The 72,089-nt window shown below is 33.0% G+C and overlaps 1 protein-coding gene, 1 long non-coding RNA gene and 1 other non-coding gene across 3 annotated transcripts; 2 read left to right on the top strand and 1 right to left on the bottom strand.

The window, feature by feature from the left end:
- Positions 1-11,371: 11,371 nt before the first annotated feature.
- Positions 11,372-13,156, top strand: LOC121230626 (uncharacterized). Its single transcript, XR_005928631.1, has 2 exons — positions 11,372-11,703; positions 11,832-13,156. It is a non-coding gene; the product is annotated as an uncharacterized lncRNA (long non-coding RNA).
- A 24,391-nt stretch (positions 13,157-37,547) lies between these two features.
- LOC121231113 (small nucleolar RNA R71) lies at positions 37,548-37,653 on the bottom strand. The gene has a single exon (XR_005929181.1). It is a non-coding gene; the product is annotated as a small nucleolar RNA R71 (small nucleolar RNA).
- A 12,193-nt stretch (positions 37,654-49,846) lies between these two features.
- On the top strand, positions 49,847-51,467 carry LOC107962900 (probable sugar phosphate/phosphate translocator At5g25400). The gene has a single exon (XM_016899453.2). The coding sequence runs from the start codon at positions 50,016-50,018 to the stop codon at positions 51,063-51,065; it is 1,050 nt and encodes a 349-aa protein (XP_016754942.1). The 5' UTR covers positions 49,847-50,015; the 3' UTR covers positions 51,066-51,467.
- Positions 51,468-72,089: the final 20,622 nt, after the last annotated feature.

Here is a 72,089-nt window from a genome sequence, read left to right as displayed (position 1 = left end):
TCAAATGTTTCATGAGAGAACAAAGCACACTGATGTTCGGTATCATTTTGTGCATGATATTATTGTTCATGGAGATATTGTTGTGAGAAAAGTTAGTATTCATAAATATCGTGCAGATATGATGACTAAGTCACTTTCTATAACCAATTTTGAGCATTTCTTGGACTTGGTTGGTGTTCATTGTTGAAGAACACCCTTTAAGAGGTTCCGTTGAAGAGGTGGAGAACTTGTTCGTTGAGGGTTTGTGGTAAAGAACTTGTTCATTGAGAATTCGTGTTAAGGTGGAGATTGTTAGAGTTGAGTGGCTCGAATCCTTTTTAAATAAAATATAGTGGTAAAATAAAATAAAATAAAATCTATATAGAACTGTACTTCTTTTATTTTACAATAATTAGAATAAGGTTTTTCAACCTTACTACATTTCATCTATTTAACATTGATTAGAATAAAGTTTTTCAACCTATAAATAAATGTAGTCTAAACTCCTCTTATATCATTCAAATTCGACATTTCTGAATTTTTTTCTCCTCTGCCCGTGATTTTTTCTTGAAAGGGTTTCCATGTAAAATCTGTATGTTTTTATTTTTCTTTCCTTTTGCTTTATGATTGTTCTATATTGTCATTGTCAACGTTTGTTCTATAGATTCACAGTCTTGAAACAATAAAAACATATGATTCGATTAAAAATTTATAAGAATTATTTAAAAATTGTGAAATTTTCGATTAAATGCCATTGGTTCACAAATTTTTAATAATTATTTACAATTTTTTAATAACTTTCACAAATTTTAATAATTTTTAAAAATTTTAAATAATGTTTTATAATTTTAAATAACTTTTTAAACAATTTTAAAATAATAAAAAATTAATAATTATTTACAACATTTAATTCTGTTTACAAGTTTTAAATATTTTTAAATATTAATATTTTAAAATATTTTTTACGATTTTAAATAATTTTTGTACAACTATTTTACATTTTTTGGTCTAGTGAACATGGTCAATGCACAATTAATGTGACATCCCGATTTTGGGTCTAGTCAGAACAGTGGTTTCAGACCACAAATCCGAGGTTATAAAATTTATTTTAGTATTATTTTGAGGTCTACAGCATGATAATAGGATTGTGTAAAAATTTTGTGAAAAAACTTTATCGTTTGAATGCTTAAGTTGTGAAAAAGGACTAAATCGCGTAAAATGCTAAAATTTGTGTTCTATTAACTAAATGTGTTAAATAGCTATAGAACTTAAAAGTATAGGTCCTTAATGAATAAATAGGCCATTATATGTGTGAATGGATATACATGGAGAAGAAAAGTCAAAAAGTCAAAGTTGGTAGGGTTGGTATTTGATGACAATAGCTAAATGAATAAAATAAAAGAAAAATGGTCATCTTTCTTCTCCATCTTCTTCCACCGAAATTTTAAGGAGAAAACCCCCATGGAAGCTTGAAATTTTCAGCACAATAAACCCCCTACATGTAAGTCATTTTGGTGTTAGTTTTTGATGTTTTTCATATCCTTGAAGCATGATATAACTATTTCTACCATTATTTTGAGCTAGGGTGTATGTTCAAAAATTTACCCATATGTTTCATGCATGTATTTTGATGATTAATAGAGGAATATGGAAGTTTGGTGTTAGATGAACATATTTTTCTAAACTATTTTTTATGAAAACACCTAAAAGGACTTGTTTGTAAAACTTGTAAAAATAGGTGTTAAAAATATGATTCGATGAAAAATGTGGGTTTTTATAAGAGGGAATATGAGTTAGCTATGCTTGGATAACAAAGAAATTGGCCGCATTTCATTTTACGAGCCTGAGGGTTAAATTGTAATTATGTGAATGTTTAAGGGAAAAACTAAAATTTTGCCAAAATATGATTTATGGGTTGTTTTGAATAATGTGGTAATTAAATAAGTGAAATCTGCTATTATAGATCAAGAAAAACAGAGTTTGGGCCTAGACCGGGGACAGAGTAAAATCTTGGACTAAATCAAATTAATTGTCCATATTTTTGTACCGAGGTAAGTTGTGTGTGATTTATACAACTTTTTATTATGCATTTAGCATTTAATGTTGTATGAATTGCATATTTGTCTTCGTGAATATTATTGATGTTGTTCGATAAAGATTTGCTGTGATAAAAGCCGGTTGAACCTTAGGAATACTTAGGGTATAAAAATTAAGACATTTGGGTTGATGGGATCCCGTATAAGACCATATCTGGGATATGACATCGGCATTAGCATGAGTTATCATGTAAGACCATATCTGGGATATGGTGTTGATATTAGATTTCGTATAGACCATGTCTAGGACATGTCGTCAAAATGAGAATTCGTATAAGACCATATCTAGGATATGGCATCGATCTGAGATTCCATGTAAGACCATGTCTGGGACATGGCATTGGCATCTTATTGTGTATGGTAATTCCAAGTGCCCCTAGTATTCCAAGTGGTTCAACGGGTAGTCCAAGGATTTATCAAAGAAATGACGAGGTATAATCATGTTGAAAGAGTACAGGTATGTACGCCAAGCTAGTAGTTATTGAGATTACAAAATGATAAAACTTCAGTAAGAGGAGAATAAAGAAATTATGATCTTGAGTTTTATTGAATATTATGTAAATTGTATGAGGTAAGGTATGACTACAATGATTATTGAGAATGAGATGAGTCAAGTTATGTTATGTATGTGTATGAAAATGCATATTCTGATTGCTTATTAATTACATGCAAGCTTACTAAGCTTTATGCTTATCCCCCTCTTTTCCATTTTCTTATAGTATCGCCAAGCTATCTCGGGGATCAAAGTGCGTCAGAGGCACGTTCACACTATCAATTGGATTAATTGGGTATAGTTAGTCTCAACATTTTGAGTATTGCATGTGCAGGGACATGGTCTTTTGTTATATGTCATATTGGTCTAGCCAAATGTGTTGGCTTATAATGATAGTTGATTCATTTTGTGTATGGCCATGAGATATGGCTCATAATGATTATTGGGTTGTAAACCTATTTATCTATGTATGTATGTGCCAATTCCATTATGATATGGCCTATGGTTATTAATGATTGAATGTTGATGAATGATGTGTGTGTGTTTATAAGATGGTATGGAAATGCATGCACGCAAGTCTAAGAAATATTGCTTATTTGTATACCTGTGTTGGTAAGATTTGATTTGTCATAATAGGGAGCTTGAACAAGTATAATGTGAGGAGAAGTTGTCATGCATAAGCTATGTTTATGAGTGTTAAAGTATCATTGAAACCATGTATGTGTTTTTATAAATAAGGGTGGTAGTTGGCTTAGAAAATAGCCTTAAAGTTGCCCACACGGGTAGACATACAAGCGTGTGTCTAGATCGTGTGTGACACACGGCTTGCCCTATGGGCATGTGATCCGGCCGTGGAACCCCTGTACCCTAATTAATGCAAAACAGAATGCCCAGTGGTAAACACACAGGTAAAGACACGGTCGTGTATCTCGTCTGTGTAAAAGACACGGCCTCAGAACACGGGCGTGTGCCTAGGCCATGTGAAGTCTGCACCTAAATTTAGAATTTAATTCGACACGTAGCCTAAGGACACAGACGTGTGCCCTGGCTATGTGACCTTATTTGGCTGATGACATCATAGTCAGAGAGTTACACGGGCTGAGGACACAGGCGTGTCCCAAGCCACACGGGCATGTGACTCTCCAAAACATGAAAATTTTCTAAATGTTGTAAAAGTTCCAGAAGTTCCCGGTTTTGTCCCAAATCTTTCCTAATGCATGTTTTGGGCCTTGTAGGCCTGTATAAGGGATGTTAAGTATATGTTTGAATGATCTTAATTGGAACAAAATTTTATGGTCCGATTTTTGGGTTCTTGATTGTGTTCAAGTACAGTAATGCCTTGTACTCTGTCCCGGCTTTGAGTATGGGTAAGGGGTGTTACAATTAACATGGTCAACGGCCACATCATCATCCACATAAATGGTCAATGGAGACATGTGACATTTTTTGATCGATTGTTACTTTTTTTAATACTGTTAATGGCCCAAAAAGTGTAAAGAAATTATAGTTTAAGTATCAAAATAAGATAAAAGAAGTTTAAGTACCAATATAAAAATAGGTATAATTCAGGGGGCAAATAGGGAATAAAGCCTTATTATTATTATTTAGTTTTGGTTGAAGTAAAATGACTTGTTTTTTGTTTAACTAAAATGAAAATGAAAGCAAGAAACTAAATATAGAAGGAAAAGTGATTAAAGAAATGTGCTTGCTTAAAAAAAATGATGAGATGTTGCGAGATTGCCAGTTGAAAAATAAGGTTTGAAATTTAAATAGAAATCTCATATTATATTATCCTCCAAATTTTATATGCCATCAGCATTCGAAGGTAATGCCAAAATGGCCATTACTAGTATTGGTGTATAAACAAAGCCGGCTCTAATGTTTAAAGCACTGTAGAAGCGTCATTTTAATGCTACCTGATGCACTACAAATCCCAAATGGCAGAACTATGGTTAAAACCGCATTTTCTCTATAATCTTTTTTTTCCTTTTTAAAAAATCTTAGGAATTGATAGTTTCTTGGTTGCTCGCTCATGTTCTCTTACCCACAACCCTCAAGTTTGAATGAATCTATCCATAATCACCCCCACTAGTTAATACCCCATTTTCCCTCCTATCCTATTTTGTCCCATTTATTGCTGTTATATTTTTCTAATGTTTTTTTATTATGCATTTCTTGCTTTTGTGGGATTTTTTTTTCTTGATTGAAAGATAAATCTTTTTTTGTATGATCTATTAATATGCTTTTGCTTAGCTGCTTGAGACAAATTGATTGTCTATACTTTCATTCTTTACACCAAGTTAAAATTAGGATAAATATTCAGTTCACTTGAGTTTGGTTTTGGTTTGCTTCTTGTTTTTTGATATTCCTGGTATGCAATCGGCTATGTGCTTCATTACATTAATCCAACAGTATTTTTACTTAATTCTTGGTAAAAATAATGTGCCTCTTGTTGGGATTAATCATATGGACTTGGCTTCTAGGCACTAGCCATAGTCTTCCTTGCAATGTTTCACTAGCTGAATCTTGTCCTGCTTCATTGTATTATGTTCTAAGAACCATGAAAACCCTCGACAAAACACTTGGTTCCATGTAAACCCAAACACTGTTAATTGAACCTCTAATGGTTTCTTGGTCGCTATAACTTGCAGTTGCCTGGATCTCCTTGATGTGTTTAATTGCCATTTGGACTATGGAGTCTCAACTTGAGGATACATGGGATAACATTTCATTAGAGTTCAGGCCATTCGTTGTGAAAAACCCTTGAATGGCACTGATAACACCACGAACCATGAATTTGGATGTCATAAATTGTTGTTTTGGGAATGCATCTACTTTCACATGCAATGTCACAAAGGGAGATACACTTTATACGATATGTTTATGATTTGGTGTAGATCAAAACAAGATTGCTGAGTTGAATAGGATCGAGAATCTAGAGCTTATTCATGAAGGAGATGTGTCTTTATTCCTGAGCTAGACAACGATATGACTTTTTGCAATTCTATTTCCCTTTGATGTTTATAATAGCTAAGCATCTAACATCTTTCTTTTATTTTGCATTTCCATTTGTTCATGTTGAGAATGTGCCTTAGATTTGCTGAATAATAGACTTATAGATCAAGTCTTTAGGAGTTTTTTAGTTTGTGGTATCATTTTACGAGTTGGTTAGGATGTGGTTGGATATATGCAAAATATATTGTATTTTATGTTATGTTTTTAACTTTATAATCTGAACAATGAGTAGATTATGTGTGTGCTTCCAACATATTTGCTTTCACTTTTTCAGTCTTTCATATTCTTTACTAAAATAACAATAATTTGGTATCAAAGCTCTTATATTAAGGGATGTTTGAGTTCAGAGAAACACAAACACCCAAAACCCACAAATAAAAAACCAAACCAGGCACATAAGCCTTAGAAATGGAAGCCTAAGAAATTTTTTTAAAATTTTTAAAATTTTCCTAGGTGCAGGGCTCACATGCCTGTGTGGTCTAGGGACATGCCCGTGTGACCCTATGACACATCCGTGCTATAGGCCGTGTTCGACCTCGTGTAACTCTTTGACTTGTGCCACACGACCAGCCACACGCCCGTGTGAATAGGCCGTGTGATCAATTTAATTTTTTAAAAATTAAGTGCAAGGTTCACACGGCCAAGACACAAGCCCATGTTTTAGGCCGTGTGGCACACACGGCTGAGACACACGCCCATGTCTCTGCCCGTGTGCTTAATTTTGAGCATTTTATTTCTTGAATTTAAGATGTAGGAGACACACAGTCTAACCACATGCCCATGTATCAAGCCGTGTCACACACAGTCTAGACACATGCCCTGTGTCTGCCCGTGTGGACAAAATAAAGCCATTTTTAACTTCATTTCTCACCCAAAATTTTTCCAATATCCTGCACCAAAACTTATATCCAAATACCAACCAATTCAAGCATTATAACATAACCAATTCAAGCATCTAACATAGTATATCATTATATGGATACCTCAATCAAACCATAATATATGTACTCATGATATTACCATAAGATTTCCTTAATAGATATCCCAAAACATAAATCATTAAAAGCCATTTCAAATAGTTAGATTACAAACAACATTTATATGCCAACATTTGGCTAAGTTACCTATACATGCCATTATACCAAAATGAGGTTACTATTTATACCAAAACAAGCTTGTGAATAGTGTGATGATGCTTCAACCTTTCACCAACCTTCGCGAGCTTTCGAGCACTATAAAATAGAGAAAAGTAAACCTAGTAAGCATATTGTGTTTAATAAGTTCATATAACTAAAATTAAACTTATCAATCTCTTTATTAAAATTAAGTATATAATAACATGTTTCCATCAACTTGACAAAATTGCCTAAACACATGCATTTAATCAAGCAAATTAGTAACTTAATTCTCATATACATCAAATAAACATAGATGAGCTCATCATGCTATATTCTTTCAAGACATTATTCATTTCGTCTCATAATTTTCATAAAATGTCAAGTATTTTATCCGTTGAATCATTGAAATTCCAATGGATACTCAAATATACACTCAAGGTGTACAATCAATAACCCATCAATTCATATTCAAGAGTACCCATTAGGGCACATAATCAGTGAGCACGCTCTCGAGCCATATATCACATAACAGGATTACTTGTCTAAGCTAAATCATGTTTCCAAAATATGCTCATAAGAGCTTAATCAGAATTACCCGTCCAGGCTAAATCCTACCTTTACATATGCTCAAGAAAGTTTATATCAAGATTACCAGTCCAGGCTAAATCCTTTCTGTAATGAGGTCAATAGGATTACTCGTCTGAGCTAAATCCTATCAGTAACAAATGTAGGACCTCATTCAATAAGGGAAGTCACATTTATCCATCGAAATTCAATATTCAAACGAAACTTAACCTTTTTCATACAATTTCAAACATGTATTTATTTCCTATATTGTAACATCCATACAATTCACATACAAATAAATCACATTCTATGCAAATACAACATCCAATTCAACATATTTACATGCTCAATTAAGTTACACGAACTTACCTCGACCCTATATATATTTACTAATCCGAAACTTTCTCCTTTCCTCGATCTAACTTTGAATTTGAGTTATCTGGATCTATATAATTGGATTTAATCATCAATTATCACATTTCACATTCAATTGAACTAAATTTACATCCTAGGCAAAATTACCATTTTGTCCCTAAACTTTCCATAAATTCCAATTTCGTCTCTAGGCTCGGAAAATGAAATTCATGCAATCTACTCCTTTTTCCAAGATTAACCAAAATTTCAATATAGAATTTACAGCACATATTTTCTATAAAATTTAGATTTTTTCTTCAATTTTCACAACTAAACAAATTAGTTTCTAAATCATATTTTCATCAAAAATCACTTTCTAAAAGTTGTTTATCTGTCAACAACATTTCGTTTTCTACCATAAATTTATAATTTTTAGCATATTCATCCTTGACATAATTTCTATACTTTGATAACTTTTCAAATTAATCCCCTAAATAGATAGATTAACCTATCCCAGTTTTAAAAATATCAAAATTACTAAAAACCGGACAAGAAAACTTACCCAATTAAGCCAAGAAAGATTATTTTCTCTTTCCTAGGGTTTCCATGTATTTTGGGGAAGAAGATGATATAAATTAATATGTTAATTTCTTTTTAATTATTTATCATCTTTTAGTTACTTCTATTTCCAATTTAGTCCTTGCCTTTTTCTAAATTTCCACGGATGAATAATAAAAAATATCTACTAACTTTTGATTAATGGTCTAATTACCATATAAGGACCTCAAGTTTTGAATTCCATAGCTATTTAATCCTTCTAGCTACGAGAATTCAACTTTAGCATTTTATGCGATTTAGTTCTTATCGTAATTAAACACATAATCAATAAAATTTTCTTATCAGAATTCTCACATGACATCTCTATCATAATACGAACCATACAATAAAATTAAAATAAATTTTATTTTTGACTCAGATTTGTGGTCTCGAAACACTATTTCAGTTTCATTGAAAATGGGCTGTTACAGTAGGCTTCAGAACAAAGGAGAAAGATGAGATAAGAAGAATCAGTAGAAGGTGCTTTTCGGGAAAAGTTTGAAAATTGTGGAGGCAAAGACAAGAAAATTAAAGATAAGAAGAAGAATAGAAAGACCAGCAATAATAACAACATTGAGACATATCCACCATGCCCACACTGTAAGAAGACAAATCACTTGCCAAAGAAGTGTTGGAGGCTTGATATCAAATGTATGAAATGTGGTAGTATTGGGAAAATAGAGTGGGTTTGCAAGTTTCAACAACATGAAAAGGAAAAAGAATCTATTGAGCAACAACAAGATAAGCAACTTCCTGTGGCGACATGTTTCTCTACAAGTAATTGCTCTAGTGATTCCTGATTGATTGATAGCAGTTGCACAAATCACATTACCAATGATGAAACACTTTTTAAAGAATTTGAAAAAACTATCATTTTCAAAATAAAAACTGTAAATGATGAGTTTATTCCAGTTAAGGGAAAAGGAACAGCGACTATTGAAAGTTTAATAGGTTTGAAACACATAACTAGTGTTCTATATGAGCTTAACATTGACCAAAATCTTATCAGTGTTGCGTAGTTGATTGAAAAATTTTCAAGGTCATATTTGAAGACAAATGGTGCTTGATAAAAGACTCAAAAGGCAGAAATGTATTCAAAGTGAAAATAAAAGCAAAAATCTTTTCTTTAAATCTAATAAAGGAGGAGAAAATGAAATTTTTAGGTGCTGAAAAAATGCAGAAATATGGTACAAAAGGCTTGGGCACTTCCATCATGGTGGGTTTCTTTATATACAGAAACATAACTTGGTTCAAGGTGTGTCATAAGTGGAAGAAAAGCTAGCTAATTGTGTGACTTTTTAATACGGCAAGCAAGTTAGAAAACCTTTTCCTCAAACAGCCTGGAGAGCAACATATAAGCTGCAACTTGTACACAAAAATGTTGGAAGACCTCAATCAATATCAGCTTTAAATGGTAGTAAATACTATATTACATTTATTGATGATCATATCAGATTTTTTTGGATTTATTTTCTTAAATTCAAATCTAAGGTTGCTATTTTATTTTGGAAGTACAAGATATGGGTGGAGAATCAAAGTGGTTGTAGGTTGCGCACAATAAAGATCTATGAAGAAGCATGAATAGAACACCAACTCACAACTCTTTATACTCCACAATAGAATGGTGTAAGTGAGAGAAAAAAAACTAAGTATTATGGAGATGGCAAAGTATATACTACAAGAAAAGGAGTTGCCAAAAATGCTCTGGGTAGAAGCTGCAAGCATTGTCTTTTTGTTGTTAAATAGGCTAACAACTAGTGTTGTGTAGGGAAAACTCCATTTGAAGCTTAGTTTAGTTATAAACTAGATTTATAGAATCTGAAAACCTTTGTTTGCCTTTTTTTCTTATGTGCCACATGTTAAAAGAGACAAACTTGATAGGAAGGTAGAATCGGGAGTATTCATTGGATATAACAGATCTTCTAAGGCTTCCAGAACTTTCCAACCATAAATTAGAAAATTTATTATAAGCAGGATGTCGAGTTCATGGAGTATTGAAAATGGAACTGGGAGGAGCCAACAACAAAGTAATTTCCAAAGACTCTACAGTGCCTTAATGACAACATAGATGATGTTTTAGTTTGTGGCACAAGATCTTTATCTAAAATTTATGAAAACTGCAATGTTGTTGTATTTGAGCTTGCCTAGTTTAAAGAAGCTAAGAAGGATGACAAGTAGATTGAAGCAATGAGAGAAGAGTTAAACACTTAGAAGTTGGTGGACAGGCCTCAACACAGAATGGTCATTAAATTTAAATGGGTTTATAGAACCAAACTTAACGAAAATAGTTCTATAAATAAAAACAAACCTAGACTAGTTATGAAGGGGTGCGGTCAAGTGTTTGGAGTGGATTTTTTAGAAAATTTTGCTCCTGTAGCATGCTTGGATACATTCAGGATGTTACTTGCTTTGGCTGCACAAATGGGGTGGAAGATTTATAAGTTGGATGTAAAATTTGCATTTTTAAATGGTTATCTTCAAGAAGAAATAAATGTAGAGCAGCCCGAGGAATTCTAAGTCAAGGGACAGGTGGAGAAAGTCTACATGTTAATCAAGGTCTTATACAATCTTAAATAGGTTCCTAAGGCCTGGTACAGCAAGATTGATGAATATCTTCAAAACCTTGGATTTGTTAAATTTCCAAGTGAAGCTACACTATATGTGAAAAAAAAAACCATATCCTAATTTAATTATAGTTTCTTTTTATGTTGATGATCTTCTTGTTACAAGAAGCAACAAGAATTTCATGGAAGAGTTTAACGCTAAAATGCTTGAAGCATTCAAGATGATAGACCTTGGTTTGATGATGTCCTACTTTTTAGGCATGGAGTTGAAGCAAGATCATGATCGAGTCTTCATATGCCAAAAGAAGTATGAAAAAGAAATCCTCAAGAAATTTCATATCATGGAAGTTTGTAAAAGGACCAGCATACCAATGAATCAAAAGGAGAATGTCACAGCCCAATTTTTTAATGTTATCTTATGTGTGTTTGTTAGAAAGAATGAGTTTTGGTCTAGTGGTTGAGAAGTAGTGTAGCTTCCCTTGAGAGCTAAGTTTGAATCCCCTTTTGGGTATAATTTTTATTTATTGTATTTTTCCCAAAACCCTAGTTATGTCGTCCCTACCTAGAAACCCTAGATATATATTGTATTTTTCTTTTCAGTTTAGCCTTATTTGCTCATTTGTTCACTTTCTCTGTCACCCCCTCTTCCTTTTCTCTTTTTTTCCCCAAATTTCTTTTACTTCATTCTTCTATTATGCAGCCCCTAAGTCCTAATTTCCTTCCATATTTTTCTTTTTTTTCCATCATTATCGTCGTCCAAGTGAATAGCTACAATTGCTGTCATTTTTATCACCATTACCATCCACCATGGTTGTTATTTTTCACATCATTGTCTCCCTTGAAGCCTCTCAATCGCACATCTTTTCTTCTTTATTTGCTATTGTTTTGCACCCTTTTCGTCACAGATCTAATTGGGTAATGTAAGTGCAGTTTTTTAAATCAGATCTATGTCATTTTTCTCCTCTTTTATTTTCTGTAATGGTCGATTAATGCTTGTGTCATGGACGAATCTCTCATGTCCTTTGATTTTTTTGTTTTTTTATTGAAGGTCCAAATCCAAATCATTCAGATTGAAAATAGTATCGGAAGTTGTTTGCAATCCTGTCTTAAGCTAAAATAGAGTAAGTATTGATCTCTATCTCCAAATCTGAAAAGCTGATCTCTTTTTTTGTTTTGGCCAAACCTTATATGGTGGTTAAGGGCTGGTTTTTAACGATTATTCTCTGTGCTGGGTACAAATCTGAGTTAGACCTAATCAGATCCGAGGCTTAGGGGTTGTAAACTTAAGTCTAGTATTGCGGATTTGCAGAAATCAGGTGTGGTTCCTTAACTCATTATGTGATAATTGCTAAAAGCATGTATACGTTATAATTTTGGTGGTTGGTCAAATAGACATGTGTTACTGTGTATGGTCGAATGGTATCGTGTCATTTGGGAAAATGGTCAAAAATGGCAAGGTGGTAAAAGGTGGTGGCTGATTGTAATTGGAGGACTAATTGGTAATGGTCAAAATTTCTAAGGCCTTAACGTGTAATTAATCAATTGTGTGAGTATTGTAAAGGTTCGCCAAATGTATGATTAATGAAATTGGGTTCTTTTTACTATTTTTACTTGACTCGTAGCATGCTAATTGATCTTGCAAAACTAATTGTATGTTTAATATGTTATTGATTGCTATACTTGCATGATAAGTATGCCATCAATACTGTTTTTTTGAATGTATGCAAAGCATACCACTAATACCGTTTTACTGAATGCTTGTTAAGTATGCCACCATAGTGAAACCGGTACTGTTAAAGTATGACCTATTACATTGTTTGCATGTCATACTGGATTGCATGGGTTTGAGATTTATAGGCGAAGAAGGAGTTCCGTGGAGTACCATTGGTTTATCTGCATTATTTATTTGGTAGTATATCTACACCTCTGGAGTATTTTTGGAGTACCGGTGACTTGATCGCAACTTATTGGCAGCTTGTCTGCAAAACTATTGGCAGTTTAACTACATATTGTTATTGGTGGTTCATCCATATCGAGCTACGACTCCTACTATTTTGGTGTATTGGATGACAAATACTGGCAAACTCGTGGTGTGTAGCGGATGGATAGGTAGGATCTTTGCACTGCTTCATATAAGCATGCCCGTGCATATAAATTTTATTTTATTCTTATGATACCATGTTTCATTGTAATTTAAATGTTTGAACATATTTATACTACTTATTCTGTTAAAACTCACACCGAACTTTTTAAATCTCATCCCCATAATTTTATCCTTACAGATAACCCTCAAGGTTAGGTTCAGATTCGGCTTATGGAGGTCCTGTATCAGATTTTCGATTTAATATTATAATTTTTATACATATTGTGACATAGGTTTGATATTCAGAGTTATTTTGGTATTTTGCATGCATTATCGTTAAAATTGGTAAAGTTAGATATTGGACGAACCTACAAATTGGTGTTTATAAGTATGTAATTTTTTTAAAAAAAATGGTAAACTAAGGTCATCATATTTTCCGCTGCACATCTATACTTGAGTTTCTAGAAATTAAATTTAAAATAAAAAATGTTTTCAAAAGTAATAAAAACTTTTATAACTAGATCATAATCAGGCTTGGCATAAGTTAATGTTTTTTTTTAAAAACTAGGAGAAGCCCATTATAGTTTTTCTAGAAAATAAGCAAATGTTTTAAAAAGGAAGTTTCTGAGAATCTGAATGTTTTTCTTTTACTTAACCATTTTGGTGGCCAAATGTAACTCCCTAACCTGACCCAATACCACCAAATGAAACCTTCCAAACTCAGCCTATATGTTATGGTTAAATTCTGAAGATTACATTAGCCACTGAAATGGCTAAGTAAATTCGTTCAATTGAAAAAACACTATTTTGGGTCAATTTAGAAAAACTTGGTGCAGTTGCCTTAGGTTTATTAAACAAATCAAATTGTTAGGTCATCTATAATTTATGTTCAGTTTATTATAAAGTCGTGACTTTTGAAAAAAAACTCAATTGAATCCGTCATCAAGCCTTTAAAAACTTCGTTTTATTGTTACGGAGCGAAAAAGTGTTTCTTTTAGTTTTTTTGTTTGAAATGCCATGATTTAATTCATATTAGGTAAGTTGTTAAATTTGCTCGGTTTTCATCCAAAAATTTCATGCATGCAAAATCTCAAATAAAAATAGCTCATATCACAATCTGTACTTACAAAAATTTACAATCCCAAAAATAAAACAAAATAAATAAAGTAAAATTTTAAAATACTTTATTAACTGAAAATCCAAGACGAAACCTTCGTAAGTCGTGTCCGATCCTAATCTTGAGGGTTATTTGTAATAAGTAAACCAAGGGGTGAGCTTAAAAAGCTGAGTGCGAGTCTAAGCAAAAATACGCATTGCATAGGCATACAGTCAGTCAATAAAGCATACAATTATCATAACAGATCATACAATTAGTCAAGGCATTGCAAAATTTGTATATGGAATGCTTATATGAAGCAGTGCAATAGTCCTACCAATCCATCTACTATACACCACAAGTTTCCTAGAATCTGTCATCCGAACACCAAAATAGTAAAAGTTGTAGCTTAATGTAGATAAACCACCGTAGCATTACTAGTAAAACTGCCAATAAGTTGCAAACATGCTACCATTAAGTTGCGATAAGTTATCGATACTCCAACAATACTCCGTGACGCAGATATACTGCTAAACAATATATTACGAATAAACTGCCAGTACACCATGAAACTCTTCCGTCACCCACTAAGTACCAAACTCATGCAATGCAATATGACATATCAATACTATAACATATCATGCTAATCAATAACAATATCAATAACAATGGCATGCTTAACATGCTTTCAATTTACCAATTTCAGTGGTATGCTTTGCATGCATCCAATATAAAAAGTAAGATTCGATGGCATATTTATCATGCAATCAATAGACAATAACACATCATACAATACAGAAAACATACAATTAGTAATTTCTTTCGATAGTTACACATTTACTTAATCATAATAAAGGCCCTTAAACATTTAGCCATTATCCTTTTAGTAATTACCTTAATCGGCAACTCTTAAACCAACTCAAGGCCATTCGGCCAAACACAAATCAACATGTAAAGTTGACAACATGAATATTACACAATTTTCAATAATCATTAAACACTCAAAGATCAGACCCACACCTTATTAACATGAAAACTGAACACTATTGCTATACTGCGGCTCCTACGCTTTAGATCTAACTAGATCCAATTTGGATTTGTACTCAACAGAGAACAAACATTAAAAAAACAACTCTTAATCACCCATATAGGGTTCGGCCAAAGCAGAGAGAAAATTAACTTTTCAGATATGAAGTTGGGAATTATCACATACTCTATTTTGGCTTACAATGGAATTGTGAACAGATTTTCAATGTTTTTGCTAATCCATATGGTTTGGATCTGGATCTTGAATCAATCAAAACACAAAAATAAAGGGACATGTGAGATTCCAGCATTATAGTAATTAATAGGGAGAAAACGATGTAGATCTAATAAAAATAAAATAAAAATACTGCAGTTGTGCTTCTAGATTAGATTTGTGTTATTAGAAAAAAATAAAAAGTAGAAGAAAAGGAACAAAAGGGGCAGTGGCAACAAACAGAAAAAAAAGGGAAGGACAACAAGCAATTGTTGGCAGCAGTGGTGGGCAATATACTGGGCATCGGCATAAGGAGGAAGAAAAAGAGAGAAAAAAAAACTAAAGAAGAGTAGAGAGCAATAGAGAGGGGCGACAACGGAGGAAACATAATGAGAAAAAAATTGATAAAGAGCAGAAAAATAATATTTATACCTAGGGTTGCTAGGTAGGGGTGGCAACTAGGGTTTTTGGGTAAAAATACAGTAAATAAAAATTATACGGGAGAGGTGAATCAAACTCGAGTCTTAAGGACAACTTCACTAACTCTTAACCATTAGACTGGTAACTCAATCTTACTATAACCTTACAACGCTATCAATAAGAATTCAGGATGTGACAATTTTAGTTGCCAATGTAGCCTTCAGAATTTTAGAGATTACATTTGATGGTATCAGAGTCAAGATCATAAACTTGGCTTGAGGTTTTAAGTGAGTTTGCATGCATATTTGAAAATGTGTATTCTGGGAAAAACCATGCCATAATATTTTGAATAAAAAGACTGTTGTTTTTAAAAATGAAATTCCAAGACTCCGATGTCGGTCACCATAGTACTCTTGAAATTATAGACAAACACTAAGGATTGTGTTGCTTAAAACTGTAGATAAGCATAAAAATTTAGACTTGGAAAAATGATATGAATACCTAAGGTATGGGAACTCATGGTATATGAACTCAAGGAGTGCAACATCGAGCAGCTCAAGCTGAGTCATCAGCTTCTCAAGGGCTTATGCCTGACCTTGAAACAAGTGACAATGTAGATGCACCCACCACAGAAGGTGGAAATCAAGAGACTAGGGATAATGTAGTGTCCCAAGCAATGTTGGGAGTTTTAGAAAGGGTTTTCGAGACTATGGTTGAGAAGACCAAGATAATGGAAGGGAGTAAGCTCTTAGAGCTCGAGAAAAAGGAAAATAATAAAGTAAAAAATAAGAGGGGTTCTAGTTCTATTGGCTCGAATCTGAGATCTTTAAAGCGGGTCAAAAGGGGAAACCTCAACAGAATGTTGCAGCAGCGAGTATTTGAAGATCTATTGGATCAACAAGACTTCTAGTTTGTAGGCATTGTAATAAGCACCTTTCGAGCGAATGTTGGAAAAAGTCAGGTGCATGCTTGAGATGTGGCTCCACTGAGCATTGTGTTAAGGATTGTCCATGTCATCCTCTTTGTAACACACTATATCCGGTGTAGTCTCCTGACCCGAGCTATAAGGTATTACAATCATCAAGATCTCAAAATAACCTAATTCACTTGCTAAATAACAACCAACATGTACATAACTTTTCATGCTATAAGATTCCATATCCATTCATTTCATTAACTGTTTTAACTGGAGATCTATGGTAAATTAACTTTAGATAAACAGGAAATAATGCTCATGCAAGCTTCTAATTGGGACATTCACCATTACTCGATGCTGCTCACACAAGCTATCGAGAATCTGCAACAAATACTAGATTATTACCATCAGTATGGTACCCACCATCGGTACATAGTACCTAATAAGATAACAACAACACAGACTGCCTGATAATTGTAACAGTAGTACATAGTATATGATAACTATAATCATGAGCACATAGTGCCTGAAATACCCTAATGAAATGTCATTTGTATCCCAAGCACTCACTAAGCTTACAAAGGCCTTAATTCATATCTCATACTTTTTTCATATGTTCAGCTTGATCATAAACATTTACAGAATTATACAAGCCAAATCATACATTTACATTTGACATGCTTTACAAATCAATTCTTCATTTCCATATCCATTACTTACCTCAATACACCATGTCATATATATATATAAAAACACTTATGTAATTTGAATTCAAACAATCAATAACTGAAATAAACCTAAAACAAACTTATCTAAACAAACAAGAACAAACACCACATCGAGGATTACTTAATGACTTTCTCTTTTCCGCAGTTATCTTCTGATTGATCCATTTTTTGATATATAATAATAATAATAATAATTTAGCTTAATTAACAAATTCAAATACTTTAAAATATCCAAATTCATATATCTAAACCTTTAACAACATTTTACATTATTAACCTAAAATTTTACCTTTTATTCAATTTAATCCTAAAACCATAACTTACACATTTATTACAATTAAGCCCAAAACTCATGTGTGGAATTCTATATAGTCCCTTAAGAACCTATAATTAACCACATTTTACAATAATTACATGTTAAATTAAATCTCTATCAATGTAGTACTTAAACTCAAAACGAACAAAAATTTCTTTACAAAATAGTCCTATTTAATAACCAAACTCTTAAGTCTATCATTCAACTTCATAAACATCTAAAACCTTGAATGGAAAATTTTAAAACCTTTAATAGTTTTACAAAATAGTCTTTGGGTAAGTTAGATTAAGCTACAACGATCTCAAAAACATAAAAATTACTAAAAATGGGCTTGAAAAACATACCATGCAAGATGTAAAGGTTTGGTCGAACCCTAGTGTTCTTTATCAATGCAGAAAACAGTGGTAGAAGGTTGAAGAAGATAAAAATAAAATGGCTATTAAACTTTATTTTAATCTTATTACATATTAACATTGTTTTAATATAAATTAACTTATAATTTAATGTGAACATCATTCAATAATCGTCCACTTAAATTACTTAAGGTTTAATTACCTTAAAACCCTCACTTCATGTTTTTATAACCATTATGCACATATAAACTAATGGTGATTAACTTTTTCAACTTTTACGATTTAGTTTTTTTTACTTAATTAACTATTCAAATACCAAAATTATTGGACCAAATTTTAATACGACACTCCAATGACCTCATAAATATTAAATAATAATATTATCTAACTTACTGGTCAGAATTTTGGTCCTAAAACCACTATTTTCGACACCACTAAAAATAGGTTGTTACAACTCCCCCTAAAGGAATTTTTGTCATCGAAAATCTTATTAGAGAAAAGGTTCAAGTATTGCAACTTCATAGCTTCTTCGGGTTCCCAAGTGGCTTCCTCAACACTGTGACGTTGCCAGAGAACTTTTACTAAAGCTATTCGTTTATTTATTAATTCTTTAACTTCTCGAGCTAGAATCTTAACAGGTTCCTCATTGTGTGTCATATTAGACTATAACTCTATTTCGACCGGAAAGATCATGTGGGAAGGATCCGATCTATATCGTCGCAACATTAACACGTGAAAACATTATGAATCTTTTCAATCTCTAACGAAAAATCCAATTGATAAACTACCAAGCCTATTCTTTTAAGAATCTCATACAGACCAATGAATCTCAAGCTGAGTTTTCCTTTTTAACCAAAGCGAAGAATTTTCTTCCAAGGTGATACTTTCAGGAATACTTTATCCCCAACCTGAGATTCGATGCCTTTTCTTTTCAGATCTGTGTAAGATTTTTTTACAGTCAGAAGCAGCTTTTAAATAATCTCGAATAACCTGAACTTTATCTTCAATCTCATAGATCAAGTTTGTACCAGAAATCTTTCTGTCACTTAATTCAGTCCAGTACAACTGAGTTCTGCATTTCCGACCATATAAAGCTTCGTACAGTGCTATTTTAATGGTCAACTAGTAACTATTGTTATAAGAAAATTCAACTAACGGAAGAAACTTTTCCCAGTTAGCTTCAAATTCAAGAATGCAACATTGGAGCATATCTTCGAGTACCTGAATTACTCTCTCAGATTGACCACCGTCTACGGGTGAAAACCTAGAAGTAAATCTTGAATCGCAATCAACTAGTGCCTAAACCTCATGTAACTTAGCTCAAAATCGAAAAGTAAATCTCAAATCACGATAAAAAATTATTGACAATGGTACACTAAGAAATCTGATAATCTCAGAAACATACAATTCTGCCAACTTCTCGAGTGAGTAATCTGTACGTACAAGGATCAAATGTGCAGACTTGGTTAATCAATCAACTATAACCCAAATCACATTTTTCTTTCTCGATGATAATGGTAACCCTGTCACAAAATCCATGGTGACCCATTTCTATTTCCACTCGGGAATCAAAATAGGCTGTAACAACCCAGATGGAATCTAATATTCGGATTTTACCTACTGACACACAAAGCATTTTGATACAAACTCAGAGATCCGTGTTTCATTCTCAGCCACCAATACATCTGTTTCAGATCATAATACATTTTAGTACTGCTAGAATGTAACAAATAAACTCTATTATGAGCTTCATTTAAAATGTTTTGTTTTATTTGTGAATCATTAGGTAAACACAGTCTGTTACAAGAATATAATCTGCCATCCATACCAAAACTGAAATCAACCATCTGATCATATTTGTAACAACCTATTCGGCGAAGTCTCCGTATTTGGTTACTATTTAGCATATAGATGGTACGTTAAGGATAGATTTGAGTAAGTAAAATATTTTTTCTGGCTAAGTATAGAATTCTATATACTATGCAATTTGGCGAAATCCTAGTTTGGTGAGCTCTAAGGTTTGGCAGACTCTTTTATTAAGTATCTACCCAACCTAAATGCTCTGGGCGAACTCGTTAATTTCACAGTTATTTAGATTTGTTTATTATCTTTATATGGTGATTTAGTTAGTCCAGTTGAAGTCAAGTTAGAACAGTACTAGACTATTGTAGATGATAAGACCTAAATTTTGTTAAGTGCACTTAATTATGTGAATCAAGAGAGTTAGTAAAATTATTTGATTTTTCCACTAATCCTTGTATCTATGCTTAAGAATATAAAGATAGCGATAATCTTTCTAAATACTTTTTACATTTTCTTCTTCTTTCTTGATTTCTTCTAAAAGTCTATGAAAAAATTAAGTTTAGAGAACTTCAAAGTTGCAGTATCTAGCTACCATATACGTTAGAATCAGCTTACTGGTAATTACTGATGAACCCTTAGGTTATCATTGAAGTTATTTATGTATTTTTTGTACTGCATGGATTAATGTTAGAATAGTGTATAAGGAAAGAGACTTCCTGATTTTGGATTAAGTGTTGTTGATTATTTCATGCATGCTTGATAGATTGATGATATGATATGCATAAATATATTTATTTTAGCTCAAGAAGCTAATAAGGGTCCAAGTGATAAAGGAAAATGAGCTGCTTTGTATATTGTGTTAGAATTTCTAGTGAGTTTCTTCTTACTTCCATGTATTGTAAAGTTCTTTTTAAATAATTCGTATAAGGTAAGTAGTCCTCCTCTGTAATAGATAAAAGGTGTATATGTGGATAATGGATATTGAAAGTCATTAGTCTTAGTTCAGTCTGTTTGTGATATAAAGTAAGTGACATTCTTCATGCTTACGCCACTACCATCTACTTCTAACATGTATGATATGATCTGATCTAACCTGTGGTGATTGAGTAGGGGAGATATGTTTGTGTAGCATCCAGTAGGGCAACTATATTGCAAACTGGATTGATAGGTCAGGATAAAACATATTGTTCTAAATGAAAATGATATAAGGTGTTAAGAGGGAGAACGTATGAAAATGAGAATGTATGATATGCTTCTAATTCTGAATTCTAAATTCTGGATAAATGACTAGGTAAAGATGGGTTTTCTAAGTTATGCTAAATTGGAGTACAATATGCACCCATGTTTTAAGTAAGTTGGCATACTTAGTATGTTTATTTTCTATATACGCCATTGGGCGTACTATGTTCATCGTATGTAAGGGTATCTGAAAGGTTTAGTTGTGTTGTAAGAAATGTTATGTATGATTTCTTCTTGGAACTCACTCAGTTCATATGAATTTACTCTATTACCTTTTCCTTCTTATGCTTGTTAACTGAAGTAAGAAATTGTTAAAAGGGCTACGCCAGAATGTTGCTGCTATTATGAGCTGACTATTTTGTTCTGTATCATGCATAACTCTTAAAGGTGTTGTATAAATGTATTTTGAAAATGAATTGTATAAAGAACTTCTATTTTGAAAAAACTCCATCAATATCTAGATTTAAATTTCTGTATTCTGTTTAAGAAGTTAATATATTTGAACTTATATGCTAAATGGCTTGAATGTTATTTCAAACTGTTAATGATTTCATTCAAACTTTAGGAAAACCACAACTATTATATGTTTATATGTAAAACTTTGTAATAATTTTATAAGCTTCCACTAAATTGTTTTGCTCTAAGTTAGTTCGATTTTGAATAGTGACACATCAAGCTCGGATCCTATCATATGTTCAGGTTTGGCGTGTTACAGTTTTCAACCATTTTTCATTTAGCCAACAAATTCGAATCATCAATTTACAACTCCTAAATTTTCTATAAAAATAAAGACTTAGCCCTCAACTTGGCTAAAATAGATTCGTCACTCTCGAATTTTAACTGAGTATTCATTGATCACAATGCAAAAAGAGATTTTTGGCTCAAAGCATCGACAATGACATTTGCTTTACCCAAATGATAGTCTATTACTAGATTGTAATCTTTTAGTAATTCAAGCCACCTCTGCTACCGCAAATTCAATTCTTTCTAAGTCATTAAGTACTTTAGACTTTTATTGTCAATATAAATGTGACACTTCTCGCCGTACAAATAGAGTCGTCAAATCTTTAATACAAAGAAAACTACAACCAACTCAAGGTCATGTGTCGAGTAAATCTTTTTGTGCGTTTTAAGTTGTCGTGAAGCATATGTGATAACATTGTCATCTTGCAACAAAACACTTCCCAAACCACTCAATGAAGCATCACTGGAAATAAAAAAAATTCTTTCACGGATTGGTGTCTTTGTCAACATAGTTTTCAATTGTTCAAAGATTTGTTGGCATTTATCAAACCACACAAAACTAACATATTTCTTTAATAGTTTCAACATCGGTAATGCTATTATCAAAAAGTTCTTAATAAAAGGTCAATAATATCTGGCTAAACCCAAAAAACTGTATACCCAAAAAACTGGATACCTTAAAAACATTTAGGCTTCCAATTCAAAATAGCAAAAATCTTGCTCGGATCACCTCGTATACCTTTCGCTGAAATCAAATGACTAAGAAATATAAATTTTATAAGCCAAAACTCGCATTTGCTAAACTTTGCGTATAATTTTTATCACACAAGGTCTGTAATATGGTTTTCAGGTGTTGTGCATGCTTGGCTTCATTTCCAAAATAAATCAGAATATCATCAATAAAAACAACAACAAATCTGTCGAGATGTGGCTAAAAAGCCTGATTCATCAAATCCATAAAATGCTACAGGGTCATTAGTTAATCTGAAAGGCATTACTAAAAACTCATATGTCTATAATGGGTTTTGAATGTTATTTTCGGCACGTCAACATCTTTAACTCGCAACTGATAATAACCAAATTGGAGTTCTATAATGTAACACCCCTTACCCATATTTGATGCCGAAACAGGGTACGAGGCATTATCAGACATAAACTCACACAATCATACAAAATTGAGACCTAAATTTTCATCCAAATTTAAAAATTTTCATTCATATGCATATTGTCCCTTATATGGGCCTTCGAGGCCCAAAACATACATTGGGTGTGGTTTGGGACTAAACCGAGAACTCTCAAAACTTATACAATACTTAGAAAATTTTTCCTATTTTGGAGGGTCACACGCCTATGTGGTCTCACACGTCCGTGTCCTCAGCCCGTGTAACTCTCTGTTTATGACATGATCAACTAAATTGAGGTCACACGGCCAAGTCACTTACCCGTGTACTTAGGCTGTGGCCTCCACACGGCTGAGACACACGGTCGTGTCTCTGCCTGTGTTTTTACTACTGAGCATTCTATTTTACCAATTTAGGGTACTGGGGACACACGACTGGATCACACGCCCATGGGGGAAAACCGTGTGTCACACACGATCTAGACACACGCCCATGTGCCTACCCATGTGGACAACTTTGAGGCTATTTTCCAAGCCAGTTTCCACCCTTATTTGCACATATACACACATGACTTCAAAGGCATTTAGTATGGCATAAGTCAGCAGGTAAACATACACAAACAAGACATGACCGTGATCATTTCATCTTTACTTATACATGCATAAGACTTCATACTTTGTCAAGCCCAACTTACCAATTCTCATTTAAGCCATGTTTATCATCATACTAAACAAATCCCAATTAAATCATCAAGCATTCATAACCACAACACATCTCATCACATTCACACAATTACCAACCACATCACCATTGCTTGGACACTTGTATACTTAAATAAATAATCTTAAAACCCAATAATCAATATGAGCCACATCTCATGGCCTTATACAAAATGAATCAAATATCAATATAAGCCAATATAAGCTAATTTACATTGCTTCACTTTACATCAAACCCTTAACCATTACAAGCCAATACCTTTGGTTAAATCGTAATGACACATTCACAATTGACTAAGTCCCTATACATGCCATAAACTTAAGAGGTTTGTATTCATTTTTACCCACGATGATAGCTTGATAGTGTGATGGCATCTCCGGCGATCTCCAACCAGAGCTAGCTAAATTAACCTATAAGACATGGGAAAGGAAGGGGGTAAGCTATATAATATAGCTTAGTAAGTTCATCTACAAATAATAAACAACTATTAACATTCATTTACTTTATCCATCCATAAGAGTACTATAATTTCAATTGGCATTAGATTTTAATATTTCTACTTATTTATTCATAGTGCTTACTCCTTTAACTTATAAGCACCATTTACATGCCTTGGTATTAGCTTAGCCACTATAGTCTTCCCATTATAACATCACATTAACTGACAAGTTATTTCCATCCTCTTAATCACATGCACATTATTTGTGAGTAATCATAATTTCAACATGTAGTTCAACCATATTTCACTTGTCTAAGCTCATATCTTACTATATTCTCATAATATCTTTATTCGGCAATTATGCCTGTCTTTCTTTTCCTCATATCTAATGAAACACAATTTAACTAAATGAACTGTAAAATATTACAAATCAATTAGGCTCCTAAGCCTATCACATGATCATTATCAAATCTTATCATGCATCCATTTATCATAAATATAGATCATTTGTCACAAGGTTATCGATGTTTCACAAGTATAACTTGTTCATGTACTTTCTCACCAAGAATTCATCATATACCAAACTCACTTCACATGAGTTCTGTGTACATACCTGTACCACTCGAAATATAGTCACATACTTCCTCATTCTTAACATACCCATTGAAATACAATTCAAGAACATAAGCATATTAGATTACATCTCAGTTTGCCCCAATAGCCTAATACTTAATCATCATTTATATTTATCATATATCCAACATCACAAGTGTGTGCGTTATCAATCACAATGGGTAATAAACAATTATTTCCACAATAATCATGAATTTACAATTATAGGCTTACGTACATGCCTGTTTACTCGTAGTAATTTCATTCTCATACTCATCTTTGATTTACTCGTTGAACCACATTGGAATACTAAGGATGCTCGAGGATCTCATACTCATAGTACCATATCAATGCCATATCTCGGATATGGTCTTACATGAAATATCATATCGACGCCATGTCCCTGACATGGTCTTATACGAAATCACATACCGATGCCATATCTCCAGATATGGTCTTATATAGAATCACATACCGATGCCATATCCCAGATATGGTCTTATACGGAATCACATACCGATGCCATATCCCAGATATGGTCTTATACAAAATCACATATCGATTCCATATCCCATATATGGTCTTATACGGAATCCCGGTAGCTGTAATATCATGACATTTGTATTCTACCTTTGAGGTTAACTCGGGATTCCCCATTTTTCGAAACTTCATCAAAATCGTCATTAATCAATTTCATAAAAACAAATGTATACAATTCATGCAAGATCAAAATATTAAATACATAACATAAGGTTGCATTATTTACTTATGAACTTACCTTAACACCAAAATGGCAAAAATGATCTAACTGTCAATTTCTTGTTTTTCCTCCGTTCTAGGTCTGAACCCCGTTTTCTTTGATCTATAATATCATATTTAGTCTAGTCACATTAGTCAATGTGATTCAAAAATCATACTATGGAAAAATTACATTTTTACCCTTAAACTTTGTCATATTTACACTTTTTCCCCTAGGCTCGTAAATTGATTTTTATTCAATTTCTTTGCACTTTACGCCTAGGCGAATCATTTTCATAACTATATCAGCCCAAAATTTCCACTAAATCACACTTTTATGATAAATTTTATAACTTTAACAAATTAGTCCTTTTTAGCGTTTTCACCGAAAGCTACTTAGTAAAAGTCGTTTAACACACAAAAAAACATTCATATTCCTCCTTTAAATATCAAAATACACACATGTAACACATGGGTAAATTTTTAAACATCAACCCTAGCTCAAATAAATGGTAGAAATAGATAGATCTTGTTACAGAGATTGTAAAAACGTAAAAATCATTAAAAATGGGACTAGAACGGACTTACAATCGAGCTTAAAAGCTTGAAAAACCCTATCCATAGTTTTTCCATGCAAGTTTCAGCCCAGGGGTTGAAGATGGACAAAAATTGGCTTTTAATTTTGTTTTTAATTCATTTTAATAACTAAATGACCAAAATGCCCTTCATGAAAAACTTTGGAAACATGCCTAACCATGTCCATTTTTCTCCACCAACTTAACCAATGGTCTAATTCCATATAAGGACCTCCAATTTAAAATTTCATAAAAATTAGACACCTCTAGCATGTAGAACTCAACTTTTTCACTTTTACGATTTAGTCCTTTTGACTAAATTGAGTGCCCAAACTTCAAAATTTTCAAATGAAATTTTCACGAAATTATTTCATGAAATCATAGAGCATAAAAATATAATAAAAATAAATTTCATTATGTCGAATTTGTGGTCTCGAAATTACTATTCTGACTAGACCCTAAATCGGGATGTTACATATAATTGAAAACACTGTAGCACATTTCAACTGATCAAATAAGTCGCCAATACCAATGGATATTTATTATTTACTTAGTTTTTGGTAATCTATACACAATATCGATCCATCTTTATTTTTCATAAATAGTACAAGTGCACCCCAGGGTGACACGCTCGGCCGTATAAAACATTTGTCCATTAATTCTTGTAACTGAACTTTTAATTTTGTTGGAGCCATTCTGTATAGAGCAGTCTTGGGCACTAACTCTATAGCAAATTTAGCTTCTCATTTTGGCGGTAATCCTAACAATTCTTTAGGAAGTACATCGGTGAACTAAAAAACTTTCAGTACCTAATCAACTTACATTTCTGATACTCTGGAATCCAGAATATAAGCTAAAAATGCACCACAACCTTTTCGGATCATTTTTTGTGCAAACATTGCCAAAATCATATTCAAAACACAATCAAATTTATAACATTTAATATAAATAAATTCACCGTTCTAACATCTCAAATCAATTTGTTTCTGTCTACAATTCATTACAGCATCATATACTGTCAACCAGTCCATTCACAGAATAACATTGAACTCATTAAAAGGCAGTAACATGAAGTCAAAATGAAAGCCATAGCCCTGAATTCTCAGTGGGCACTATTTGTAAACTAGATCAACTATGACACTTTGACCTAAAGTGTTCACTACTTTGACAACATAATCAATTGATTCAATGGGTAAATTCTTTTTAGTTACTAACGTAGTGCATATACATATGAATGTGTTGACCCAGGATCAATTAATGCATATGCAGTAACATCAAAGATAGAAAAGGTACCAGTAATGACATCAAGACCTGAAGCCTCCTCTCGTGAACAAATTACATAAGCTTTGGCAGGAGCCTGAGCTTCATACCAAACTGCTGTGTCTTTTATCTAGCTTCTACTGACTCCAACCATGCCAGTATATCCTGAGCATTTGCCTCTTGTAGGAGTAACAAGAGGTTTCACATTTTGATCTCTATTTAATTCAGCTCGATCCAGACAGTTTTTCTTGTAATGATGTAGAGATCCACAAATGAAATAGGACTCGTATTTTAATCTACACACCTTAAAATGATTCTAACCATAATGGTAGGACTCAAAAATCATTGTGTGCCTACTACATGTTTCTTTCCTTCTTCCAATCTAATATTGTGTTGACATATCGCTGGATTACTTCCCTTAATGTCTGCAATAGTCCATCTGATTTCATTTTTGTGTGTCCTTAACACGCTTAATAATGCCCCTTCTTATTCTATGGACAATCCTGCGGTAATAATTACAAGCAACATATTCTGCTCTCCCAAGTAACTGTATTTCAGATGATCAGGTTAAGGTTTCAATTCCAGAATAGTTGGTTTGATAATTGAAGGAACCATTTTAGTTATAGTTGGATTTACCTATTCTGGTTGTTCCTTTCTTTTATGCCACTAGTTGAGTTGAAGGACTAATTCATCATTTTCTTATTTTGGATCATTGATAATTTCCTCCTCTGTCTCATCTTCATTCAACTCAATTGATTTCAACACTTCTATTTCTGAATTATTGGTTACTCTTTCTTGGGACATACTCTCTACTACTTCAACAGTTTCTATCTCTTGATTCACACCCCATGTGTGCTTATTTCTACTGAATCTTTCCAATAGAGCAACTATTTCTCGTGCTATTTTTGACCAAATACTTCCTCCAGCTATGATATCAAAATTTTGTTTACTTTGTCCATCCAATCCATCTTGGAAATGTTACAATTGTAGTACAAGGTTAATGCCCCCTCACAATATTGACCGGATAATTAGTTTAAATATTTTCCATGCTTGTAGTAACATCTTGCTTGAATTTAAATAACTCCTCATATGTGCTGATTACTATAGTTATTGGTACAACCCAGCGTAGAAATAATTGTACAAATTCAGTCTAAGTAGTGATAGTGCCTAGAGGTAGTGCAGCTAACCAAGCCTTTGCTTGTCCTTCTAAAACAAATGGGATTAGTAACAATTTGATAACTTTTGTCGACACATCGATATACACAATTGTACTACATGTGTGCTAAAAATGTTAGAGGAAAATGATGGGTCCTCACCTTTGTAACTGCTAAACCTAATATTTGAATAAATCCATGTTAGTATTGCAAGGTTCAATTCAAAATGGGTATTCTTAATAACAAGTTGAGTAATACTGGGCTTTAACCAGTTCATGTTAATGGGAACTACCCCTAAGACCTGCATCATCTTACTAAATTCAATCAACAAAATAGTTAGAAAGAGGTATGTTACAGGTTAAGTTTCATGGGGTTATTTTTACAGACTTCCCTTATGGTTGTCTTGGCGCAAGTTTCATAACTTTGCACGAACGCTACCACCATGAACAAAAAAGAATTATTAGTAAAGAAAAATAGAAATTAATAAAAAAAATTAAAATTGTATCTATAATTTAAAATTTTCTTAATTATTCTATTAAACTTAAAAACTAAAATTAATTTAGTGGCATTGCCTCCTCAATAGGTAATGGTGTCAATAACTTATCGCCTTCGGACGTGCTAACGTCTAGAGTGTAAATTCTACAACCAAATATTATTGTTAGGTAGTTTTTGCAAGTATACAGGTCAAGTTGTAATATAGATTTATATAATAAAGTATTGGAGTACTCCAAGGATTGTACCTAAGAGAGGCGAAACTAAACTAATCGTAACTCTTACGTTAATAGATCTAATTAGTAATTTAATCAAATTATATTACGATGAATTCTAAGGTGATGAAAAATCATAGTTTATAAAAATAACTAAAATGCATAAAAATAAGAAAATAATTTGTTGACTTTATCAATTTTAAGGATGGAAGACTAACTTGCTTTAGTGGTCATAACTAACTCCTATTTCGGGTTCTATTCAATCGACTAGTCTTTAACCTAGTGGGATTTCTCGATCTTCCACTAAACTAATGAGTTGACAATAACTACTTATCTCTCGACCTCATGGTCTAGACTGGATTGGGGTAAAGTGTTCACGAATAGAAAATATCAATTTTGGGTTCATTCCCACCTAGATGACTTTCTAGAGTTGTTAGGTTAGTGGTTTTAAGTTCTTCCTATCCCAACCAATTAATCCACTAAGAAACCCTACATAGAAGTTAATTACTCCTAAGTCCACTTGCTAATCTCCCATGAAAGGATTAGATCCTCACGGATCTAATAAACATCATAAACTTGATTGAAAATATGAACATAAATAAAAGATCAAGAATAGAGTTTAAGAATAATCCTAATATATATTGATAATTGTGTGAACAAAAATCCACAAAGAGTTTATGAATCCCCAATTCGAGTTCCACGATGGATGAAAATAAATACAACAATAAAATTAAAAATGAAAAAAAACTTAAGTACAAAATAAACTAATGAAAACTGAAAACTAAAACTAAATGAAGTCGTAAACTAAAACTTGAATAAAAGCAGTTTATAAAGTGTTTAGAGTCATCTATTTATAAGCTTAGGGTTGGTCATTGTCTATTGACCTATTTTGGCTGAAGTTTTTGCATTAAAGTTTGTTGTGCAGACTAAAATGCCCTAGGCTCATTAATTCTCCTAGTCAAGGCAATGACACAACACCTTCTGGCTTATGCCACGACACTGATGGTAGTTTACGATATGATGCTTGATTATAGAGTTGTGTCGTAACACCCTCTGGTTCTGTCATGACAATGAAGGCAGTTTGCTCCTTTTGAGTGTCTGCTCACTATGTTGCGACATTGGCATTCTGTGTTGCAACATCGTAGCTAGTCTCATGTTCCTATGCCACCGAATGATGTCCTGCACACTCATCAAATACATTAGCCTTCATTTAGGCCTAATTTTGCCCCTAAGGTCATATAAATGTCTCAAATTACACTTTTTATTATTTATTAACTAAATATGAAAACTAAGTAAAAACATAACTAAATTACTTTTATACGAGATCTTTAAGTATGGAAAATGGTTTAATTTGTTATAACGAATTGCTCAAATCATTCATCCTCTCAAATTTAAAATTGGTGATTTCATCAAGACCATCTTAAAAGGACCACCTAAACTCTGCGATATTAACTCATTAAAAGTAAGAAACTCAACCTCACATATCGGTGAATTCATCAAGTCTGTCTCAATAGGACCACCTAAAACCACTTAAAACCTGGGATATGAATTCATTAAAAGTGAGAACTCAACCTTATGCATGTACATCATTTACTACAGGGATAGGTGAAATGTACACTATTAGTCTTTCCACGGTTTCGTTTAACCACATTGAACTTAGAAAACTAAGTTGCGTATCCATCATGAATTCCTTAACTACTAGGCTTAAAACCCATCCTCCTAGATGAATCAAGAACCATTTTCCTACTTAATCCTTTGGTTAGTGGATCAACTAGGTTCCTTTCAACCTTATGTACTCCAAAGAAAATGCTTCATTCTTTATCAAATGTCTCACAAATTCATGTCTTATTTGTAACATCCTAAAATAGGGCCTAAACGGAATAGTGGTTGCGAAACCACGAATCTGAGATAGAAAAGTTTATTCTGATTAATTTTTATAATTTATCGAGTGATTAGATGTATGTGTTAGAGTATCGATGGAAAATTTTATAGATAGTAGAGAAAGCTCAATTTTGGCTCAAGAATACTATCAGGGTCTTTGATGAGCTATCCTGCACACCTGAGGAGTGCATGAAGTGTGTTGTATCACTTTTACGAGACTCGGCCTACCATTAGTGGAAGACACTTGTGTCAGTAGTACTGAAAGAGAGGGTTACTTGGGATTTCTTTCAGGAGGAGTTTCGTAAGAAATACATTAGTCAGAGGTTCATCAACCAGAAAAGAAAAGAATTCCTTGAACTAAAGCAGGGTAAGGGGTGTTACATGATTCGAATATGCCTCTTCTTACCATTGTAAGCTTGGATCTTGGCAACGAAAATTCCTACTTGTGTGTCACATAATAAAGATACAGGAGGTGTCAGTTTTTCCCATAAAAGAATATATAAAAGTAGATTCCTAAGCCACTCAGCCTTTTGCCCAGCTAAGTCCAAAGCTATAAACTCTGATTCCATCATTAAGCGAGTAATACACGTCTGTGTAGTAAACTTCCAAGAAATAATTACTCCACCCAAAGTAAAGGCATACACGCTTGTAAAGCTAACTTCATCATTATTAATTACCCAGTTTGCATCACAATATCCTTTAGGATTGCAAGGTATCTGAAAAATTCCAACTTCCAAGTTATAGTACATTTAAGGTATTTAAGAAAATGTTTCAAAGCATTCCAATGCTCTGTGTTAGGATTATGGGTATATCAACTTAGTCTACTAACTACATAAGCAATATCAAGTCGAGTGTAGTTCATCAAGAACATAAGGTTTCCAATAATTTTAGCATACTTTGATTAAGAAACACTATTTCCTTTATTCTTTATCAGTTGCATGCTAGAACCGAAAGGAGTTTTCCCAAGGATTACATCAAAGCTATTAAACTTCTTTAACACTTTCTCTATATAGTGAGATTGATTTAAAGCAAATCCCTTTTTTGATTTAGTAACTATAGCCCCTAAGGTTACATCTACTTCTCCCAAATAATTCATATAAAACTTACTAGATAATAAATTTTTGGTTTCGTTAATGTCTTCTATGTTTGTGATGAAAATTAACATGTCATCCCCATACAAACTTATGATAACATAATAAAACATCTTAAAATATATACATACATCTGCACCATTAACAATAAAACCAAAACTAAGAATAGTTTTATGAAATTTCTCATACCATTGTTTTAGAGCTTGTTCGAGATCGTACAAATATTTTTTGAGTCTACAAACTTTATCTTTCATACAATGTGCCACAAATCTTGGAGGCTACTCCATGTAGATCTCTTTGTCCAAATCACCATTCAACAACATTGTCTTCACATCCATTTAATGTACCAGCAAATTGTGAATGAAAGCTAAAGCATACAAAACATGAATAGTTAAGATATTAGTCACATAGGAGTATGTATCAAAATAATTTACTCCAAATTTCTTAGTGAACCCTTTTACAACTACTATTGCCTTATACCTCTGTATTGATCCATCTAGTCTAAATTTCTTTCCAAAGCCTTATTTATTTCTAATATGTCTAAAATCTCTATGCAAGTCTACTAGTTCCCAAGTGTGATTAGACATAATAGACTCTAGCTCATTATCAATGACATCTCTCCAAAAACTAGCATCTATTGATTTTATGGCTTCATCATAGGTTTTTGGATCTTGATCTATAAAAAATGCATGAGCAATAGAATCACTTATCAAGTCTAAATCACTAATATCAGTTATAAAGGAAGAAAGGAAACCAGTTTTAAAACTAGTGGCAGTCTTTTACTCCTCTTAGGTTCAACATCATTATTATAAGTGTCTCTATTATGTTTACTAGAGGAAGAAATATGCTCATCTACTGTATATCAGTACTTATGCTAGACTTCTTTAAAGGAAACACATTCTCAAAGAAAACAACATATTTAGATTTACATACAGAATGCTAATGCAAAGACATAAATCTATATGCAGCACTATTTAGAGCATACCCTACAAAAACAGCATCAACAATTTTAGATCTGATAGTGCCCTTTTTAAAAGCAAGCAATTCTACTTTTGCTAAACACCCCCATACTTTCAAGTATTTCAGATTAGGAGCATAACCTTTCCACAACTCAAACAAGGTACGGTCTAATTTTTTATGAGGCACTCTATTAAGAATATGGTTTGCAGAAAGTACAGCTTTCCCCCACATGCTATTAGGTAAACCAGAACTTAGTAGTAAAGCATTCATCATTTATTTAGAGTTCTATTTTTCCTTTCAGCCATGCCATTCTGTTGTGAGAAATAAGGAGTAGAAAACTCATGTATAATTTTCTCTTTTTCACAGACCTCTTTAAGGAAGTTAGTGTCATATTCACCACCTCTATCTGATTTCAGACGTTTTATTCTCCTATCAAACTGTTTTTCTACTTTTTCTTTATAAAGGAGAAAAGTTTTATCATCTTCATCTTTTGATCTTAAAAGATAAACTTTTGTAAATCTAGAATAATCATCTACAAAGGTGATATAGTGGCGTTTTCCACTCTTACTTTATGTGTTCTTAAAGTCTTCTAGATCAGTATGAACTAACTCTAAAAGTTTAGTCTTTCTATTAGTAAGAGTTTTAAAGGAAGGTCTAGCATACTTGGCTTCAACACAAATCTCGCATTTATTAAAGCTACTATTATCTAGATTAGGGAGTAGATTCATTTTTATGAGATTTTTTTTAGAGAATGAATATTCATATGACCTAATCTAGCATGCCACATATCAAGGGATTCAACAATATAAGCAGAAGTGGTGGCTTTATTATTAAGCATAGTCTCAATCACAAATAAACATCCACTCTGATAACCTTTCCCAACATAATCTCCATTATGGGAAAGTAAAAGTTTATCAAATTCAAAGATTAATTTTATGCCTGCCTTATTCAGTAATCCACCACTGACAAAATTTCTACACAGGGTAGGTACATAAAGAACATTATTCAATGCTAATGTTTTGCCAGAAGTAAGTTTGAGTAAAATCATTCATTTACCAAGTACTTCTGAACTGCTAGAATTACCTATGTAGACTTGTTCATCGTGATAGACATGCTTAAATAGTAGTAGAATTTTGTTTCTAAATTGTTGGAAATATACTACTACAAAACGAAATAGTTAGCACTGACAGAATAAATAAATTGAGTGTAAATAAATAAAATAATCAAAGTGTCGTGGAAGAACCACTGCCTTAGAAGAAAACCAGCCGTAGTTGGTGTAATCATATAGTAGACGTCACCCCCTAAGGTTAACACAGTACTTCAATATTTGTACACCTGAATAAACAAGGTGGAACACAATTGGTATTTCTCTTCTCAAAAGTGTTCGGAAAATAGAGTGGAAACTAAAGCTAAAAAGTTGGTCGAAAATTTGGCCAAAAAAGTTTTCTGAACAGAAACAAGCGAGCTAAAAAAGGCAGAAAAGATATTATTATTTGCTTGTTGTTGTGGAAAAATGAGAAGAAAGATTTGCTATTTATATTTTTTTCTGAAGGAGAAAAATGGTAAAATAGCAGTGTCAATTCCCAAAATAGAAGAGGATTTTCTGCAATAGAAAATTTATCTTGAAAAGAAAAATATTTCTGATAAAAGAAATAGAAATTCTATTAAAAAAGAAACATGCGCAAAATGTGTCACAAACATGTGTTAATACGAACATAGATCGAGTGGCCACGCATGTGTGTTAGGCCTTTAACCCCAATTTACTCAATGAGAGTAAAAGGCAAGGCTATATTTAAATACTCTTAGAAACTTTTACTCAACCAATGTGAGATTACCCATTTTGCATTACCAACAGTGTAACACCCCTAGCCCGTGTCCGTCGCCTGATTAGGGTTAAGAGGCATTACTGAACATTTTACAGTTCATATAAATATGCACTATATATATTACAAATCAAAATTTTAATCGCCTCAAAGCTTACAATTTAATCAAATATTAAGTCTAAATTAATTATGTCATTCAAAACACAGCTCAAATAAAATATAATCCAAAATGTATCAAAATAATTTATAAATATACAGAACATATAATACACTAATAACTTCATTACTAAATATTAAATCTATTTTTATACAAATCATGCACATACTTATACAAGCAAACGCATATCATTTACTTACCTTCAAAAGATACATTCCATAATAAATAATTATATATATATCATCAACTCAAATAATTACACTACTCAAATAACTAACTAAAACTTACAAATAATGTACCATTAGGAACCGAAACTTTCTTATTCATATTTATTGATTTCGGTTAACCAAGAAGATGCATAGTCAAACATATTCTTTTACTTCACTCAATAATCATAAACCAAATACATCTCATTTAAATGACATATATATTTTAATTTGCTAAAGCATTTTGTAATAAAACATAACACACATCCATTATTATTTTATAACCGAAATACATGATCAACACCATTATACATATATATATCCAATAGACTATGAACCAGCATATATGATAAACTGTAAATTATACATATTTTTACCCCATGTTTAATGCATTTTATGGATGATTTCTCATTAGAATTGGTGAATTCAATGATCTTAACGCTTTAATTTCATGTTTTATACTTGGGAGAGCGAAAGGAATGAAAAACGGGCCAAAAACGGAGAAAATGGGCCAAAGTATGAAATCAACATGGACTTGACCTCCCCACACAGGCAGACCACACGGCTGTGTCACTTTGGCAGGCTCGAGCACGGCCTGAAGTAATTGAACACGGGTGTGTGTCACGGGCGTGTCCCCGCCGAGCCCAAGTTGAGTCCAATTTGGAAAAGGCAAATTTTGAGGGCTTCTAGGCATTCCAAAGCCTATAAATACACCCTAGAGGAGGAAGAAAAGGGACACGGAGAAGGGGGGTAAGGAATTACTCCAAGGAAGCTAATTGATCCATCTTAGAAGCCGGATTCATCATCAAGACTGAAGATCTCTGCTCAATTTTCCTTCAGGAGTTTTGGGTTTTCTTTATGTTTTGTATTCTTTATTCTTCTGAGATGTTTTCTTATTTAGTTATGAACTAAATCCCCTAAATACCTAAGGGGAATGAAACCTAAGACGAATCTTGTTATTATTTTCTGAATCGTATGATAAATATTTAACTTGTTCTTAATTATGTGTTCTTAATTCTTGTTTTGATATCCCAGGATACTGATTCAAGATAAGCTCTTATTTAGAGGAAGAATAGACCCTGTCTAAGAGTACATTTATCATAATTAAGCTGAGTTGATTGCGTGCCTAGAAATAGGGTAACAAGATTTTGCCGGATTAGGGTGAAACCTAATAAAGGGATTCATAGATCGAGTTAATGCAACCCTAGAGTGTTAATTAGAGAAAAGTCTCAGTTATTCAATCTAGGGATTAGACGTTATTAGTCTTGAATAGGGATAATAACATAACTTAGGGATCTCTACGGAACAAGTTGAATGAATAAATCATCCAGTTCGGAGCCAGAATAACAAGTAAAGTCTAGGTGGATTTTTCCTTAGGTATTGTCTTAAGTCAATTGATTTTCCCAAAAGCAATTCCCCAATTCTTTTCTCTGTGCGTCCTTAGTTTAGATAATTAGTTAATTAAAATAAAACCCCATTATTCTTAGGCTAGATAATAAAAAGACAGTCATTACTAGTACTTTTAGTTCCTTTGGGTTCGACAATCGGATCTTGCTAAAACTATACTACTTTTCTATAGGTACACTTGCCTACATCGCGATAATAGTTAGTTCAAGAACGAGTAATTATAAATATTTAAAACCTATCACGAAACCCCGCAATCAAGTTTTTGGCGTCATTGCCAGGGAACTAAAATATTAGGAACACCAAATTTTTATTACTTTAGCCATTTATTTTTCTTGCAATTTAATTTTATTTTATTACTAATTAATTTACTTTTTCTTTCTCTTAGCAAGTTTTTATAGTTTATGACTAGAAGAAACCCGTCGGGACCATTACTTTTTGACGAAGAAATCGATCGCACAGCTCGTAGAAACTAAAGAGAAATAAGGCGCAACTTAAGATATACAGAAAACGAGCAAGAAGATGATACTCAACCCCCAACCGGAGAGATGGTTGAAAACCAAGGCAATCAGCTACCTCCTGCAATTGCGGCTAATCAAAATCCTGCTCCACGTACTATGTATGACTATGCTAAACCTTCTTTAACAGGAACTGAGTCAAGTATAGTTAGACCTGCTATTGCTGCGAATAATTTTGAACTAAAACCTAACACAATTCAGATGATACAGTAGTTTGTTCAGTTTGATGGTTTGCAGGATGAGGATCCCAACACTCACTTGGCGAATTTTCTGGAGTTTTGCGAGACTTTCAAAATCAATGGTGTTTCTGATGATGCAATTCGTCTTCGGTTATTTCCTTTTTCATTGAGGAACAAAGCTAAACAGTGGTTGAACTCGTTACCACGAGGGTCAATTACTACTTGGGAACAAATGACCGAAACTTTTTTACTAAAATACTTTTCGCCGGCTAAAACGGCTAAATTACATAATGATATCTCTTTTTTTGTGTAGATGGATTTAGAAACACTTTACGATGCATGGGAGAGATACAATGACTTACTGAGAAGGTGCTCTCACCATGGGTTACCGCTTTGGCATCAAGTACAAACATTCCATAATGGTCTGAATCCCTCGACTCGGCAAATGGTTGACACAGCTACTGGCGGAACCATCAACAACAAAACACTTGAAGAGGCTTATGAATTCATTGAAGAAATTTCATTAAATAACTATCAGTGGCAAGTCATGAGGACTAAGCCAACAAAAACAGCCGGCGTTTATAATGTCGACTCAGTTACTATGCTGTCAAATTAGGTAGAACTTCTCAACAAAAAGATTGATGGTTTACTTGGTTCTACGCAGGTACATCCAGTAATGAGGTGTGACTCAATGGGAGGAGGTATGCATACAGAATATCAATCCTTCAATCCTTCAATCCTACAACCGAAGAGGAACAAGTCAACTATATGGGTAACAATAACTTTAGATCTCAAAATAACCCATACAGTAATTCTTATAATGCAGGTTGAAGGAACCACCTAAATTTCTCCTAAGGTGGTCAAGGGAATCAAAAGCCATAAAATCCTTAGGGTTTTCAACAGCCACCTTATGAACAAGAGAAAAAACCAAACCTTGAGGAGATGCTCTCTAAATTTATCTCGTTGTCAGAAACCCATTTCTAAAATACCGAGACAGTACTTAAAAATCAACAAGCATCGATCCAAGGACTCGAAACTCAGATAGGCCAGCTATCCAAACTAATCTCTGAACGACCACAAGGTAGCTTACCAAGCAATACTGAACCTAACCCAAGGGAACACCTCAACGCAATTAGTACTCAAGATAAGGAAGGATTCATTGCGCCTGAGCCAGAATTGATGCAAGAAATTGTGGTGAGCAAAGGTAAAAGTGAGGTTAGTCATAACAAAACGGTGAATGAAAAATATAGACCTCGTGTCCCATATCCTAACGCGACAAGGAAAGACAGCTTAGACGAACAATTCGGTAAATTCCTTAAACTTTTAAAAAAATTACATATTAACTTATCGTTTATTGAAGCTCTGTCGCAGATGCCGAATGCAATGAAATTTTTAAAAGAGATTTTAGTAAATAAGCAGAAGTTGGACGAAGCGTCGCATGTGGAGCTAAACGTAGTCTGCTCAACTATTCTACAGAATAAGCTACCCCACAAATTGAAAGATCCAGGGAGTCTTACAATTCCTTACTTAATTGGTAGTTTAGATATAAATCATGCATTAGCTGATTTAGGGGCTAGTATTAACGTCATGCCTTACAAAATGTTTAAGCAACTAGGTCTTGGGAAACCTAAACAAACTAGGATGAGCATTCAATTGGCAGATAAAACTATAAGATTCCCTAGGGGTATTATTGAAGATGTACTAGTAAAAGTAGATAAGTTTATATTTCCCATTGATTTCGTTGTTCTAGACATAGAGGAGGATAATAACACCTCTTTGATTTTAGGGAGGCCTTTTTCAGCAACTGCTAAAACAATTATTGATGTTTGCACAGGTGAGCTTACACTTCGTGTGGGAGACAAAACGATCACCCTTCAAGCTCGTAATTCTGGCATCACATCGAACATTGAAGGTAATGGTCCACACCAATCTACTTAAACTGACAATATGACTTTGCAGAAATTGAGCTTCAAAGAAGTTCATGAGCCATGTTCCAGAACTGATAGAGGACACATTCATGAAGAATGAAGGCTACAGATAGAGGAGCTAGACGAATGGCGAGCACATAAACCGAGAACACATGATAAACCAAAACTACACCAAAACGAGCCTGATACCTCTCCAAATCAACTTAAGGTTGGTGATAAAGTCTTATTAGATGCCGTAGATCCCTATATTGTCACTACCACACCAAATGAGGAAATCCTCTTACGGTACTCAGTATTTTTCCATTCGGTACGGTGGAGGTCAGTCATACTAGGTTCGGCACTTTTAAGGTAAACAACACCCGCTTAAAACCTTATTTTAATGAGACTGATAGCAGGAATGAGGAGTATAAACTCCTCGAACCACCATGGCCATACAACGGAGAGGTAAGTCGAGCTTAGACTATAAATAAGCACTTCTCGGGAGGCAACTCGAGCACTAACATTATTAATTTCTTTAAATTTTGGTATTTAACTCCTAACCTACTAATAGAGATCTTGAATACAAGTGTTTCCACAGAGACACGGCCAAGCACACGGGTGTGCTTAAGGCTGTGTGAAAACAGGGCAAAAGATTTCCCTAACACGGGCTACGATAAAATGCCACGACCATGTGACATGGTCGTGGTCAAGCCTGCCAAAACAACACGGGCGTGTCACACGCCCGTGTGGAAAACCTGTGGTTGAAACTGAGAAACTAGCACGGGCGTGCGACACGCCCGTGTCTATCACCCGTGGACAACACTATCAGAATGACACGGGCGTGCGCAAACCTACACAACCGTGGGAGAAACGAACCCCGTTAGACACGGCCATGCAACACGATCTTGTAGCCACACGGCCTATACACATGGACGTGCGAGAAGGCCGTGTGACGACATCACAATTCGTGACGAACACGGATGGGACACGAACCACACAGGCGTGTGCTACGGCCATGCCACTTAAAAAATTAGAATAATTATTTTATTTTATTTTAATTTCTCTTTTATTAAGTTTTTAAGATTCATTCGTTTTTAAGCTTCATTTGTTCTCCTTTTCAAAAAAAAAAGGGGGGGCTTATCTTTAGAATCCAGCTTACCATCCAAAGTATCTCTACTACTTGATCTCGCCAATCCAAGGATATCATCCGTTCTTAATACAGGAAGTTTCACTCCTCCCTCTATCTTATTTTTATACTCTAATATCTCTCTTTGTACATTGAGGGCAATGTACATTTTAAGTGTGGGGGGTATTCATGTCACTACCAGAAAAATCCCTGAATGATCACCTTGTTCTCTTGAAAAGCTCTCATATCATATTTAGGATAAATTTTAATTGATTTATGATTTTGATTGATATATCTTGAATTAAAACATAGGCATTTATGCATTGATTGTTTAAACCTTAAGACATTAGAGAATCAAGCATGATAAGTTGATTTTTAAGAATTTAAAATTATAGGTTGTTTCCCCAAGTCTAGGTATTCCTTTGAATTGGAATTCACGAGTCTAAACATCAAAAAGCCATAATTTTTTGTGAGATTTTTGAGCCTTTTGAGCATCTATTAATTCTTTCATGCTCACTTTTATTATTGCTTTGAGTGCGTCAGTATTGAACTGTTATTCTAGAACATGCTTGATTATGCATGTCGAGACCACATCATTTGATTTGATATATCAAAATGATTAAGGCACTTAGGATTAACCCACTCATGCCATGAAAAGCCTACCTCCACGATTAACCGCTAGTAAACCCCCTTGAGCCTAATAAGCCATTTCTTGTGTTACCCTTAATATTAACCTTTAACCCATTATTATTGAAACCCCCCAATTCAATCCCTATTTTTGTCGAGATTTGAGTTGAGGAAATTGCTTAGCTATGTCTTGTTTGTAAAAAGTTAGTCTATGAATATTTAACTTGTTCTTAAAAAAAACTATGTACATATATTAGTAATTCCATATTCTGAGAAGAAGCTCTGTTGTACGCAAGTGAAGATTAACTCTTTTTCTAGTTAGGCAATTTTTTAATTCAATCTCGATTCTAACCCTTTCTTTCAGCTTGTGACCACACCCCCTAACCAAGCCGCACTACAACCCTCTAAAGACCTTTTGATTGATGTATCATCTTAAATTATAGTGGTGGAGATTTGATTTTCATGCAAGCCTATGGTAATGACTTTTCATTATTGACTATTGAGTGCTTCATTTATCGTCCTTAAACACCTCGAGTGATTTGCGTGAATCTTTAGTGAGGATGTGAAACTTTATGATATTCTGAATCAAAGGTAATTACTTAGATGCGGAGAGACACCTATGTTTGCATGATTAAATACTCAACTTGGAATGTTTGAAACTTTTATATTCTTTTAGTTGAATTCTCAATGTATGATTACCTATGGATTATTTTTAGATATTATCGATAAGAATTATAAGTTGAGGAGAATTTATTTTAATTATGAGTTGAGGATTTTGCTTCAGGACAAGCAAATGCTTAAGTGTGGGGGTATTTGATAAACCGTAAATTATACATATTTTTACCCCATATTTAATGCATTTTATGGATGATTTCTCATTAGAATTGGTGAATTCAACGCTCCTAATGCTTTAATTTCATGTTTTATACTTAGAAGAGCATGTGAGAGCAAAAGGAACGAGAAACGGGCCAAAAGTGGAGAAAATGGGCCAAAGTATGAAATCAGCATGGCCTGGACCTCCTCACACGAGCAGACCACACGGCCGTGTCAATTTGGCAGGCTCGAACACGGCCTGAAGTAATCGAACACGGGCATGTGCCACAAGCGTGTCCCTGCCGAGCCCAAGTTGAGTCCAATTCGGAAAAGGATAATTTTGAGGGCTTCTAGGCATTCCAAAGCCTATAAATACACCCTATAGGAGGAAGAAAAGGGACACGGAGAAGGGGGAGTAAGGAATTACTCCAAGGAAGCCGATTGATCCATCTCAGAAGTCAGATTCATCATCAAGACTGAAGATCTCTCCTCAATTTCCCTTTAGGAGTTTTGGGTTTTCTTTATGTTTTGTATTCTTTATTCTTCTGAGATGTTTTCTTATTTAGTTATGAACTAAATCCCCTAAATACCTAATGGGAATGAAACCTAAGATGAATCTTGTTATTATTTTCTGAATCGTATGATAAATATTTAACTTGTTCTTAATTATGTGTTCTTAATTCTTGTTTTGATATCCCAGGATACTAATTCAAGATAAGCTCTTATTCAGAGGAGGAATAGACCCTGTCTAAGAGTACATTTATCATAATTAAGCGGAGTTGATTGCGCGCCTAGAAATAGGGTGACAAGATTTTGCCGGATTAGGGTGAAACCTAATAAGGGGATTCATAGATCGAGTTAATGCAACCCTAGAGTGTTAATTAGAGAAAAGTCTCGGTTATTCAATCTAGGGATTAGACGTTATTAGTCTTGAATAGGGATAATAACATAACTTAGGGATCTCTACGGAACAAGTTAAATGAATAAATCGTCCGGTTCGGAGCCAGAATAACAAGTAAAGTCTAGGTGGATTTTTCCTTAAATATTGTCTTAAGTCAATCAATTTTCCCAAAAGCAATTCCCCAATTCTTTTTTCTGTTCATTCTTAGTTTAGATAATTAGTTAATTAAAACAAAACCCTATTATTCTTAGGCTAGATAATAAAAAGACAGTCATTACTAGTACTTTTAGTTCCTTTGGGTTCGACAATCCGGTCTTGCTAAAACTATACTACTGTTCGATAGGTACACTTGCCTACATCGCGATAATAGTTAGTTCAAGAACGAGTAATTATAAATATTTAAAACCTATCATGAAACCTCGTGATTAATATATCTTTCCCATATTATAAGCCAACGCATACTAATATAATCAAGAACCAAATTACTAGTCAAGTAACTACCTTATTTTATTTTCAGCATATAACCGAACATATCCAACAACTAAACTTAATTATTAAAAATCAACTTTACATAAGTATCTAATCTTAGATTGAATCACATTCAAATTATCCAAATATTCTATATATATATATACTTATTAAGGCCAATACATTCATATCACTTCCAAAGTCATTAATCAATTTTAATACTCAAAACACATATCATAAATGCCTCTCATCCATAGCACACAACATGATAATCAAAATAAGCTCAACCCATAATTTAACCAAAACCAAACTCAAGCATAATAAAACACCTACCAAGAACATCATCTATTCATAATACTTAATATTTTAACTAAAACGAATTTAACCCACAATCAAGCATAATTGAATTAACAAAACCAGCTCGCTAAACATTATAATTAGGCACATATGAAACCAAGTCTAAGCATAATTAGCAAGCCATTTTCGCATGGCTTTATATACATAACCAAATTCCACATTTCAAAACTATGTTCCAGCTTATACATGCCATAGTTCAAGTTCAACTATTTAAATACTGAAGTTGTGGATAGTGTGATAAACTTTGCTGACGATCCCCGAGCTTGTAACTTGAACCCAAGAAATCTATAAGATAGAAACACACATAAAAACACAGGGTAAGCTTTTAAAGCTTAGTAAGTCATAGGCAAATAAACAACTCTATAACATTATCAACTGAATTAAACCAAGACAACTTATAATATTATAACACATTTAAATCCAAACATATAAGGTTCATAATATATATATAAATATTCATTCATAAAAGTCACCTTGACTGAATGCTCATATCACCAAATTATCATATTACCATTTAATTTCCAAAGCCAAACAAATTATTGTCAACTTAATTCACATACACACAAACACACAAACTTATGAGTCATAATATACTTCTATATACATATATAAACTATGTAATCGAATACACATAATCACACATGCAAAATTTTAATGCTCATTTCAATAATAGTTTCAAGACCGAATACACTTACCTTATTTTAGGTAACAACAAGCTAATTCATACATGGCTATTTAGCTCGTTTTACACATTCGATCTCAACTCATCTATGCCTGATGAACCATTCGAAATTGGATAGGACACTCGAATAATAACATATATATCGTACAATGCCAACATCCTAGACGTGGTCTTACATGTAATCACAAATCGATGCCACTGTCCCAGACAGGGTCTTACTTACACACATATATCGGAATCACATATCGATGCCATGGTCTTACTCGCACACATATATCAGAATCCTATGTCATGACATATGTATCCTAACTATTCCTAAGGTTCATACGGCGCTTTCGGACGTCGTAACTCGGTTGAAATGAATTCGAAAATGTAGTAGTCAAGCCTTTTCATATTCGAACATAACAAATCTAAATTCATACCTTTCATAACATAATATATATATAGCATTTAACTACAATTAAACACATCTATTTGCTCATAAACTTACCTCGGACGTTATAAAATGGAATAGGGCAGCTAGTCAACGACTTTCGTTTTCCCCTGATCTATATCCGATTTCTTTGGTTCTTGATCCAAACATATTTAAATTAAGTTCATTCAAACATATTTTCATTCAATTTAGTCCAAAAACACATATATGGAAAAATTACCATTTTACCCCTAACATTTATAATTTTTACAATTTAGTTCCTATTACACAAAACACAAAATACACCAAATTTCTCCATACCCAAGCTGGGCCGAATATTACCCATGTCTATACAAGCCCATATAATTCATTTTCACATTTTAGTCCCTTAAATTATTATTTTTGCAATTTAGTCCTAATTACTCAAAATCATCAAAAACTCCAATACAAAATATGTTAATCTAAAACATATCTTTTATATTTCATTATCAAACAACAAAAATCACAGGCTCTCAACAATGGCATAACTCAAAATATTCATCAAAATCAAAAATTCAAGCATGAGTTTTGTAGTACTTGAAGTAACGATCTCAAAAACGTAAAAATTATCAAAAACCGAGCAAAAACGAACCTTGATTGAGCTTTCAAAGTGCCGAATACCCTAGCTTCTTTTTCTTTTCTTTCTTTATTTGTTATTTCTGTGGATGAAACAAGAATATGAACATTAATATTTAATTATATGTTTTATTATAACATATATAAGTTATTAACTATTTTACAAATTTAACCTTTTAAAATTAATATAAAACCATTATAACATATGCCTATTACCGTCCAAAAAATATACTAATGGAATATTTACAACATAAACACTCCAATTTAGAAAGCCATTAACAATTAGGTTCCTTTTCGAAATGACCACCAAATTTCCCTTTTACGCAATTAAGTCCTTTTATTTAATCGGATACCTAAACGACAAAATTAAATCACGAAAATTTCATAGATATAAATTCACACAAAATAAAAATAGAAAATAATTTTAAAATAATTTTCTAACTTGGATTCGTGGTCCCGAAACTACCGTTCCGATTAGGGTCTAAATCGGGCTGTTACAAACAGCATGTACCAAGGATCAATACTAGTTTTGGAGTCCACTTTTGATGATTTTGAGTTTATGGCATTAGAGGTTCTTAATTTAATTATGCATATATGTGTGCAATGGTCTAATTATATGGAAATGATGGTATGTTATGAAACTTACATGATGTATATATTACAAACTATGAGTTGCTTACATGCCAAGTAAGCTTATTTTGATGTTTGAGTTGGTAATTTTGTGGTCAGGTTGGTGGTCATATGTGAATGTGTTTGATAAGCATAAATGGTGTTTGAAACATGAATTCTAAATCTCATAAGTCTTGGAAATGATTTGGTAGGGTTTAATACCAAAATAAGTTATTACAGGGTAATTTTTGTAGTGCAGGAGTTAGAGGTTCGATACCTCTACTCTAGCTACCTATGTTTAGCAAACAAAATTTAAATTTCTTCAGTAACAGGTTTAGGTACCGATACCTTAGATCATTGGTATTGATACCTAAGCCCTAGACAGGATTCCTACACTATTTTGTTGCAATTAAACCCTTAGGAACTTGTACCTAGCCTCAAACACCTCTAGATATTTAGGAATTGTTTTAAAATGCTCTCAACTTGATTTTAAAGTCTTATAATTGAATTGCTTTAAAAGGTTTGCAATAAATGGCGTTTATTTTGATTTCTTAATGCACTTCAATGTATATGATTAGCCAGAGTTGTTCAAGTAACAAATGTGATATTTTGTACTCGGATCAGGCGACTGGGTCGGGTGCGAAATGCCACATATTAATTTTTAATTAGTTTAAAATAATATATTTTTAATTCATTATTCAAATTGTTAAATATAATTAAAATATATTAACTTATCTAACAATATAATAAAAAGAAAAATTCAAATACCATATTAAAATATTGATATTTTGTAGTTCAATAAAATTTTTTTGATAATATTAACAAAATATAATCAAAACATTTGTACTATTTTCAACCTACAACGTAAATTTTTACATCATGTAATAATTATTTGAAGTAATAAATAATAAAAATTATTAAAATATATTAATTATTTTGATAATTCAAATATAATACTTATAAAAGTTTTCTCTTATCAAAGCATTAGTTAAAACAATAAAAAAAATTGATATATTGTAAAATAAACTCTTCACTATTTAATTTTTATTTTTAATTGTTTTAATAGTCAATAAATTGACTATAATAATTTTTAAATAATATATAATTAATATGTAGCAAAAAATATCAAGTAAAAAATAAAAAAAATTTTAAAAATGATTGTAAAAACTTTTTTAAGTAATAATTTTTAATTAAATTATAATTATTTTTAAATATATAATTATTACAAAATTTATTTTACCTCAAAATTTTTAATTAATATTTCTAAATTAAATATTATAATTATTTTAAGTGTCAATATATAAAAATAAAAATATTTTTGTGAATTCAAAAATTTTTTAAACTCATATTTTTATATATATATCATGGAAAATATCTTATCACTGTACCGTTGGTTATTATTAATATTATAATAAGATGTATATATATACATAAATATATAATTTTTGGTTGCTGTGGAATGATTGTTTACTGACGAACGTGGTAAAGGTTCATAGGGGTATGTCTGAGGATGTGCATTGCCTTTGGTGCGGGGTTGCTACAGAGACTGCTATGCATGTTGTTCGGGATTGCCACTTTGCGAAAGGGGTGTGGCACTCCATCGTCCTTGGGTCATGGACGAATGCTTTTTTATGGCTCGTTGCAGGAGTGGCTTCGGTGGAACATGCAGAATAGGGGCAGCATAGAATGGACGGATGGTGAATGGCCGGCATTGTTTGCTGGCGCCTCTGGAAGAGCCGGAACGAGTTAGTTTTCCGCAATTCCAGCAGCAGCATAGATGAGTTAGTGGTGTCGACTGTTGAATGGGCGCGTAGCATGGCTAACATGAGTCTGCATGAACAGCTATCGGGTGGCTAGGCAAGTCATCACTCATCACCGCTAGCGCCCGTCGGATGTGGGCTGGTTTAAGGCCAACACGAACAGGGCGTTCTCGAGTAGCGGTCGGGCAGAGGGGTTGCTCGAGAGTTGGTAGGTGAGTGGCTGGTTGGTTTCGCTATGAAGGTTCAAGGATTGTTGACTTTTCAAGTTAAAGCCCGAGCTGCGTACAAGGGTCTCTGGTTTGCTTGCGATAGGCGTTTAGAGGAGTTGAACTAGAAAGCAATAATACGCTTCAGATAATGAGTTGTCTTGATCAGCTATACCAACGTTCATGACAGGTTCAGATGAGATATGCTCGGCAAAAACATGTAAGTAAAGATAATGGCTTCTCTCTACTTTTAAGTATTGACATCAGTCGTGTGTAGTCTCTATACTAATTTGTTTTTGCCAAAGGAATTTAAATAATAAAAAGGACAGACAAAAAGGTAGTTAGATTTACAGGCTGGTACTATAATCATCAATAATCATCATTACTACTTGATTATATTAACAGTCACAAGTCCTTTCAGTTGTCGGTGGAGGGACATTTATAAATTTCCTTTTATTTCCTTAAGTTCTCAAAATACATTTTTTTAATATGATTAAACATCATATAGTAATAGCAAAAAGAAAAATTAATATAAAAAAAATTAGTTTGCTGACTTTTGCAGTGCGAGGGTTAAACTTGAGCTACTAAATATATGCTATTTTATATCTATTTTAAAAAATAACTTTTCAACTTAAATTATAACCAAATATATGAGAAGATAAGTAATTGTGATCATAAATTTGTTTTCTTTTTCGAAATCATAAAATTTTAATAAGTGAAAAAGTTAAAATTGGTGTAGAATTTAATATTAAATTAATAAATTTGTGTAAAAGTAATAAAAATAAAATTTAAAGCCGTAAATATTTAAAAGCAAAATTAAAACGTGAATAGATTATAACGAAGTTGATCTTTTTCCAACATCTGACATGAAAAATAAATAAAATATTGTTATATTATTTATGTAAGATTTTTTAAATGTGGTTTGTTGTGGAATGCACTGACTGACATTCAAATGCAAGAGGTTTTTTTGTATGGAATTACATGTCGGTTATTGGTAGGAGGATTAATATGCATTAAGTTTGGTTGTTTAAGTTTTGATTATTAAATTTTTATGATTTAATTAAGTTAAGTTAGATCCGATTCTGATTAATTGAGTCAAATTTTTATAGTATAAATTCTTAAAAATGAAATAAAATTTGTCCACCGAGTGTTAGCACATAGAAATGAGTTTAGTTCAATTCAATTCATTTTTTTTAAATCGTTCATGTTAATTCAAATAAGTTTGATTCTTAACTTTTCATATAAAATTTGAGTTTTGAGTTTTTTTTTTTAACTTATTTTGATAAGTGAGTTTTATTTTGTAACTTTTGAATTTTTTAAACTAGTTTTAAAGTATTTTTCATGGCTATTAAAAATTAATAATTTTTTAAGTAAATAAAATTAATTAATAACTTTTGTATTGCATTTCTTTAAACAATATTTTTATATAAAAAAATCAAGTTATTTATACTATTTAAAATATAAAATATTTAATTTAAAATCATAAAAAATTAAAATTAATTATTCAATTAAATTAAAAAATTCAGCTCTGTTTAATTCGAAGAGCCACGTTTTTTAACTTGTATCCTACAAATCATCGAAACACCACGGTTCAAATTGATCTTTAATTTTTTATTTTTGTGATTGATATTGCAATAAGTAAGAGGTCATCATGAGTTTATGCGTGCTTAAGAGTTCAATATCCTCTAGTTTAAGGATTAGAGAATTTATGAATAATTTGGATTTAGATTATCTCAATTATATATTAGTTTTGAGTTCAAATAATTTTAAGTTTAGGTAATTTGAGTTTTTTTGTCTCGAATTTATTTTTTTGTATCTAGATATGTTCGGTATGAATCATTCAGGATAGGTCATTTTCAGGTTAAATAAGTTCAAATTATTGAATTTTTATAACTAAATTAAATTAAATTTATTTTAAATTTAAATTAATGGGATGAAAATTTAAATTTAAATAATTGCATCGAATTTAAATTTAAATTATTGGGGTCAAAATTTTGAGTGGATCTTAAAATTAAAAAAGGGAAATGGTATCAAACTATAGAGAAAAAAGCCCATAAAGAGGCCCATTCCATCAACATAAAGAAAACACACCTTAAACAAAAAAGATAACATCCTTCACTACATTAAAAAAAAAAAACAAATCAAATCTTGATTTTTCAGCATCCACATAGAGAAAAATCCCCCCACATTCCGATCTCCGATCTCCGATCAATTCTTCCACCATTTTTTCCGATCCGGGCACCTCTCAAAACCCCAAAAACAAGCAATGGGTAAAGGCGGTTCATTGAGCGACGGCGTCATCAAGAAGATCCTTCTCTCCTACACCTACGTAGCAATCTGGATCTTCCTCAGCTTCACCGTCATCGTCTACAACAAGTACATCCTCGACAAGAAGATGTACAATTGGCCTTTCCCAATCTCTCTAACCATGATCCACATGTCCTTTTGTGCCTCCCTTGCTTTCCTCCTCATCAAGGTCTTCAAAGTCGTCGAGCCCGTCTCCATGTCTCGAGACCTTTACCTCTCTTCCGTCGTCCCCATCGGCGCTCTTTACTCCCTCAGCCTCTGGCTCTCCAATTCCGCCTACATTTACTTGTCCGTTTCCTTCATCCAGATGCTCAAAGCGTTGATGCCCGTCGCCGTGTATTCCATCGGCGTCCTTTTTAAAAAAGAAGGGTACAAGAACGATACGATGGTCAACATGTTGTCAATCTCTTTTGGGGTCGCCATCGCAGCATATGGGGAAGCTAAATTCGACACTTGGGGAGTGATTTTGCAGTTGGGAGCTGTTGCTTTTGAGGCTACCAGGTTGGTCATGATCCAAATCTTGCTTACTTCTAAAGGGATCACCTTGAACCCCATTACTTCGTTATATTACGTTGCTCCATGCTGCTTTGTTTTCCTTTTGGTCCCATGGGTTTTCGTTGAGTACCCAGTTTTGAAAGAAACATCGAGTTTCCATTTCGATTTCGTCATTTTTGGGACCAACTCTATATGTGCATTTGCTTTGAACCTAGCTGTGTTCTTACTTGTTGGAAAGACCTCTGCTTTGACCATGAATGTAGCTGGGGTTGTCAAGGACTGGTTGTTGATTGCCTTCTCTTGGTCTGTCATCAAGGATACCGTGACACCCATCAACTTGTTTGGGTATGGACTGGCGTTTTTGGGTGTTGCTTACTATAATCATTCAAAGTTACAAGCTTTGAAGGCCAAAGAAGCACAGAAGAAGACTGCACAAGCAGATGAAGAAGGTGGGAGATTGTTGGAAGAGAGAGAAGGTGAAGGAAGTGGTAAGAGCAGTGAATCTCAGGATTAGATCAGTTCATGGTTCGTACTTCATATTAGGATTATGAAATATGGAAGGGATGTTGCAAATAAGGGCTAAAGGGAGATATTTTGGTGATATGATCCAAAAAGAGCTTGTATTCAATGGCAAAAAACATTGAGGGGATAATGCATTGTGGGTTTTGCTATGTTGTTTCTTTCTATTTTTTAGGTTTACTTATTATGGCCATTTCTTAGTAAAAACATCAGGGGTTTGAGATCATATTTGTTTCTTATTGCACCGGTTAATGTAGGTTAGTAGAGGAAGATGAAATCTCAAAGGCCCTGTATCTTGTTTTTTTTTTTTTTTTGGCTTCCATTGTCTGTTCTTTTTGTGTTGTTGACAAATGTTTCATTCTTGGAGTTTTAATCCTTAATTTATTCATTTATGCTACTTTGTGTTGCTTAGGCGGTGTAATTTTGGCATGTTCCTCTTACACCTATATTGGTATGATGCTTTGAATATGATTGTGGATTTGAGTATGTTGGCATGATATTGATGCTGAGATTGTTATTTTGACAATAATCCAGTTACTGAGTTTGTGGTCAATTTTTATACAAGACCCTTGTACCATGTGGTTTTGGCTGACTTAAGCCCTCTACTATGGTTTGATAATTTCAAATTATGTATTTTCAGTCCTAAGACCCTTTTTTCCTTTTTGAGTTAATCTCACGTCAAACAATTTGATGTAGCATAATATTTTTTAAAGTTGGTATTTTTTTGTATAGAGAAGAACAAATTGGAGTCTTTGATTATGTTCTTATGATATTGATGCTGAGATTGTTATTTTGACAATTAAGTTTTGTATTGGTATTTTTTTTTTTTACATAATTGATTCCTAAATTTGAAAATTATAAACCAAATACCTTTTTCGACCTAATTAATACTTGCGCCACGGTTACTATAAAAGGAAAAATCATTTAATTTAAATTCTTTTCAATTTTCTTTTACTTTTTATTAACATAAAACTTTTATTAATTAATTTACTTTTTCTTTCTTTCATTTAATTTTTCACCAATGGTTTCTTCTTCTCGTTGCACTATCGTTCACCATCACTATCACCAAACTTTGATCAGTCGTCTTGCTCCTTCGCTCAAGCTCCGACCAAGCACCTAACCCAAAGCTCTTCACAAACCTCCACCATTGTCACAACGGTCAAGCAAGTATACAAAGTAACACAAACATACAAACCAACAATAAATAGCAAAAATACTGTTAGGATATTATTAGTGGATATTATCTTTTAAGAATATGTTGTATATTATTGTATATTTTTAGGCATATATTTAAAAAATTATTTAGAAATATATTATATATTTTCCTATCTCTTGTCATGATATGAGCTTGGTGTTTAACTTAAATTATTTTTTTCATCGTTTTTCAATGGCTGGCGGTGATTATACTTCTCCACCACCATCATCACCACTACTTAAAATTGAACATAATTCACTATTATCACTACTTAAAATTGAACATAATTTTCTGTTTTTCTTGGATTTTCAAGATCGACCTGATGATTTTATTACTCCTTTTTGGTTAAAGCTTAATAATTTCAACGATTAGGCTTATGTTATTTGCATCGCTTTATCTTCTCGGCACAAACTTGAATTTGACACTAGTATTATAGATCTTATTCCCCTTACTCGAAGGATGATTAAGTTATTATTCATTGTATGCTTATGTCTTCGATTCTCAATACTATTGATCCAGAAGTAATATCGATGCTTTCCAATTATGATAATGTGATGCATAGAAACACAATACCATAAAAAATTTGACATGGAAAAGAAAAGCAGCAACATCCAACGAAGAGTAAGATCGAAATCTGGGTCATCGGGGTCTTGAATCTCCGAGTCTCCGTTCGAGAATCCCGATGGTGGGAAGGCAAGGAAGACAAAGGGGAAGCCGTTACTAGATTGGCGAGCCCATCTAACAACCAACAACGTAGATCGGATTTAAGGTAGTTTGAAATTTGAGTATTGATTCATGGATTTTGAAGCAATGTTTGTGAAATCTGAACTAGGGAAGGGATAGAGGAGGCTTTGAGCTTTCTTTTGGTGGCTTTTGATCGATGGTCCGAAGCAGAAGTGCGACGGTGCAACACTGGAGAGGCGACTAGTTTTTGAAAGAAAAAAAGAAAAACGAAAGCTTTTTAGGTTTTTTTGGGAAGATGAAAAAATCAATTAATTAAATATTTTATCTTTGATTAATAAAAATTAAAAGGGGGTTAAAAATGAATTTAAATGAACTTAAAATAATACATGTAGCGAAATTTGAATGGTTGTTTAATACACGTGGCATAATATAATTGGATAGAGATGCAAAATTTAATGGTAGTTAATTAAGTACCTAAAAGTATATTAACTTATTTGTGATATTCAAGTTAGGTATCAATTATATTGAAAATAATATTTAGATACTAAGTAAATATAAATTGTTTACTTTAAGTAGATCTGTATATATTAGTCTTGAGTTCATGATATACTTGATGGTTAAATTATAAAAAGATCCTTGTAGCATGTGTTTTTGGCTGATATAGAAGTTGCTTAGTTTCTAATATTGTAGAGTCCAAATAGCTTTGTTGATCTAGTAATGCAACTTGACAGTTTCATGTGTCAAAGGAACGGGAAGTAAAACGGTAAAAGTAAATAGAGGAGGATTATGTTTAGGCTTTTTTATTGAAAAAATAGATAAATTAGTTTTTATATATTTCGAAATGTATAAAGTAATCACTCTCGTAACTATTTTTGTTAAATAATAATATGGAAAGTTATTTTTTTATCACTCAAATATTAATTTTTTCAACTTAGTAACTAAACTTTTTAAAATTAAATATTTTAGTCACTCTGAGTTGATGTGAGAATTTTTATATTGATCTAATAACAAAATTAGCCTTCTAATGTTTACACATTCTATCAGTTTGATCCTAAATATAAAAAATTCAAAAATTTAGCCCTCTATGTTTACAAAAATTGTCATTTTAGTTCTAATTCTAAAAAGAATAAACTTGGCTCTGAACATTTACAAAATCTATCAATTTAATCCTAATACTAAAAATTTAAAAATATTTTTTAAAAAATCATTTTAACCCTTTATAACCCATCGATTAACCCATGTGAGATATTAAAATAAGAAAAAAATATCATTTTTCAAGTTACTTGCAAGTTTTACTAAGTACTTAATTGAAATTTTGGCCAAATATTGTTAAAGTGGCCCATTTAAAGTTTGTTTTGTTTTGTTAGTATGTTTTGTGTCAAATAAGTGGATCACTTGTAAAATTCGGCCCAAGCAAGCCTATATACATGCCTTGGCCAAATTCCACCTCAAAATCCACACTTAAGAAGTCAGCTTTTGTTACTTAGGATAAAGTTTGTTAGTTAGTTAGTTACAAATTCAATCAAACTCTTACTTGGCAATGAGTTGTAAATGAGTTGTCACAGTTATCTTATAACTCTTCTTAGTTATCCATTGGAAGCCAATATAAGCATATGGCCAACCACCCTTATTCATTATGTTTGATTTCAATAAAATTACTCTTTGAGTTTTCTTTGCAAGATTTCCTCTTGTTTCTTTTAGAATTTATTTATCACAATCTTTTTAGATTGTTGGAGATTGTCTTTGTAACAACTCGATTTAGACCCTAGTCGGAACGGTGGTTTTAGGATCACATATCTGAGTCGGAAAAATATTTAAAAATTATTTTCTGTGTTTATTATGTGTGAATTTGTATGTGTGAAATTTTCGTGCTTTAATTTTATCGTTTGAGTGTCTGATTAAATAAAAGGACTAAATTGCATAAATTGAAAACTTGATAGTTTAAAGCATAAGGGCCGAATTGTTAGTGGCTTTCTAAATTGAAGCATTTATGTTGTAAATAAACCATATACATGTGATATGGACGGTAGTTCCCTTATTATTAATGGTTTTATAATTTTATTACAAAGGTTAAATAAGTAAATTATGTAATATTATGTAATAATAAAACATAAAAAAATTATATCATGGTTTCATATTACCATGTTCTTGCTGAAAACATAAATAAGAAAGAAAAGAAAAGAAAAGCTAGGGTTCGACCTCATTCAAGCTTGATTCAAGGTTCGTTCTTACTCAGTTTTTGATAATTTTTACGTTTTTTAGATCGTTACTTCGAGTACTAGTAAACCAATGCTTAAATTTTTTATTTTGGTGAATATTTTGAGTTATGTCATTGTTAAGAGCTTGTTATTTTTGTTGTTTGATGATTAAATATGAAATATATGTTTTAGATTAACATGTTTTATATTGGAGTTTTTGATGATTTTGAGTAATAAGGACTAAATTGCAAAAATAATAATTTGAGGGACTAAAAAGTGAAATAAATAAAATATATCGACTTGTACAAATATGGGTAAGATTCGGCCTAACATGGGTATAGTAAAATTTTGCATATTTTGTGTTTTGTGCAATAGGGACTAAATTGTAAAAAATGTAAATGTTAGGGGTAAAATGGTAATTTGCCCATTTATGTGTTTTTGGACTAAATTGAATGAAAATATGTTTGAATGAGCTTAATTTGAATATGTTTAGATTAAGAACCAAAGAAATCGGCTTTGGATTGGGGGAAAACGAAAGTTGTCGACTAGTCATCCCGTCCTATTTTACATCGTTCGAGGTAAGTTTATAAGCAAATAGACGTACTTAATTTTAATTAAATGAAAAGTATATATGCTAAAATGAATTATATTAATTAATATATGCTAATACCAAATGGGTATAAGCATGGTAACTATGTTCATGCATTCGTTTCGACCGAGTTACGACGTCCGAAAGCCCTGTATGAACCTTAGGAATAACTAGGATGCATATGTCATGACATAGGATTCCGATATATGTGTGCGAGTAAGACCATGGCATCGATATGTGACTCTGATATATGTGTGCGAGTAAGACCCTGTTTGGGACAGTGGTATCGATATGTGACTACATGTAAGACCACATCTGGGATGTTGGCATTGTATGATATGTGTGATTATCCGAGTGTCCTATCCAATTCTGAATGGTTCATCGAGCAAAGATAAGTTGTGTTCGAATCTGTAAAACAAGCTAAATGGCCAGGTATGAATTAACTTGATACCTACTTGAGATAAGGTGAGTAGGTACTTTGAATATTTGTTTTAAATCATGTACGATGAAAATGAAGAATAAATTTGTATGTGGTATATGTATTCGACTTGTGAATGAATAGCTTATGTATCATTGAAATGTTTCTTAAATATGTGCATATATGATTTGGTATATTCTGCTATGTAGGTAATATATATATGTAATGTTATACTATGATTCTTGAGCTTGCTTATATGATTAAATGTTTGTATGGTTTATTATGACTATTTCGTTTGGAAGTTGATTAATGATATGTTAAAATGACTATGTGAGTATTCGGCCAATGTGGATAATTCTCTATGAAAATGTATTAATTATGAAATTTGTAGGTTTGAGGTCAAGCATGGTAATGTTAATGTAATTCGTTTAGTTAACATGAGTTACTATATTATTGAATTGTTTATTTGCTTATGACTTACTAAGCTATGATAGCTTACTCTGTGTGTTCATGTTTACTCTGTTTTATAGATTTTTGGAATTCAAATTACGAACTTGGGGATCGTCAGCTAAGCCTATCACACAATCAACTGTCTTCGATATTTATAAGTTGAATTTTTGGAACAATGGCGTATAGGCTGGACTATGTTTTGGAATTTTGTAATTTGGTCTATGTATAATTAGAGCCATGCGAAAATGGCTTAATTATTATGCTTGACTTCGGTTTTGGTTAAATTATGGTTTGAGCTCATTTTTTATTATCATGCTATATGTCATGGATGGGAGGCATTTATGATATGTGTTTTGAGCATTAAAGTTGATTAATGACCTTGGATGTGGTATGAATGTATTGGCCTTAATATATATATTAGGTATATTTGGATAATTTGAATGTGGTTCAATCTAAGATTAGGTACTTATGTGAAGTTGGTTAAAAATAATTAAGCTTGGTTGTTAAGAATGTTCGGTCATATGCTGAAATTTAGATAAGGTAATTACTTGACTTGTAATTTAGTTCTTGCTCATATTAATATGCTTTGGTACATAATGTGGCATTGATATGTGCTAGTACATGACCTTTAGGTATATATATAATGGTGTTTGAACATGTGTTTCGGTTATGAAGTAATAATGGATGGGTATTGTGTTATAACATGAAATGCTTTAGTAAATTAAAATACAGGTCATTTATTTGAGGTGTATTTGGTATATGCTTATTGTGTAAAGTAAATAAAATATGCTTGGCTATGTGGCTTGATAGCTAATTGAAATCAATAAATATGTATAGGTAAATTTTGGTTAGCCGAATAAATAAAAGATTAATATGGTTTTTGTTTTGGTTCCTAATGGTACATTATTTGTAAATTTTGGTTGATTATTTGAGTAGTTTAATTAGTTGAGTTGGTGATATATATGTATATATATAATTATATACTCATGAAATGCGAATGTAGTAACAAGTCAACAAATGTTATTATGGAATGTATCATTTGTATGAAAGGAAATGATGTGTGATTGCTTGTATAAAGTATGCGCATGACTTATATAAAAATAGGTCTAATATTCAAGAATGAAGTTATTGAGGTGTTATATGTTCTGTATATGCATAAATTGTTTTGATATATATTTTGGATTATGTTTTATTTATGCTATGTGGTGAATGATAACAATTTTAAGATTAGATGTTTGATTAAGTTATAAGCATAGATGAGATCTAAATCTGGAATTGCAATGAACGTATGATTCGCATATGTAATATGGTTGTTAAATGTATATGATTATGACTTGAATTAATATGAAAATGTTCGGAACTGTGCTTTCGTTCAGTAATGCCTCGTAACCCCATTCCAGCGACGGATACGGGCTAGGGGTGTTACAGTCTTCAAGCTTTAACTTTCCAAGACTTCAATCTTGGACGAGAGGTTAGAACGATTTGAAGGGAGTTGTTGAATCTTTGATTCAAAGGCTTCTTAGGGTGCCTATCCATCATCCATCTTCTACATATGGCCATAACCACTCTTTCCATCTTATTTTTTCTTTTGTTTTTAAATTTTGTTCGGTTTTCTCTTATTAATCTATTTACTTGTTGTTGTTTGGTTTTCATACCAAGAATCATTCAAGAAGATCGAATTTCACTTGTTTTCCATCAAGATTTCTCTTCTTTCTCTTAAGTGATTATGTTTATTTATATTATTAATATGGGGTGTGCCTCGCATTTATTAGACAATTTGTAGGCATTTAACAAAGACAGAGGAGAAATAGGCACGATGTCACGACGTGGAGGACACCGAAGTCGTGATAAGGGGTGACGTCATGACGAGGGACGTCAAGACGTCGTAACAATGCAATGAATTCTCCAATTAACAGAGAGGGTGACATCGTGATGAGCATGCAAGGGATGTCACGATGACGCAACGTATTCCTCAAGTAATATAGACACGTTTTGATAGCTAAGTAGGACTTCTCCCCCTAGTTGAATTCTAATTACTTCAGGGATATTTTACTCGTTTTAGCCCTTTAAACTTAGCCTATTTAAAGGGGGCTTGTATCCCTGTTTCAATAAGGTAATTAAAGATGTAGTACTATAGGGCTTTTCTTTTGGGAGGTGACAAGATTTAGTCGTAAGTGAGTTTTGGTAAGAGTTTTCTTGGTAAATATGGAAAGAATTTTCTACCTCTTTTGAGAGAACTCTATGAGAGTTAAGGCTTTGTTTTTAGAGTTTCGGTTTGTACGTTTAGTACATTTAGGTTTATTTTCTCCATATTACTCTCATTTTTTTACTCATTTAGTGAAGAGTCAAAGTGATACATGCATGGATGAGGTAAAATTTATTAAATTCCATTCACCAAAGCCGCAAATTTTCAAGTTTGGAAAATCAGCAGACTTGCAACTAATTTTTGGATGAGATACAGGCATTTCTGGGTTGAGGTGTCTTCATGGAGTTCAAAAATCTATCTCTTAGCTTTGAAACACATTTTGAATAACTTGATTTTGAGTTCAGGAGCTCAAGTTATGACTGTTTTAGTGAAGACTAAGTGAGCAGAATTGCTGGACGAGATTATGACAAGATTTAAGAGTTTTGGGCTTTTAATTCGAGTTTAAATCATATTGGGTTTAGGTTTTGGGCTAAATTTTTATTATATATGATCCCAATATTGTATTCATCAGCTCTTATTATTTTATTATTCTGAATTTTTAATAATTATTAAGTAGTTTAAGTTATTTAGGAGTTTTATGTTAACAAGAAAGTTTAGTTTTGTTTAGATTAATTAGAGTTTAATATACTTAAAAGTTCTATCTAGATTTATTTAGCTAGCCTATATATAGGCATTTGCATTTTACACAAATTAATCAATTCAGTATTATTCAACTTCTTTTTTGAGTTAATAAATTCTCTTTGAGTTTTATTTTTCAAGAATTTCTCTTGAGTTTTTTTAGAAAAGTTTTAACAATATTTTCAGATTGTGGGGATTATCTTCAAACTTTTTCATGCCAAGTTTTCTATCTTAGAGGGGAAATTAGTGCCGCTTGAAGGGGGTTGTGGATTTTTTGTATTTCCAAGACTTCTTAGGACTTCTACATATCATGTTCTATCTTTTCTATCTATCTTCTTTATTACTCCAATCTTTGATTTATTGTTCTATTTATTTATCTTATTTGTTTTATTTGACTTGGATTTGATTTTTTTGGCTGTGTCAAAATCCAAGTTTTTTTCCCAAATGTCTAGAGCCCTAAGTTAAATCCACGACTTGAGCAAAATTTACGATATGCTTCCATATTCATCCTCACTTATTTCGTATCACAATGCCTCATTTTCCCATGGTTTTTATCCTTTTCGGAGGAGTTTTCCACATAAAATTTGTGTTCGATCTCCTCTAGCTTGTTTATTTCATTGTTTATACGAGTCAATCCTTAACAAACTAGTATTAAAGCAAGTTTATATTTTTACAATTGACTCGTCCAGGGATGGAAACAACGAATTTTGGTATCAAGAAGTTCGATGTAATCACAAATATCAAATTGTGGCAGTTTTGGATAAGGCTGAGTGTTTAAAGAAATGTTTGTCGTAAAAGGGTGACAGTCAAGTGCAGAGTTGATTTCCTCGATGTTTTCTCTCTTATTGTGAAGCACACGTTTTTTCGTGGATCATTAGCCCTTGTTGCATTATACAACCTTGACTTGAAGACTAGGACTCTTTTGATTTCCAAGTTCGAAAACGGTTTGGGCTTGGTTGACATTTTGTAAAGATCGAGTTCGGCCCATGACGAGGCTTGGAGAAGAAGGTATGATAAATATGAGTTAAGGTGGAGATTTTTGGGGTATGTCTTGTATTTATTGGATAGTTTGCAGGCACTTAGCAAAGACAGAGGCGAAATAGGCATGATGTCACGATGTGGATGACACCGACGTCATGACGAGGGGAAACATCATGACGAAGATGCATGAGACGTCACAACAATGGGACGTATTCCTCAAGTAATACAACCATATTTTGACAGCCAATAAACACTTATCCTCCTAATAGAACTCTGATTAGGGATATTTTAGTCATTTTAACCCTTTAAACTTAACCTATTTAAAGGGACCTTGTATCCCTATTTTGATAAGGAAAATAAAGATGTAGTACTACATGGTTTTTCTATTGGGGGCGATAAGATGTAGCCACAAATAAGTTTTGGTGAGAGTTTTTGGGGTAATTATGGAGACAATTTTGTACCTCTTTTGAGAGAACTTTATGAGAGTTAAGGCTTTGTTTTCAGGGTTTGGGTTTGTATATTTAGTACATTTAGGTTTATTTTCTACATAATATGCTCTTGTTTGTTTACTTAATTAGTGAAGAATTAAAGCCCCATTTGCTCATGGTTTTTATCCTTTTCGGAGGAGTTTTCCACATAAAATTTGTGTTCAATCTTCTTTGCCTTGTCTATTTCATTATTTATACGGGTTGATCCCTAACAAACTAGAATCAGAGTAAGATTACATTTTTGCAATCGACTCATTCAGGGATTGAAATAATGAATTTCGATATCGAAAAGTTCGATGGAATCACATATTTCAGATTGTAGTAGTTTCGAATAAAGCAAAGTGTTTAAAGAAAGGTTTGTCACAAAGGGTCACAGTTAAGTGGAGGGAGTTGATTTCCTAGGTGTTTTCTCACTTGTTGTGAAGCACACATTCGTTCGTATATAATTGGCCCTTGTTGCATTATACAACCTTGACTTGAAGACTAGGAGTCTTTTGATTTGTAAGTTTGATAATGGTTTTGGCTTGGTTGACATTCTGTAAAAATTGAATTCAGCCCATGACGATGTTTGGAGAAGAAGGTATGGTAAATACGAGTTAAAGTAGAGATTTGTGGGGTGTGCCTTACATTTATCAGTATAGTTTGGAGGCACTTAACAAAGACAGAGGCGAAATAGACACAATGTCACGACATGTAGGACACTAACGTCATTACGAGGGGCGATGTCATGACGAGGATGCATGAGACGTCACAACGACGTGACATATTCCTCAAGTAATACAATCACATTTAGACAGCCAAGTAGCACTTCTTCTTCTAATAGAACACTGATTACTTTTGGGATATTTTAGTCGTTTTAGCCCTTTAAACTTAGCCTATTTAAAGGGGCATTATATCCCTATTTCAATAAGGCAATTAAAGATGTAGTACTATAGGGCTTTTCTTTCGGGGGATGTGACAAGATTTAGTTACAGATGAGCTTTGGTGAAAGTTTTCGTGGTAACTATAGAAAGAATTTTGTACCTTTTTAAGAGAACTTTATAAGAGTTAGGGCTTTGTTTTCGAGATTTGGGTTTGTACATTTAGTACATTTAGATTTATTTTCTCCATATTTTACTCTCATTTGTTTACTCATCTAGTGAAGAGTGGAAGCCTCCTTTGTCTGTGGTTTTTATCCTCTTCAAAAGAGCTTTCCACATAAAATTTGTGTACAATCTTCTCTACCTTGTCTATTTCATTGTTTATACAAGTCGATCCCCAACAAACTGGTATCAAGCAAGATTACTTTTTCACAATCAACTCATTCAGGGTTGGCAACAATGAATTTTGTTATTGAGAAGTTTGATGGAATCACAGATTTCAAATTGTAGTAGTTTTGGATAAAGTAGATTGTTTAAAGAAAGGTTTATCGCAAATGGTGTATGTCAAGTGGTGAGAGTTCATTTCCTCGATGTTTTCTCTCCTATTGTAAAGAACACACCCGTTTGTGTATCATTGGCCATTTTTGCATTATACAACCTTGGCTTGAAGACTAGGAGCCTTTCGATTTCCCTTTTCGAGAATGGTTTGGGCTTGGTTGACATTCTACAAAGATTGAATTCGACCCATAAAGAGGCTTGAAGAAGAAGGTATGGTAAATACGAGTCAAGGTGGAGATTTGTATGGTCTACCTTGCATTTTATTGGACAGTTTGCAAGCACTTAACAAAGACGAAAATGAAATAGGCATGATGTCACAACGTAGAGGACACCTATGTCGTGAGGAGGGCGATGTCACGAAAAGGGTGCATGGGACTTCACGACGACACGATGTATTCTTCAAGTAATACAACCACATTTTGACAGCCAAGCAACACTTCTTCTCTAAATAGAACTCTGATTACTTTAGGGATATTTAATGGGGCATTGTATCTCTGTTTTGATAAGACAATTAAAGATGTAGTGCTACAGGGCTTTTCTTTTGGGGGCGACAAGATGTAATCATAGATAAGTTTTGGTGAGAGATTTTTGTTGGAAAATCGGGTTTGAAAAATGTAGTGGAAAATAGATTTGAGGAAAAATCAGAGTTTTAAAATTTTTTCCAGAAGTAGAACTTGGTTGTGATATCTAAAGTAATAAGTACATAAGCAAAATTATACCTTTTCAATTCGTTTAGGATGAGCGCTTCGACCAAGTAGTCTTTTTTGCTATCCTCAAGCTCATGTCTGCCGAATGTGGGCTCGTTTTAGATTAGAAAATCTTTCACAAAAATTACCAATGGGGCAATTTTGTAATTTCTCTAAACTTTGGGATTAATTTGTAATAAAAGAAGTATCTCTAGAAATCTTCTGAAATAATTTCTTCAGATAATTGTCTTTCTACAAGTTTCTGTCGAATTCAAGTGTGTGAAATATAATGACTCGTGACTCTCTTTATATAAGGAGAGTTTAGAAAATTTAACTATGATTAAGTTTAATCACTTTAATATTAAATTAATATAATAATTATCAAGATAAATATTAGATTAAATTTAATATTAAATCTATTAAATTAATAAAATATTTATCTATAAGATAAGTATTAAATTTAATTTAATATTAAGATAATATGTTTAATATGAAATTAATAAAATATTATTAAAATAAATATTTAATTTAATATAATATTAAATCTATTAAAATAATATTATTTTTGGAATAGATAATCTGAAATCAAATTATTCGGTAGTCCTAGTAGGAGTATGATTCCTCTACTACTCAACTGCCAAAGGATCGCTCGACGGCTACTAGAATGTATTTGTTGCCGGCACCGTCATGTCTGGTGGTGCCATCGCAGGTGCAACACCTTTATGGCATCCCGAGCCAATTCAACTATTGTCGGTTTGGTCCAGGCCAGTGATAGCCCGACTGGTCCAATCCGAACCAATGACGACTCAACTATTCTGATCCTTACACCAGCTGGATCGTTGACCTGGTTTCACATACTAGGTTCGGTTCGACCAATTTTTGAGTTTCAATCTCGATTTTGGGTTCTTGGGCCCAATTTTCGATCTTAGGTCCAATTTTCAAGTTCAATTACCCATTGAGCCAATTGTCTGACTTAAAAATTAATTTTCAAAAATATCATATTAATTTTAATTAAATTGATTAATTTAATTTTACTTGATCAAAATTAATTTTCCCAAAAATCACTTAGGTTTTCCAAATTAATTTTACAAGAAAATCCTTCAATCAAATTTTGTAGTTGAACAATTTTCACGATCATCTAATTTAATTTCACAATGAATAAATGGATTTAATTAAATTGTTTTTAAAGTCATAGAATTTTCTTTTGATTAAAGTGCAGTCCGATCGAACTTTTGTTGAGCTAGCGGAGGGATCAATCAGATATATACAATTAGACTCTAGTAATTGCAATTATGTCTAGAAGTATTGTTTCGATAATTCGCAATTTACTTAATCATGGAGTCAATCCACAAGAAGTACCATAATTGAAAACCCCTTATTGTATACTCTTTAAGAAAGCAATTCATCCAACTTCTTTGTTCAATGACCTCGTTATGTGTGTGTTACTCTTGTTGTATATCTCATTGTCACCATTGTGTCTTCTTAGCGATTAATATGACCATTGTCAACAAATGGTTGTGATAAATTGCTTGTTCGATAACAAGAAACTCGTGGCCACGTTCCATATTTATCAATGCACACAATGCCAATTAAAGTATATTGTTAACTCTTTCATTGAGCTATGAATTCCATTGTTGCTAGTAAAGCCATGTCATACACAAGTCATGTACCTAACATATCGGCTATGGGCTCAATCATATTTAGAACATAAGCCTCTACTTATATCAAAGAACATGAGTTACATGTACCTAACATATCGGCTATGGGCTCAATCATATTTATAACATAAGCCTCTACTTATATCAAAGCACATGAGTTACATACACATGGTCAGTGACTAACTCATGATGTAGGTAGATCACACCATGAATGTCACAAGTGAATTAATTTACAAATGAATTTAGAATTAATTCATCTTGGGTCTAGTCTAATGTATCATTCTTTCAATGAATACATGTATTTCTCTACTCATATAGTTAATTGCTCTGATAGCCAAGACTAGCCATCTCCCAAATTGGAATTGTAGACGACATAATAATCCTTCTAAGTATTTGAATCAAATACTCACTTTGATTCTTTTACAACATTATGAACTCTTTTGGACTATCTACTGAAGAAAGTTGTCTTTCTTGCAATGTAAATGTTCTTACAGTGCCACTAATCATTAGTTTGAACTTAGATAATCAATAAGCTAATATTTGCTTGTCACAATTTCGCTATGCATGCAAAACATGAAAGACAAAAATACAAAATACATAATAGTTAAGTGTGAAATTAACTTTATTTATTTATTTATCGTTCAAATACATAGCAAACAATTACATGTTTAGTACAATATGGGCACATTTCTAACATTTTCGTGGTATCTATGGAGAGAATTTTGTACCCTTTTTGAGAGAACTCTGTAACACCCCATATCCTATATGATCATTGGATCCAGACTATAGGGTGATACACTCTAGATTCGAAATTAACTAACCAATTCTAAATACAAGCCACAATTCATAAGAACATAAAACAAGTATTATTAACACACTTATCTAATTGACCTCGTCACCTACATGAATTTATTTCAATTAACTAGCTTTAATCTGAGTTACAAAATATTTACAAAGTAGCTTTAACAAGTTGAATATTTGTTTAGTTTTGAAAATAATAATTTAATCACAACTAATTACAAATTTGACTATGACCCGAGGCTCTGCCTCTAGGTTGCCCCACTGTACGCAAATTACTACAAGAAGCAAATCTGCCTGAGCACAACAAATTCTGGCCTGGTGTAACACCCCGTGCCCGAGACCGTTGCCGGAGTCGAACAAGAGGTGCTGACCGACTTAGTTCATTTACTTGCACAGTTCATTTTAAAAATTTCCAGACAGCTGGCTAACTGTGTCACTGTCACCTTAAAAATCATATCTTGAGTTCCACAACTCGAAAATCAGTTTCGTGATTTTTCCCTGAAACTAGACTCATATATTCATCTACAATTTTTTTTTCTATAATTTTTGGTGGGCCAATTAGTACAGTTTATTAGTTAAAGTCTCCCATGTTACAGGGATCGACTACACTGACCTTTGCGCATAACGACTTGGATATCTCCCTGTACAGGGATTCAATTCTGATGCCGTTTGTTTCTTTAGAAACTAGACTCAAAGAGGAATCTATACATATATGGAATGACTCCTAATTATCTATGGTTAATTTATAATGAATTTCCAAAGTCGGAACAGGGAATCCAGAAACTGTTCTGGCCCTGTTTCACGAAAACCTAAATATCTCTTAACATACAACTCATATGACCGTTTCGTTTCTTCCATATGAAAGTAGATTCATCAAGGTTAATTTAAATAATTTATTCACTATTTAATTCCATTCCTACTATTTTTAGTGATTTTTCACATCCACATCGCTGCTGCTGTCAGCATCTGCCTTTAAGGTAGACTTTACCTATTTCATAGTTTCCATGATTCAATTAGCCCTTTTTTTTGCATACATAGCACAAAGTATAATCATGATTAACCATTCCAATGGCTAATCGTTTCCAAACATTTCCATACCTCTTAGTGATCAACATACAAAACAATTATAGTACTATGCTAAAAACATATATAAGCCATTTTCGCATGGCTATCCAAATTTACACAAAATCCATGGGTACATGACCAACAACAAGAAGGGTAGTCCTATACATGCCATTTCAAAGTTCAACCAAAATTGTACCAAAAGGGGGCTTTGATAGTGTGGGAGACTTCGACTTCCAAAAATCCCTAGTCCGATAGCTGATGAGCCAAAATCTATAAAACAGAGAAACAAAGAAACGGAGTAAGCAATTTATGCTTAGTAAGTTTTGAGCAAGGGATTCTAGCACAACAAAAGTATAGCATTCATATAGCTAAACGGATAATTTCATATGCACAAATTCTCAATATCATACTTACTTCACATTACCAACCCTTATGTTCATACACAAAAGATCAACTTAGCCAAAGGCCGGTAGCTCATTTATCGACTGAGCGAATACAGATTTGTAAGGGATCAACTAATTCAAAGCACACACGAAACATACCTCATCGCTGGGATTTTACGAGCGTATTAATTTAAATTTTTACAGCAAGATCGCTCGTTCCCAAATCAAGCATCTTCGGGGTTTAGCCGGATATAACCACTCGCACAAGGCCTTCGGGTCTTAACCCGGATATGGTCACTAGCATAAATGCCTTCAGGACTTAGCCCGGATATAGTCGCTAGCACAAATGCTTTCGGATCTTAGTCCGGATGTAGTCGCTTAGCACAAAAGCCTTCGGGACTTAGCCCGGATATAGTCGCTTAGCACAAAAGCCTTCGGGACTTAGCCCGGATATCATTCGAGTAACCATGCACATATATCAATAAATCATGACACATTCATATTTCATTTTCATTACCAAAGCTCAAACACAAGACACTTATCACATTTACAATTTCGGCTCAATAGCCACATACAAGAGCATGATTTTGATTTACTTAAGACATAATCTAGTCGAATCATAATTTAAGTCCCATTACTCGAAAACTTACCTCGGATGTTGTCGAACGATTCCGATGGCTATTCGACCACTTTTTCCTTCCCTTTATCGGATTTAGTTCCCCTTTGCTCTTGAGCTTAATTTAACAAATAAATTGATTTAATCATTTGAGCATCGAAAAGAGGAACTCAAGGCACTTGGCCCACATATATCCATTAGACATTAAAGTCATATATGTACGGAATCATGAATCAAACTCAACACATTAGTTAATACTCTCCTTAGCCGAATTTTCTAAGTCAAGATAAAGCCTTCAATATGCTTACCTATGGCCGAACAACACATCAACCTATGTACTCATTCATGTGGCCGATTATGCATGTCTATGTTGAGGCCAATTATATACTCAATACCACACACAAATGGCATACCTTTTACGAACTAATGCATTACATATTATAACTCAATACGCATCCATCATGTACTCCATAACCGACACACCATCATATGTAAATATATACCTTGAGATATTGTATATGTCATACCAATACGTCATGTGCAAACATATATATATATGTGCAAGAGCCGAATCTCAAAGTTGATTATAACTAAACATGAACATAAATCCAAAACACAAATCTTACCTACCATGCAATAAGCATAAATCATACTTATGGATATACCATGGCCGAATACATCACAACACCATACCATTTCAATTTTGGTCATGGTTAAACAAAGAACTTAATGTCTCACTCAAAAATGCTAAAAAGAAAATCCAAGAGTCATCAATCCACCATCACATGTATCATTAACAAGCTTCATATTTAGCATGCAATGGCATTAACACAAAATCCACCTAGGCCGAATATCATCCCCATGACATAGCAAAGATTTGAACCATGGGCTAATTAGAACTCAAGCTAGCAACTAAAAACATGCATGAATCTCATGGCACAACCTCAAACATACCTTAATCTAGATACAAGTATGGCCAAACCTCCTCCTAATCCTCTTCCAAACCAAACATGAAGCAAGAACTCCTTCCTTCTTCCTTAGAATTTTCGGCCAAAAGAAATGAAAAAGGATGAACAAATTTTTTTTTTCTTTTCTCCAACTCACGGCAATGAGGGGGGGGGGAACACTCACACACATTCCTTTTTTTGTTTTCTTCCTTCCATTTCTTATTAGTTTATTGCCCATGCTTCTTATTTTATTTTTCCATTAACACAACATGTTTCATGACATGTTTTGCCCATCATCCATTGTCATGGCCGGCCACTAGTACTTAAATGGGGGGAAATTGACATGCAAGTCCACCCCTTTGATTACATGCACTATTAGGCCACTTGCATTTGCCTAGCACATTTCTAAATTTTCTCACATAAGTCCTATCAACTAAATTCACATGCAATTAACTAAATCGAAGCTTAAAACTTTCACACATTTATATTCACATATTTTAGGCAATAATTATCACATTCAAATAATTTGGTGACTCAGTCTAGCGGTCCCGAGACCACTTTTCGACTAGGGTCACTTTAGGGCTGTCACACCTGGTCCCTCCTTGAACTCTCAAATTTTCCTTTTTACCTACAATATATAATAACACATATGTAATTTCTAGTGAACTTAGTGAGTTTTCATACCATATCAGCACTACGCTAGCACGCTTGTATTCGTTGCTCAAAATTCACGTTCAACTTGTTTGTATTAGGACAGTTTGCCAATCTTATTGGCGTAGTATTCAAATCACACGAACTGGCTCACTTGTACTTGGCACATTATCTATAACAACACCATCGTTTGTTTACTTGCACATCCTGGAGAACAATTCACCTTACTCGATTGCATTTGATTTACTACTGACGAGATTAAAACATAAGATTTCATGTTCGTCTATACAAAGCCTTGCACACATAAAGCTTCCATGATGAGATTTCATAGATGTAATATCAAAATTCAGATTTATAAATGTTTGACCACTTGACGGATTATCCTTGGGAATTCTATCTTCACTAGTTGCCATTGCGAACTCCTATGCATCTAATTCATTGAGAGAAAATCCTTACGGATTCTTAATTGTGGACTTATTAAAGAAAACCCATAGATAATTCCCATAACACATCTTGTACCAAAACAGATCTTGGTGAATAGTTCTTGTTGCAGACTACTATTAATTGCTTGTGCTAACGGACTCAGATTTGTAGTATGATCCTTATGGATTCATGTTTCAAACCCAAATATTTGGATTCATACTTTACGAAACATATCGGTGAATTCATAAGGAAGAACCCTATTACAAATTAATAAAAAAAGATCTACTTATCTCAATCTAGTAGACAAATGTAGCGGACTGTCATATCCTACCTCGGTCTCGTAATAACAAATAACACATTCATAATGGTCTGCTCCTAGAAACAGATAACATGTATGCAGATTCTTAAGAGCGAATCCCCTATTTGCGGAATCATACATATGATATAGCTTTGACAGACTATCATATCTTTCATATATAGACTCGTATAAAAAGATAGCTTAGAAGTTGCACATAGTAATAGATTATCAGTAAACGAACTCATTCTTGATGGACTTATCAAGCAAATTCTATATTTGCAGAAATAGAGATGCAGGCATAAACACAAATTCAAATACACGAATTATCTCACAGACTTTCATTGGATCTTGCAATGGCCATGGACTTGCATTCATTCATGTGGCTTAAACCTTCGACTCCGTAGAGTCCTTTACCACCCTTAAAGGGCTTTCATACATCCCATAAAGGGCTCTTATATACTATATGTAAAAGGCTTTCATAATTTGCTTATACATAGCTTTCATATATTGGTGCATACCCTTCTTCGTACAAAGCCCATCCGAACCTCTGCAAAGCCAAATACTATATATATATCCATTCTCTGTACAATCCGTCAAAACCTTCGTAAAGTTGAATACCATATATATCCATTTCTGTTTAATCCATTCGAACCTTTGCAAAGCCAATTAACACGTGGCACGAAGTGCACATCGTGACATATCATACACGATTCATATACTTAAATTTCATTTTGCCAGTACATCCCTCCTTACTTTGTATACCATTCATATGCTTAAATTTCAATACACATGCACTAAACTATTAACACTATTCATACACGACTCGTATTACGCCAAACATTTCATTTACACCACATGGTTAAACTTAAAACCAATCGTGCATTTGCATAACACATAACATACATCCCACCATATCGTCAATCAATTGTAGTATAGTGTATCATTTGAATAACACTCAACCAAGCACACCCAACACATGATACTGGAGGTTGACACCAAGTCCATCTACTTAGCTTTTCCTTTACTACACGAGCCTCCTTAGTTAACAAAACATAACAACCATTTCAGAATTCCAACAAAGACAATTCATCATCATAAGAACCATAATTCCTTTGTATGCAGAGGCTATTTAAATGACTATTCGCAACCTTATCCATAATCGAACAAAATCGATGGATAACAAAAATCCTTAACTTTAATCCATTTTCTTAAATCTGTTAATACAAAAAGGTTAAGAAACTTACTAGCTTGATAAATCCTCAGTTACTTATACACCAACTTTAGCTTCTCTCATTTATATAGAATAGCTTCTTAATCTCTCTCTTACAACTGGACCAGAGGATAAGATGAATAAGGAATAGAAAAATGAAAGAACAACATTGGAGAATAATGTCTCTTCCCTATATAATACTCTCACACTTCCTTTACTGATCTCAAATTCAACAGCTAAGTGTACATATACATAATCACCTTTCTACAATCAATCCACAAGTTCCTCTTATTTCCACTAGAACCAGCTCATTTTGTAAGCTTTTCAAATTTAGTATCCAAAATAACCATTCCAAATTAAACTTAACATTTCAAGGTGTGATAGACTCTCTAAGAGTTAGGGCTTTTTGTCAGGGTTCGGGTTTGTACGTTTAATACATTTAGGTTTATTTTCTCCATATTGTTCTCTTGTTTGTTTATTCATTTAATAAAGAGTTGAAGCCTCCTTTCCTGTATTTTTTATCCTCTTCAGAGGATTTTTCCACGTAAAATTTGTTTTCAATCTTATCTACCTTGTATATTTCGTTGTTTATACGAGTCGATCCCCAACAATTGATTTATTTTGCTTCAATCTTGATCAAATAACAATATATTTTGGCTTTTTATTTCAAACCTTGATTTGAATTTATTTTTTTCAAGAAATGTTTTTTTTTCTTTAAGAAACCCTAATTTTAGTTGTTCATCGTCTCTTCTCCATAAACGAACATCCTCCTTCAATATAACTTATGTTTTCATTCAATTTGTTTAATTTATAATTTTTTCATTTCTTCTTTTTAGATATGATTCAAGCCTTATTTTTTACTTCAAGATTGGTTTATTCTCTATAAATAAACACTAGTTCGACTTGATCTTGGAGTCCCAATCATATCCAAACTCTCTTTCTCTATTTTCTTTCAATTTCAAGTACAGTTTACACTAAATTTGTTGTTGAGTTGTTGATTGATTTTTGGCAGCTTTGTTCCTATTCAAGAATAGTT

This window comes from Gossypium hirsutum, chromosome A06, assembly GCF_007990345.1.
Source record: "Gossypium hirsutum isolate 1008001.06 chromosome A06, Gossypium_hirsutum_v2.1, whole genome shotgun sequence".
In the NCBI taxonomy this organism is placed as follows: domain Eukaryota; kingdom Viridiplantae; phylum Streptophyta; class Magnoliopsida; order Malvales; family Malvaceae; genus Gossypium; species Gossypium hirsutum.
The sequence above is the reverse complement of the archived record's forward strand: the minus strand, read 5'-3'. Positions and strand labels throughout refer to the sequence as shown.

Coding starts and splice junctions, on each gene's coding strand:
- LOC107962900 (XM_016899453.2), top strand. CDS start 50,016: ATGGGTAAAGGCGGTTCATTGAGCGACGGCGTCATCAAGAAGATCCTT.